At 46.7% G+C, this 70,323-nt stretch overlaps 11 protein-coding genes across 11 annotated transcripts; 2 read left to right on the top strand and 9 right to left on the bottom strand.

Annotated features, from left to right (window-relative positions):
* Positions 1–4,578: 4,578 nt before the first annotated feature.
* On the bottom strand, positions 4,579–5,383 carry PtA15_9A203 (uncharacterized protein; the record flags this gene model as incomplete). Its single annotated transcript, XM_053172388.1, has 3 exons — positions 4,579–4,581; positions 4,651–5,118; positions 5,174–5,383. The coding sequence occupies 3 exons, from the start codon at positions 5,381–5,383 to the stop codon at positions 4,579–4,581; spliced, it is 681 nt and encodes a 226-aa protein (XP_053023633.1).
* A 997-nt stretch (positions 5,384–6,380) lies between these two features.
* PtA15_9A202 (uncharacterized protein) lies at positions 6,381–8,955 on the bottom strand (the record flags this gene model as incomplete). The annotated part of the gene is made up of 3 exons (XM_053172387.1): positions 6,381–6,481; positions 6,600–6,683; positions 8,916–8,955. The coding sequence occupies 3 exons, from the start codon at positions 8,953–8,955 to the stop codon at positions 6,381–6,383; spliced, it is 225 nt and encodes a 74-aa protein (XP_053023632.1).
* Positions 8,956–18,648: 9,693 nt separating this feature from the next.
* PtA15_9A201 (uncharacterized protein) lies at positions 18,649–19,543 on the top strand (the record flags this gene model as incomplete). The annotated part of the gene is made up of 4 exons (XM_053172386.1): positions 18,649–18,654; positions 18,760–18,868; positions 18,936–19,153; positions 19,250–19,543. The coding sequence occupies 4 exons, from the start codon at positions 18,649–18,651 to the stop codon at positions 19,541–19,543; spliced, it is 627 nt and encodes a 208-aa protein (XP_053023631.1).
* A 541-nt stretch (positions 19,544–20,084) lies between these two features.
* Positions 20,085–20,638, bottom strand: PtA15_9A200 (uncharacterized protein; the record flags this gene model as incomplete). The annotated part of the gene is made up of 3 exons (XM_053172385.1): positions 20,085–20,132; positions 20,205–20,471; positions 20,597–20,638. The coding sequence occupies 3 exons, from the start codon at positions 20,636–20,638 to the stop codon at positions 20,085–20,087; spliced, it is 357 nt and encodes a 118-aa protein (XP_053023630.1).
* Positions 20,639–20,952: 314 nt separating this feature from the next.
* PtA15_9A199 (uncharacterized protein) lies at positions 20,953–22,311 on the top strand (the record flags this gene model as incomplete). Its single annotated transcript, XM_053172382.1, has 1 exon — positions 20,953–22,311. The coding sequence occupies one exon, from the start codon at positions 20,953–20,955 to the stop codon at positions 22,309–22,311; it is 1,359 nt and encodes a 452-aa protein (XP_053023629.1).
* Positions 22,312–23,328: 1,017 nt separating this feature from the next.
* PtA15_9A198 (uncharacterized protein) lies at positions 23,329–24,674 on the bottom strand (the record flags this gene model as incomplete). Its single annotated transcript, XM_053172381.1, has 7 exons — positions 23,329–23,581; positions 23,672–23,733; positions 23,803–23,868; positions 23,945–24,126; positions 24,197–24,263; positions 24,361–24,438; positions 24,645–24,674. 7 exons carry the CDS (start codon positions 24,672–24,674, stop codon positions 23,329–23,331), a joined length of 738 nt encoding a protein of 245 aa, XP_053023628.1.
* A 7,206-nt stretch (positions 24,675–31,880) lies between these two features.
* On the bottom strand, positions 31,881–36,034 carry PtA15_9A197 (uncharacterized protein; the record flags this gene model as incomplete). The annotated part of the gene is made up of 11 exons (XM_053172380.1): positions 31,881–31,883; positions 32,916–34,126; positions 34,209–34,364; positions 34,492–34,570; positions 34,640–34,704; positions 34,854–34,991; positions 35,088–35,249; positions 35,326–35,526; positions 35,607–35,753; positions 35,827–35,850; positions 35,953–36,034. 11 exons carry the CDS (start codon positions 36,032–36,034, stop codon positions 31,881–31,883), a joined length of 2,268 nt encoding a protein of 755 aa, XP_053023627.1.
* Positions 36,035–37,369: 1,335 nt separating this feature from the next.
* Positions 37,370–39,175, bottom strand: PtA15_9A196 (uncharacterized protein; the record flags this gene model as incomplete). The annotated part of the gene is made up of 3 exons (XM_053172379.1): positions 37,370–37,647; positions 37,739–38,839; positions 38,935–39,175. The coding sequence occupies 3 exons, from the start codon at positions 39,173–39,175 to the stop codon at positions 37,370–37,372; spliced, it is 1,620 nt and encodes a 539-aa protein (XP_053023626.1).
* Positions 39,176–40,342: 1,167 nt separating this feature from the next.
* On the bottom strand, positions 40,343–42,637 carry PtA15_9A195 (uncharacterized protein; the record flags this gene model as incomplete). Its single annotated transcript, XM_053172378.1, has 6 exons — positions 40,343–40,803; positions 40,910–41,113; positions 41,197–41,232; positions 41,308–41,832; positions 41,916–42,371; positions 42,445–42,637. The coding sequence occupies 6 exons, from the start codon at positions 42,635–42,637 to the stop codon at positions 40,343–40,345; spliced, it is 1,875 nt and encodes a 624-aa protein (XP_053023625.1).
* A 1,734-nt stretch (positions 42,638–44,371) lies between these two features.
* Positions 44,372–47,281, bottom strand: PtA15_9A194 (uncharacterized protein; the record flags this gene model as incomplete). The annotated part of the gene is made up of 5 exons (XM_053172377.1): positions 44,372–44,617; positions 44,700–45,137; positions 45,203–45,688; positions 45,774–47,132; positions 47,240–47,281. 5 exons carry the CDS (start codon positions 47,279–47,281, stop codon positions 44,372–44,374), a joined length of 2,571 nt encoding a protein of 856 aa, XP_053023624.1.
* A 239-nt stretch (positions 47,282–47,520) lies between these two features.
* On the bottom strand, positions 47,521–48,661 carry PtA15_9A193 (uncharacterized protein; the record flags this gene model as incomplete). The annotated part of the gene is made up of 6 exons (XM_053172376.1): positions 47,521–47,601; positions 47,686–47,828; positions 47,893–47,983; positions 48,053–48,409; positions 48,473–48,508; positions 48,584–48,661. The coding sequence occupies 6 exons, from the start codon at positions 48,659–48,661 to the stop codon at positions 47,521–47,523; spliced, it is 786 nt and encodes a 261-aa protein (XP_053023623.1).
* Between the last annotated feature and the right edge of the window lie 21,662 nt (positions 48,662–70,323).

Raw genomic sequence — 70,323 nt, 5'->3', positions numbered from 1 at the left:
GATACGTAACCGCGCAAGTTGGGGGAGAAAAAGTCGACTTTATGGTGGATTCCGGTTCTATGGTCAACGTCATACCCCGATCAGTAGCGGAGGACTTGGAGCTAGAATCTGTGATAGTGAACATACCCATGCAAGGTGTTGGTGGAGCTAGATGCAACATAACCGGCGTAGTTGAGAGCTGCCCAATACAGATCGGTCGATTCTCCGGACCCGCTCACCTCTTTATATCACCAAAAGCTCAAGATTGCATTTTAGGACGACCTTTTCTATTTGATTATGATTGCACTCTAGAATACCACGAAACAGGGGAGACTCTCACGTTTCAAGGAAACAAGGGTCGGCGAATTTCAGTACCATTGGCTAGAACTGGACAAGGACGAGGATGGGATAATCAAAAAGATCTCAGTACCAATAGTGTGAAATCAGCTCCGACATCTGAACCTAGCAATAATGAAGAACACCAAATGTTTAAGAAGAAACCAAATCAGCATTTTTTATAACTACCGGCGTTCAAATAGGGAATAACTCGCTTCAGCTAGTCGAACGGGTTATATCTCGAGCGCCGGGTTTCTTAGACTGGCTCAAATACTTTTTCTTAAAATACCTTGGAAAAATGGCAAAACGAACAAAAATATATCTCTTCAAACTCTTATCAAACAAAAAGAATATCCTCATCATTTTTCTTACTTTATTAAAAATCTTTAGTAACCGGAAGAAGAACTCACCATCTAAATCCGAATTATCTGAACAATCTATCATCCTTGAATCAATCCCTTCCATCAACACCTCAAGAATAGAACCAACCAGACAAGCCACACAACAAACTATTGGATCCCTACTATCTAATGGCTTAGGATCCCTGTTCCAAAGCAAGTTATGTCAGAGTTGGAGGGACGGAAGCTTGTGGTGCATGACAAAGTATAAACCTGTAGCAAAGAAAATCAGACCAATCAATCAACCAATTCCACAAGCACTGAATCCACCTCTTCAAAGACCACCGCTATCACGAGATCCCTACCAAACACCTCTTACGCCTCATCCACCGGACTTTAAGCCTACCGCTAGGATTACGGAGGAACGCTTGAAGGTAGTAAATTTTGGACCCGACGGATGGCTGTGGGAGGAGGAATTAAAATTATTCAAGCATTTAATCGTGATTCGAGAAAAAGCTGTGGCCTTCACGCCGGAAGAAAGAGGACTCTTGAAACATTCATATGGTTTACCCTATGTCATACCGGTAATTGATCATGTACCCTGGCAGAAGAAACCAATTCCAATCCCAGCAGCAATTAAAGACGAATACGTGGAGCAAGTACGGGAACGGGTGCGGAATAAACTCTACGAGCAATCAACATCAAGTTACTCTAGTCCGGTTTTTTGCGTACTCAAACATGACGGGAAGTTAAGGATAGTTCACGACTTACAAGAAATGAATAAGGTCACCATCAAAGACGCAGGACTACCGCCTGCAACAGAAGAGTTTGTTGAATCCTTTGCCGGACGAGCCTGTTATGGATTGGGCGACATTATGGGTGGATACGACGAAAGGGAATTGGCCCCGGAATCAAGACCTCTCACCACCTTTGACACTCCACTAGGAAGATTTCAACTCACCAGACTTCCGCAGGGTGCAACTAATTCAGTAGCAGTATATCAAGCACAAATGATGTGGATTCTTCAGGATGAAATACCTGACCACGTAGGCGTATTTATTGACGATGGCGGTATCAAAGGGCCAAGTTCCACATACAATGATGAAGTTCTAGAAGAGAATCCAGGAATCCGACGTTTTATCTGGGAATACGCTCAAACACTGGAAAGAATATTATTCCGAATTGAAGAAGCGGGACTCACTATCTCAGGGAAAAAGTTTGCATGCTGTGTACCTGCCTTGGATATTGTGGGTCATGTGGTCTGCAAAGAAGGACGAAGGGTTTCGGATCAGAAGAAGAATAAGATAACGACATGGCCAACTCCCAATAACGTCACGGAACTCCAAGGCTTCATGGGAATCGTAACTTACGTCAGGATTTTCGTCAAGAATCTGTCCGAAATAGCTGCTCCACTCCGAAGGCTGACACGAAAGGACATAGAATGGCTCTGGGACAAAAGCTGTGACAATGCCTTCAATCAGCTAAAAGAGATAATTGGAGAAGATATCACCCTGAAGAACCTTGATTATTCAAAAAACGCAGGGCTTATTGTTTTAGCAGTGGACTCCAGTTTCATTGCGGCCGGTGCAGTACTTTCACAACAGGAGCTTGAGACCGGATTAAATCGACCGGTATTATACGAATTGATTGTGTTTTCGCCGGTTGAGTCAAAATATTCACAGCCTAAACTGGAACTCTGTGGGGTGGCACGAATCCTGAAGAAACTACAAACGCTCTTATGGGGTCAACATTTCGAACTCCAAGTGGACGCACAGTCTTTAATTCAGATGATCAACTCACCTTCACTTCCCAATGCCCCCATGACAAGATGGGTAGCATTCATCCAACTTTTTTCGTTTGAAATGGTGCACAAGCCAGGGAGAACATTCACGATGCCAGACGCCTTGTCCAGACGCCCAATAAGTGACGAGGAGGAAGAATTTTACAACGATACGGAAGGCTTTGACGAAGAAGAACCCCTGATCAAAGCCTGCTCACGGTATAACATAATTTCAGCTTCAACGGAACTATTGGAATGGGAGGCTTCTGGTTTCTGGACAGACCTCAAGTATTATCTACAAACACTGCAGAGACCTTGTTCTATGGATCCGGAGGACTTTTGGAAACTTAAACGAAAATCGGTTAACTATTTTATCCAGAATGGACGACTCATGAGAAGACACTCACCCATGCCGCAACTAGTGATTTCCAAGATATCCTACCAGAGCAAGCTATTACGGATGGTGCATGAAGATCTTGGACACCGAGGGCTGGAGGAAACATATCAACGATTGGTCTGTCGATTTTGGTGGCCAAGTTTGAAGAAAAAAGTCAAGTTATGGGTACATAGCTGCGAACCTTGTCAAAAAAGGGACCCACTAGTTCCCCGAGAAATACGGCACCCCACAGGAGAAAGCAGCTTATTCGGACGAGTAGCTTTGGACATCTGTCATATCAAAGCTGGACGGTACAAGTACTTACTAGTGGCACGGGATGATTTGTCTGGATGGGTCAAAGCAGCTCCTCTGGTAAAACTGACAGCCGCAACCATTGGAAAATTTCTCCTTGAAGATTGGGTCTATCGGTACGGCGTAATCAAAACGGTAACGGCAGACAATGGACCAGAATTCAAGAACGAATTTATCAAAGCAGTCGAAAAGATTGGAGCAGTATTCAAGCCGCCCACACCTTATTATCCTGAAGCCAATGGCATGATTGAACAAGGACACCGACCCATTAAAGACACCCTAATCAAGATGTGTGGTGAATCTGGGGGGAAATGGAGGGAGTATCTGCCTTTAGTCCTCTTTGCTGAAAGAATTTCAACAAAACGCACAACGGGATATTCACCTTACGAGCTGGTGTTTGGCCAGAAAGCGGTTCTGCCGGTCGACTTGGAAATGGATACTTATCTAGGAATTGATTGGACTGAAGTCAGCACCACGGAACAACTCTTGGAGGCAAGGACTATGCAACTGGAACGTCGAGAAGAAATTCTAGGAATAGCTCACGAAAAGTTGATGAAGGTCAGAAATTCATCTGTTAGATACTGGGATTGACGAATGGCTGCAAGACTTCGAAAACCGTTAGACTCAGGAGAGTTGGTGTTGGTCTACAACAAAAGCTTGGAAGATCAATGGGGAAAACTCTTTGCAAATTGATGGAACGGACCGTTTAGGGTTAAGAAACAATTGCCAAAAGGACCTTACATTTTGGAAGAGCTTGGCGGTGTCGAACTAAAGAGGGCCTATGCAGCCTCCCATATCAAACAATTTTATCCTCGCGGACGTAGTCTGGCGGATATACAGCAAGATGAAGACCCTGGACAAGGAGAAGAAAGCGGGGATGATGATTCTAGTAACTCTTCTGGCGATGGCGTATCAGATACCTCAAGCTAGTCTTACCTCCTGGATACAAGACTAAACTGTTCAATCACACCAAATATCACTCATTTTTTTTAAGTTGGGGGAGGATACTCACACTCTTTTGATCAGTCATTCTTTATAGATCTGTCCTTCTCCTACCCATCAGTTTATCAGTCAAGAGTTAAGGACATCCCTGGCAAACACGCTTACTCCTCTTCACAAATTCTTTTTTTCTTTTTTTTTTTTTTTTCTTCTTTCTGCTTTTTTTTCTCTTCTCTCAAGTTTCTTCTCTCTGGTGGAAGGTTGGGGACAACCTGTCTAAGTTGGGGGAGGGGGGTCTGGGAGGTTCAATCAATTTCTCAAGAACGCAAAAATTCAAGCCTGAAAAAGAAAAAAAAATAAATAAAAAATAAATAAAATAAAAATAAAATAAAACAATAAAACAATAAAAATAAAACTAATTATCTTTTTTTAGTGTTATGGTAGCATAAGTTTTTTTCAGATCCACTCCACTTTTATCGGTCAGGTCTTAAGTAAGCTGGAAGGAAATTTGGGAGCAATCACTAAAAGCAAGGCAGCAAGATCAGCAAAACAAATCAAATATAATCAGACAAAACCAAGAGGGGACTTACAAAAGGCTGAGGGGCCACGATCTGGAAGACCTCGACGTAGTGTTTGAATAAGGCGACGCTGGTAGACATCGAGAGCTCATCGACCAAGCGGTTTCCGCGGCAGTAGAAGACGAAACTGGTGATAAAATTCTCGTAGAGATAGGTTACCTTGTTGGAGTGCACATTGGGGATAGCCACACCCCGGTACTCGGTCGGACAAAGAAGAACTTGGATATCGGCATCGGATAGGGACGGGTAGTCCGCAATCGGTACAGGAGCGAGTTCTAGCGGGGACGGAGACCGCATTGGAGAGTCAGCATCAGTGGACTCAGCGGCGTCGGCGTCAGATTTGGATTCCAAAACCCCCTCAGAGGGGTCAACTTTGATGTCCTGAGGAAACGTCTCAGGCGTGGTTGGGCGATCCGCTGTCGTCCAGACGGGAAGATCCGTCCACTCACGGTCGGTTTGGACCGGATCGGAAGGAGGGACCTACACAAAAGAGTGTCAGCGATCAATCGACGACTCAAGTTGAACAACAACTCACCCCAGTACCCCAAACAAACGGCGGATCGTTATCGGCGGGAGCGGAAGCACCATCATCTTGAGGACTCAACCCAGGAGGGTATGCCAAGCCACCGGTACCCGACGTGCACGCGGAAGAATCGACTCCCGGGCCTTGAGGACTCGAGGAGGGGGATGTGATATTGGACGGATGGGGAGCAGCGGGAAGCGGCCAGTCGCCATTGATGACCATCCGATTGCTGGTCATCATCTAAACACCCGCACAAACGACTCAGTACTGACAAAAAAAAAAAAAAAGGACGATTCTGAATCGACATTACTTACTGGAGAGCCCTGCTCAGCAGGGCGGTACACAGGAGAGGTACCACTCGGCGCCCAGCCGGCTTCACGGCGTTGGTAGACGGGCGAAGCGGGGGCCGCCCCTCCAGGGGTCGGCGCCAGTTGGAAACGGGGGTGTAAACCCACAAAACCCGGGGGTACCCTCGACGGGCTTGGACTCGGGGTTTCAAAAGATGACGGGGTCGGGGTAGCAGGTCTATTACCCAGGAGCTGCGGGTCGGATACCCGGATCAACAATGATCCGACAGACCGGATCGGATAAACAGAAGAAATACTTACTTCGTTGACCTGGGATACGGCGGCCGGATCAACCACAAAGGGACGATCAGGATCCGCTCCCTGATCTTGGGATCCGCGGCCACGACGGGCTCTCGCTTGAGCGGACCGCTCGAAACCGTCCAAACAAGTCTGCGACCAACGAAGCCATGACGGGCTAACTCTGCGAGCCCGGTAAACGGGTCGATCCAGAATGATAATAGGATTATGCACCGAGGAACCCGCCTACCGAACAAATAGCGTGAGACTTGGAAGGAAACTAAAAGATACGAGTCAAGAAGAAAACGCACTCGCGATGCGGCTCCCGCGGAGGAAGCTCGACAACGAATAGGATAGGGCGCTGGGGAATAATAAGTTCTATAAGTCGAGGAGACCGGCATGGTAGAGGAAGACTAGTTAGTATAAGGGGGTAGGCTGAAGACTAGTTAGTATAAGGTGGTAGGCTACTGTTGAAGGGAGGAGCGAGTGAAGAACAGAGGAGGGGCTGGGAAGAGGCCTCTTTTATAGCTTCTCAGTCCCTCAGGGAGATCACTTACTTGAACGATTCAACACGAAAACTCAGCACCGTTTTCCAGAAGGGACCCACGGCGAAGGCCATCGTACAAGGACCGACCTCAGATTGGGCCAAATTGAACGAATTGCGGGGCAAGCTTGAGGACGTTCAGCTCGAACGATAGCGTTGGCGGCGGCGAGGTGAGATCTGACAGCTGCAGGCCTACATCAGGACGGACAGTCATGTAACCCGTCAGTACGGTACTCAAAGAATGATCAATCCGACCAATCGTTTGCCCTCCACTAGTAGAGGGGAGGGAGTACTCACCCGAATCACAAACGAGTCGGAAACCGCCCAAGAAAGGTGGCGGGCAAGCGTTGGCGGTGATCCTCGGCGGCAGGGCTAGAGAAGGTTGGCGGCAGGGCTAGAGAAGGTCGGCGGCAGCAGAAGATGTCAGAAGGCTGAAGGATATACCCATACCCTCTATGGGGTATGGGCGATATATGTACATACCCCAGGTCGAGCCCAGACACATGCACGGGCGGGCGCAAGCAGCACAGAACACCAGGGCCCAAGGCCCGACCAAACTCAAGCAACGGGACCGGACCCACGGGTCCCCGATCAACACTCGATCACCGAACCTCGCGGCTCCAGGCGCGCACCCTACCAAGCGCTGATGCGACTGCGGCGGCAACTACAGCAGCTCGACGTCAACTACTGCGGAACTGCGCGACTGCGCAGCTGCTGACTGCGCGCAGCACTTCGACTCCCAGAACCGTCAAAATTTCCCTGTCAAGAAAAATCATAAAATTGACAAAAATCAATTTTTTGACCCAATTACACTCCGCTACACCTCTCAGTCACCACACCCAGGAAACATTCAACAGCCAATTTCCCAAGGATCCCTCAGGTCACCCAGTAAAAACTCAAGCCTCAAGCTTCTGAAAGTCAAGATACGGCACTTTTCCGGTGGAATTGTCTGGGGACAGACAATAAGTTGGGGGAGGATGTGGTAGACGGAAAAGTGAAAAATCAAAAGTTTTTTCTCATACATATATTTACTCACCCTAGTCCTCAAGATACCACCAAATAGACCTCATAAATGGATTCCACGGCCAATTTTACCCCTAGTCACCACTGGAAGCATCACTGGAACCCCGCTGGATTGGAAGTTACACCCTTTTGGACCCTCATGGACACGGCCAGCCCCAGTCATCAACCTGTCACACCCCTCAAGTCACCTTTCCCAGGTATACACATACTCAGCCCCAGCCAAACACATACTCTTTTCTATCCTACTTATCTCCACTGCATATGCAGGGGACCAACCCCATTTCTTCTGTATTTGACATGTCCCCGCCTCATTTATGCACCCCTTGCAGCTGCATGCAGTCTTCTGACCCCATTTCTGCACTCCATGCATTAGTCTGACACCACTCATGCACCCCTTGCATGAAGTACCCCTGTATTTGACATTTCCCCGCTTTGTTTATGCGGTCCTTGCATAGTATGACCTCATCTTTCATTTCTCACCCCACTTTTTTCCTGTATTTAGTATCTTCTGACACCACTTGTATGCAGCCCACCAGCTAAAATCCCTCATCCAGGGTCCCCCTTGTAGCTAAAATCCCTCACATTTGTCTATATAAGGAGCTCTCTCCCCCAGTTGTTTTTCCCTCAGTTCAGTACCCACCAGTTATACAGATATCACCCATTAGCCATTATCATCACCCTTACACTTTTATAACATACCATATCATCCCTCTTATCTGCAATAACCACTGAGCTCACTCTCATATTCTCATACTCTCATATCACTGGTTGCATATCACGCACCTGTCACGAGTTACCCGGTTCCTGGTTCAACTCCCGACTAAGACATATACCCTTCTCAGTCCAGACACTCTTCTCAACTTCTTATATCACCCTCTCAAGGACCTGTGTTCAACTCCCACCGGAAACATCAAGTCAACTTTCACCCTTTCCATCATCATAAATCCTCTCAACTCTCACATACCTGTCATCGAACAACTTCATCTGGAACTAGACCAGACCTATCACTTGATTAAAACTTGCCAAGCTTAGCTTGGTGGGTCTTGTTATCTGATAGTATAGAAGGGCAGAGTTTGCACCTCCATCATCCCCTTCTCCATTCAGCAAAAGGGTTTCACAACCACTTTTGAGTCTTACACCGGGGGACTCCTTTGACAAGGATCCCAAGGAATCCTCAAAGGACTCTGCATAGTGCCCCTGCGCGAGGTTGGGCCAGCAGCTGTTGGTATTCTCATGGGGAGGGGATGGAACGAGTGGGTTTGGAGGTTGGGTGGTGGATACTGGGATCCCAATTCAGCCAGCCAGATGTGTACATTGTTGATTGAAAAACACATCACCTTCAAAATTATATGGTACAGGAGCCCACACGGTGTATTGACACCTGTAATCATGTGACATGTGTATTATCAAATTTTAGCAAAATTTGATTTCAAAAGTCCTTGTTGAGGTCTTTTGAGCTCATAAAACTTTTGAAAATCTGTATTTAACTATGATCAAGTTATAACTGACCTTCAAAACAAACGGAAGTATATTTGAATATAATTTCAAAAGTTGTTTACAATTGGGGCCTAACTTGTAGAGTTCTGTTTTTCTGCTCACTAACCGTACACATAGTAGTATATTGTATCATAACTGTATTCCATAGTACAGTGAGCTGGCCATGAGCATTCACTATGTAACCATAATCACAATGTAAGCATAACATAAATGTAGATTTCCCGCAACCATTCTTGCAACCATTCTCTTAGTTTTTTTGTTTTAGAATGCAGTTTGATTTAACATTGCGCACTATTAACTACTAGCCGTTGTAATAGCTCAAAGCTGATGATGAAACAATGCCTACAATGGCTACAAGAGAGTCCAACCACAAGTTTTACAATGACAATATAGAGTAAAGAGAAAAGGAAAGGAAGAGAAGTTTAGAAAGAAGAGAAAAGGTGGTAGGGGCCTAAATTTTGACAACAAAGGTGGTTCATTTGGGCTGTTCCAGTAGGCTGTGCAAACACAGTTTGGTTTCTGGGAACTGTCTTGTGTTGACTAGGAATCTTGCAACCGGGATTGTGTTGAGATAGTGTATTAGCATTTCCCTATGAAGTATGCTTCCAACGTATACACCCACAACTTAGCCTATATTATACATGTATATAGTCTAGTTGTTCTTCTTACTGTTATCCTTCCTCACTGAATGATTATTACAAGTTGACTCACTGTGCTTGGACTATGTCCTCTACACCTTGTCAATCTCTCTTAGTATTGTGTCACCCAGTTACCCTCAACAGATTGTGGCTTTTGGATTGTCCAGCAGATGCCTTGTTGTGAGGGAAATTGACCATAATTTGAGTTTTTTTAATTCCTCACAAAGTTTTTTCAGGTGCATGTGTGGAAAGTCTTACCATAAATATAAGGAAGTGGGCAACTGTTTCTTTCACATTACAGTTGTTGCACACCGGGTAGGCCATTTGCTTGCTGTGGTAAAGAAATTTGTTCAGGAAGACGTGCCCCGCGCGTAGGTGATGAAAGAGTTTGGAGAGGGGGAATTCCAGTGAGGGGAGTTTTTTGGCTGCCCAATTTGTTTTCAATTATCAAAGTAGAAATTGTCTGTACGCTATGATTGATTTGATATGTTGGCGTCCGTTCCTTCCTTGCCTTGCCAGCCAACCTGTTTGTCTCTTCATTGCCCTGGACACCACCAAATACAGATAGGGATGTCAGTTTTGATAGTCAAGATAAGCCTGAGGAGCCTTAAAAGTAAATACTGCCCGGGTTTAGGTGCGGTGGGTTTGTCCCTTCTCTTGATGGCCGCCTGACTATCTGAAAGGATATTAATTGAGTGTGTTCTCCCCTGGTCCACCAAATTGTGTCCCAGTTCAACATCAAGGAGTAGGCCTACAACCTTGCATTAAAAGTTGGATGCTTGTCTGCTATTGCCTAAGAGCGCGGTCTTAAAGAAGGCGGTGTCAGCTGTGGTTCCCACAGCCTGTTGCGATTTTGACTGAAGACCGTAGCATTAAGAGGAAGCAAAAAAGATGAGCCAGTGGGCTTGAGAGAGGGCAGTGAGGGTTGAGTGCTCACCGGATCGGCTCAGGATGGAGGCACGGGAAAAATGAGGAAGAAACAATGGGGGCTTGATTGCTGGTAGGAGGCTACTACATATAGGCTATCTACATACAATCAAGTTTTGGGTGAGAGGCACAATGAATATGAATAGAAAAGGAAAGAACCGGATGGAATGTCAGGTTGACCATACAGGTGACATACAAGCAATCACACACAGAGCACGTGTACAAGAGAACACAGTAGAAGGGAAAGCTAATCAGCTAATCTAGGCAGGGAACTAAGTCACAAGGCTAGTATGGCAAGAGAGAGCATGAACATTACTAAAAGGAAACAATCTGGTGAGCAAGCATAAGATGAGATGAAGATGACAAAAAGGACTGGGGATTTGAAAGGAGGAGGAGCGAAGGCAGAAGGCAAGAAGAGAAGAGTCCAGGAGGACAAAAATCCAACACAGCCCCAAGGCCCTTTTTGGCATGGGCTGATCCATCTGTAATATAAAGAAGTTGCTCCCCAATGTGCAATCCATCATTGTCATAATAGTTCCCTGCTCCTCCCTCTTTGATCCTTCCCCTGACCACCCTGTCCAGGGGTGCCCATGGTGGGAGCTCCGGTAGAATGAATCTGATCTGTTCAAGGTTTTTGTCGGGAATCAACATTAGTTTCTCCTTCTGGACATTGGCTTCTGCCGGGGTGGGGAGTCAATTCCTCCCCCCCCCACACATTCCAACCTCATCTGAAGCTCAATGCAAGATGGTGCCACCAATGCCCGTGTCGCTTTTGAGATGAAGTAGCTGGAGATCCTGTTTTTGGAGGTGACTTCTAGGTGTTTGAATGGTTGATGCTTAGTTAGGTAAGCTAGCGGCATCAACTTCAGGGCTCCAGTGGCAAACCTAGCTGCTTGATTATTAATAATGTTCAGCAAGTCTGCCACTTTCCCTTTGTTCTGTTTGGTGTACCATATTTTCACACCAAAGATCACCCATGACGTGAGGACTGCCAAGATCAACAGGCCACGCTCCCGCTCCTTTATTCCCAGGTTTCACTCCTGATTGACTGAATTTGTCCCAAAGATTGGTCAGCTTCTTTCTTCACCTGCCCAAGATGCTTGTTGAATTTCAATTTTCATCAAAACAGACTCCAAGCCAGTTCACTTCCGCCAGGGGTGGCAGGTTAGCCGTGCAAAACGGGAAATCAGACTTAGCTTGTGTGTTTGTGAATACTATGTATTGTGCCTTGGAGCTACCAAACATGGTGCCATGACATCTTCCCTAGGCCAGTGATCATTCACCCAACTCCTTGAAACATTCCCTTGCTCTTTCTATTGACTTGTGGGCTATCAGGTGTACCACATTGTTGATGAACCCTAACAAGAATTGGTTGTCTTCAAACAAAAAAGACTTGATTAGCAGGTCACTGTTGTATATGATGTACAAAATCACTGAGAGGGGGATACCCTTTGCTACCAAAAACTCCTTCAAGGTGAAGTTGTCCAGTTTCAACCAAGTCTTCCTGCCCTGCAAAAACCATGCTGTCACCTGCCATAAGTAAGTGGGACATCCTTTTGTCCGCAATGAGTGAACCATTCTATCCAGATAGACCAAGGGGTACACTGACTTGACTTCCAGGAAGAGTGCTGTCACTACCTTTCCCTCTTTCCATTTATGCTTTGTCCACATTGTGTCTTCCCCACATTTCCCTTGTCTGCCTCCCATATGTCCCCCCAGTAAAATGTTCATCAATTCCTCCCAGAATTTCAGCCTAATAGAAATATTTTTCTGATACACCTTGCTAGTGGTACTTAGCAGTGCAATAGGGCAGTAAGCCCCTGGTAGAGTGTAATTGGGCTTCTTGAGTTTGCAGAGTATTGTTGTGGTTGTGTTCCTCCACGCTTCTGGGAAATATTCCAACCTGATACATTGATTCATCAGTGTTGTTAGTGTGGGTGCTATTGTGCCAGAAAGGTAAAATAGCAGTTCATTTGGGATTCTATCCAGTGTGGTAACCCTGTTCCTGCTCATACCACCACTTCCATATCTCATAAACCCTTCCAAAGTATCCCTTTATTACTTCATATTCAGATTCTACACCCCATTTTACCCCTAGTCACCCACTCATTTCACCTAGGATTTCCAAATGGATCAGCAGTTATTGGCATTCATAGTTTTGGCAGGTATTTTCTTCATACGTATCCTTAGGATTATTACATAAATCATTCATTAGTATCATAGCTACATAGGACTTCAGATTATATATAGCTTTATTACACATTTTTCCCTTCATATGATATCAGCAGTACATTCCTTTATATTTCTTGTAGCTATTACCAAATGCTCATCTTCATTATGTACACTTCTTGGACCTTATATCTTTCACTTCTGCTCATCATTATTTCATCTTCTACATAGTTAAATTTCATATACACTCCTTGGTCATTGTACCTTCATCATTACTGCTCATCTTCAGATATTGTTACTATGTGCTAATCATGTATTACCCCCCTGTATTATTTCTCACATATATAAACACTCCTCTAGATGTTGTATCCCCATTAGAGATGGCATATGGCACCCAGGTACCTATGGCGGGTGCGGGTACCCCCCTGTTTTTTTGCAAATTCCTCACACCCGCAGCCGCACCCAGCACCTGCCATGGGAGGTACCTGGGTGCAGAGGGGGAGGTACCCGGGTATAACCTTTGATGGCTGGCTGACCGGTCATCAAGAGGTTTTATCCTCTTTGATGGCCAGCTGACCAATGTGGTGGGCAAAAGTGGTCCCTGTGTAGAATTGTCAGCACCACCGCTGCTCCAAGATGATTCCCGTGAAAATTTGGGTGATCTGGGGAAACTCCACTCCGCTCCACACGTAATTATGGGGCGCAATAATTGTAGAGCAAGTAAAATAATGTATAAATAACCAAAAGCAAGGGTGGGCCATTACGTTACCCGTAATTGGGAACATAACTTTTAAAGTTACATTACCCAGTAGTTACAGATACCTTGATTTTAGTTACGATATCTGCCGCAGAAAAAGGGCTGTTTATTTTCTAGTTACGTTACCCAGAAGCTTTCAACAAAATGGGTTACGTTACAGTTTTGCCCAAATTTGGGTAACTTTGCCGTAAATTTCCAAGAGAAATGACTATTTGTGGGTTTTTTTGTTCAATATGAGTACGTATTGGGCTTAAGTTGATGTAAAACAGCCACTGATGCCAGTTTCTGCCCAGGGTGTGAGGTCAAAATAGGTGCACAGTGAGGATTGAACCCGCAACCTGAATGTTATAGAACACACAAGACGCAAGCACTAACCATTATGCTAAATTCATTATTCAAATGAACAATCTTTTGGAAAATATTAAACAAAAAATTTCCACCCCCAAAAAGTTACGTTATCCAAAACCTCCAAAACTCAAAAATAAAAAAAATTACTTCACGTTACGTTACTCAAAAAAATGTTACGTTACCCAAATGGCTAATTTGGATAACTAAAAAAAAGTTACGGTATCCAATTAGCCCTCCGTAACGTACTGTAACGTAACTGCCCACCCTTGCCAAAAGGTGCGTGGAATAGCCGCAATAAACACTGTATAACACACCATGAAATACAAAAGATAAAACTCCTCAATTCAAATAACTCTGCCGCAAACAAGTAACATCTCTGCCATAAAGAATCCCTACCAGAGTAACAAGAATGAAGTAAAAACTGTGAAAACATAATAATAAGATGCTGGGGGGGGGCAACAGTGGGTCAGCTACACTACCATAGCTGTTAGCGTAGCGTAGCGCAGCGCAAATGCGCTATTTTTTAGAGTAGTGTAAGCGCAATTGCGCGCATCTGCGCTAACGCTACGCGCACAGGGTGCAAAGCTATTTTAGCTTTTAGCGTAGCGTTAGCGCAGATTTGCGCAATGGCGCTAACGCTAAGCACGCAGGGCGCAAAAGAGCGTTCGCTACGCTGCGCTACAGCGCTTTTTGAGGCAAAAAAGGCCTTTTTTCTGCTAAAAGCGCCTTAGCGCAACATAGCGCAGCGTAGCGGCTGTAGTGTAGCGCTAACGCTAAACAAAAATTGGTGTGCTGTTAGCGCCGCTGAAAATTAGCGCAGCGTGGCGGCGCTAACAGCGCGCAAACACTATTCAAAAAATCAAGGGTGGGCAGTTACGTACGGTACGTTACAGAGGGCTAATTGGATACCGTAACTTTTTTTTAGTTATCCAAATTATCCATTTGGGTAACGTAACATTTTTTTTGAGTAACGTAACGTAAAGTAACTTTTTTTATTTTTGAGTTTTGGAGGTTTTGGATAACGTAACTTTTTTGGGGTGGACATTTTTTGTTCAATATTCTCAAAAAATGGTTCATTTGAATAATGAATTTAGCATAACACTGCCAGCAAACAGCTGACGTAATCCGGATTTCGTCGCGCTGACGTAATCCAGATTCCAATTCAAACCCGCGCCCCGGGTGTGTCGTCACCTGTTGTGGATTTCGTCACCTGCCATTCTCAGTGGCAGGTGCAAGAGGAAAGCACGACTCCCTCGATGGCCGGTGCTAACCGGTCATCGAGGGGACACACACACCTCCCTTGATGGCCCGTCTGGACTGGCCATCAAGAGGAACACACAACATTATCTCGATGGCCGGTCAGTACCGGCCAGTGAGAGTAAGGCACTGTTTGCACTCTTGATGGCCGCGACTGACCGGCCATCAAAAGGTGACACATATACCCCTCGGTGGCCTGTCAGTACACCGGCCATCGAGATAAAAACACTAAACTCTCGATGGCCCGTACTGGCCGGCCATCGAGAGCAAAACTCTTTTCTCGATGTGTATACACATCACCCTTGATGGCCCGTCAGTACTGGCCATCAAGAGGAACATAATACACTCTTGATGGCCTGGACTGATCGGCCATCGAGAGGACATGCGCATCTTGCACAGTGACCCAACTGGTCATTGAGAGCAAAGCGCTTCACTCTCGATGGCCAGTCAGCGCAGGCCATCAAGAGTGTAGTATATTCCTCTTGATGGCCGGTACTGACGGGCCATCGAGTGGGGTGTGTATTTCCTCTCGATGGCCGATCAGTCCAGGCCATCGAGAGTGTATTATGTTCCTCTCGATGGCCGGTACTGACGGGCCATCGAGGGTGATGTGTATACACATCACCAAGAGAGTTTTGCTCTCGATGACCGGCCAGTACGGGCCATCAAGAGTTTAGTGTTTTTGTCTCGATGGCCGGTGTACTGACAGGCCATCAAGGGGTATGTGTATCACCTCTTGATGGCCGGTCAGTAGCGGCCATCGAGAGTATAAATAGTGCTTTACTCTCGCTGGCCAGTACTGACCGGCCATCGAGAGGGTGTAGGGTGTTCCTCTTGATGGCCGGTACAGACGGGCCATCAAGGGAGCTAGGTGCGTGTGTCCTCTCGATGACCGGTTAGCACCGGCCATCAAGGGAGTCGTGCTCTCTTGCACCTGCCACTGAGAATGGCAGGTGACGAAATGCACAACAGGTGACGACACACCCAGGGCGCGAGTTTGAATTTGAGTTTGGATTTCGTCAGCGCGACAAAATCCGGGTTACGTCAGCTGTTTGCTGGCGGTGTAATGGTTAGTGCTTGCCACTTGTATGTTTTGCAACATGCAGGTTGCGGGTTCAATCCTCACTGTGCACCTATTTTGACCTGACACCCTGGGCAGAAACTGGCATCAGTGGCTGTTTTACATCAACTTGAGCCCAATACGTACTCATATTGAACAAAAAAACCCACAAATAGTCATTTCTCTTGGAAATTTACGGCAAAGTTACCCAAATTTGGGCAAAACTGTAACGTAACCCATTTTGTTGAAAGCTTCTGGGTAACGTAACTAGAAAATAAACAGCCCTTTTTCTGCGGCAGATATCGTAACTAAAATCAAGGTATCTGTAACTACTGGGTAACGTAACTTTAAAAGTTACGTTACAGTTACGTTCCCAATTACGGGTAACGTAACGGCCCACCCTTGAAAAAATGCCAGCGCTTTTTGCTGCTACGCTAAATGTTAGGGCTAAAATAGCGTAGTTTAGCGTAGCGGCCCACTGTTGGGGGGGGGGGGGGGGGGGGGAGAACTCCCTCCCCCCTCCGTACAAAAGGAAAAACAACATGAGAAAGAAAATCCATCCTCCTCCGCCTGCCTCTCACGCACGCCATCTGCCAAGCCACACTCCCACAACCATGCACTTCATCCGTCCATGCTGCTCTCATGCAGACCATCTGTCAACTTTGCCACACTTCATCGCCTACCATTGGACTCCTCTTGCATTAGCTTCCTCACCTCTGTCTAGCCTTCAATGCCAGGATTGCACATGCCTCCTCTGCCCCAGCTACGCCCACTTTGGCTGCCACAGCTTCCCCCGGTCACAGCCTATACTAGCCAGTCTGCGCCAGCCTGCGTAAGTGGAGTTCAGCTCCGCCACCGCTGCACCCTGTACATAGCCCCGCGCGCCGCCTTGTGGACATCCTCTGCACTGTGCCGCTCCATGCCAACCTTGCGGAATCCACAGCCCGCAAAATCCGCACTGTGCTGCTCCACTCCAGCCTTGCGGAATCCGCAGCCCGCAACCTCTGCAAGCCTGTGTGGACAATTTGGGTCCCCAACCCGGTTTTACCATCACAGCGCACAGTAATTTGGGGCTGTCCAAGCATCCTTGGTGAATGAAAGATATTTCTGTTTAGCTATGTATTGCAGCTTGATATTCTCCTGTGATGCTATATGCATCCAAGAGAGATGGTTTGAAATGCCGGTTTGGCAGGTGTTGTCCATCAAGGGCATCGCCTCTTCATTCACAAGTTGGACAAGATTTTGGAAAGACTTCTTTTTGACAATGGAAAAAGAGAGATCACAATTGGCAATGAAGTATACTAGTGCAGTTTTGAGTGTTTTGTTCTTGAGCTCAACCTAGAAAAACAAAATCAGCCACTCAGGATTCATGAAGATTGCATTTACAAATCCTATCTGTCACATACTTTTGGCACAAACTTTGAGTTCCTTGCCATTTCCTATATCAATCTGTGAGTTTGCAGCTTTTTTGACAAGCTTTGGATTGGCAAGGTGATGGATTTTCTTCAGATGCTCGTGGAAGTTCTTGGTCTCTTCAACTTTGAGCCACAAATCTTGCCGGTCTTGAGGACAACTTGGCAGATAGCCACATCACCCTGGACTTTCAGATGGTTCCAAACCCAGTTACGGTGTTGATTGTCCGGTTTTGACGTATCACCATTTCCTGTGTTGCTATTGTCATCAACTTCAATGACAGTCCTTGGTGTTGGATCTGGTGTGGGTGGGCTATTGTGGCGGCTTTGAGTTTGGGTTTGCTTTCCCTTCATGGTTAGTTAATTTTGGAGGTTCAGGCAGGATGATGGCACCAATATGGTTGGCCACTGCCAATGACTGAAAAAAAGCCTAAACACCCGGGTGGTTTGGTTTCCACCCGGGTAAACTTGGATACGGGCCTTGGGATGGGGATGACCCCCCATCCCAAACCCGGGGTTACACCTTTAAACAGCACCCAAACCCCACCCAACATTTAGCGCGGGTTGGGTTGGGTTGGGGCAGATTTGAAAATATGCTGCCTGAACCCAACCCAACATCATACTATTTTGGGTTGGGTTGGCTTGGGTCTTTGGTCAACCTGACCCATTAGGTGCAAAAAAACCCAAATTGACTGTTGGTGGCGTCTTAGTTGGGTTGCAGGCTGACCCAATTAGAAAATAGGCTGCCCAAACCCCTCCTAACAATTTTACAAGTCGGGTTGGGTCAGGTTTGGGTCTTGTTATTTTCTTTATAAAAAGAACGTGACTGAACCCAACCCAAAAACCAACGGGTCTCGGGTTGGTTTTGGGTTGGGCCAACCCATATACACCCTGAATGCCAAGTATTTTTCCTCCAGTCATTTGTGATTTCTTTCTCAGCCAAATTTTTGACTTTGTGCCCAAGTCCCTCCCTGCGGATGGTGCTGCTTCGCGGCCAGCCACAGCGAGCCTCCCACCAGGGGGGACTGTGTCAAGTTAGGGATGGAGGTGTGTGTGGTCAATTCGGCCGGGAGGCGACCCGCAGAGGTCAGCAAGTGATCGCGGGTTTGACTGCCCCCGGCAATGTTCCCAGGGTCCTTCTGCGGGTCCGTTGGATCGGGAAAAAGGAACCCGGGCCGCCAAAGTTCGCCCCGAACGCCCAGTCGCGGTTCCGTTAGAGATGCTCTAAACTGGCCAAGTCTAGCCAGACGGGTATTTTTCGACCAAGGACAATGGAGGTGAGTAAGAGGTACATTACTGAAACTATTATGCGAAAAAGCAGCAAAGAAACAAGACTGACCCGAGTTCTCTCTTCGTCACTTGTTTTAACAAATCAATCGAAGATCTTGAATCCGAATCTACTGCCGCTCTCGGCATTCGAAACCTTGGAATTAGCCACGCAGGAGTCGAATTCCAACGTGCAACAGCAGCAACTGACACCGCAACCAAATAGTCAGTCGTGTACTAGATCTAGTCATCGGTTGAGTGATGTACTTATTCAAGCGCTGTCAAAACCTAGATAACTTGGAGCAACTCGTCAAGAACATCTTGACCCACTTCGAACATCCCAATCTTCACTTACCGCAAGCCAAACAATCTACACAATCGATCCTTTCTTTATGCGAATCTCTTCGGAATCGTTTCGGTCAGGTCTCTGGAAGAACAAACGGTCTGACCAAAGCCGAAAGATTACAAATTTGTGATTTAGCTCCAACCGAGCTAGTCGAAATTTATCTGGTATTCATATCCTCATAACGACCTATCCTTCTATTGATCCTGGCTTTTTCTCTTAACTTTGGGGTGCTTTTTATTTTTTTGTGCGTGATAAAACAGATCATCGAAGAATGCGACTCGAGATTTACGGAGGAAGAAATCCAAGAAATCATCGACTTGGTCAAGGAGAATTTATCAGCCGATCGACGAACGACCCAGACAACTGTGCACACCACTACCCGCAAAACGATAAATACATTAAACGGTAGCAACGAGAATGACCAGGAAACATTTGAATACGAAGAAGATCCCAACTTCAATCTGGGAGATATAGATGATGATGATGCACTGGTCGCTGAAGCACGCGAGGGCGGCCCACCTGCTGACCAAGAACTGGATGAAGTACCTGATTAAGGTCGCAATAATCATCAATAGCATGATACAAATCAACGAAAAAAGCTGTCTTGAATTTCCATTGATTTGTTCGAAATGAAATCTAGCCGGTTTGAAACGTGACTGAATTCCGTATGAACGTTGAGTTCGACAACAAGAATAATTTCTTCCCAAAAACAGGACACTACTAGTGGCTTATGCCAGCACTACTTCTCAGTTTTTCCGATAAGCAAGACCAGATTTGATTCCTTCAGAGCATTATTACGGTCAGTGAGCAGCTTGAGCACAATCAAAACTAACACCAGCGGCAAGCTTTCCACGAATGTAGCGTAATTTATCCAAATCAGCTCTGCATTCGCGACTCGATTCCTACTTTGTCATAAATATTTATATATATTGTACACACATCTGCAGGGGAATAGAACCGTTTCCTGGGAACAAAGAACAATAGAGTTGCCAACTTTGATGCTCTATAAGCATAGCTGAAACAGTAGTTAAAGAGACCGAGGATTTGAAGTGCGGCTGATATGTACGATCTATAAGGTCGCGTGAAATCTTGCATTCAAAAATCTAATAATACGCCTGGGGCAGCCTTTTGCAGGTGTCGAAGCTGCGAGCCGGGTCGTTATAAGCAAGATGTTGGTGGAAGAGGCAAGGGAGCCAAGGCGGGCGGAGGACGGACCTGGATGAGTCCTTTGAGAGCGGAACGCAGGTTATCGTCTGCAGCCCCATCCTTCTCATTGAGTCGTCTCACTTCCTGCTCCTCTTCTTCCTCTTGCTGGGCGACTTGGGTGGCCCGATGAATCAACTCGATCGTAAACAGTCGCAGATATTCCGTCGATAATCGTAGACCGATCTCGTTGATCTTCGGCGGTTTCTCAACCATCAACTTCAGCGAACTCTTCCGTTCGTTCGTCCAGGCCTGTCGGAATATCTCCTGGATCGTTCCCTTGTTTTCGCATCAAAACGAAGACAGAATGATAGTAGCCGGCTTAGTACGCCAACCTGCATGTTTGGTTGGAATGTGGTGGAGTGGCGAATGGCCAGAGAGGGTGTGTCTGAGTGTGGACTCACGCTTTTGAATTTCGGAACTTGGTTGATATCTGTCGAATCCATGATCGAGGGCTGGTCTGGAGGTTGAGAACGGCCAGGGGGGTATTGGAGGACTTCCCGTCATTTTTGAATAAATCTGGAATTTCAGATTTCGCAGGGAAATCTGGAATTTGGGACTCTGGATTGCTTCGGGGATCTTCGGGGACCTAGATTTCCCTGCGAAATCTGAAATCTGGCGGCTCAGATCTGACTTTCCAGATCGACGGGAAGTCCTCCATTACATATTTAAGTTGAGGACAAACGATACATAGAATAACATATTTATCTAAATAAGTACAACCAATCACAAACATTCGAATCCAAAGCAACGGAGCAAAATGGCCGATACCACGCCTAACCAAGAACCTCACATCCTCAGATTCGCATCACCCAACCATCATCAAGAGTTTTTTTATTCCAACATACACCCCACAGACGAAGATGAGCTGGTTACCACCTCCTACCTCTTACTTGACCTACCACCGGAACTACTCGAGCCAGTGATAAAACGACTGAAGGGGCAAGATGAAGCAGCGGGCGATCTGCAAATGGAACTTCGCGGGAGAAACGACGATGAGGTAGTTCTGACCACACCCGACAAGACTTTCCAACTTCGCACGGTTCAGAACAGCAACAGTGTGCTGGTATGTGGAACAAGCCGTTTGGACGGCGAAAATCCGAAGCTCGGTTTGACTGTCTTGAAAGTTGTTCACGAAACGATCGAATTGGGCGATGTCACGTGCTTCCCAGGGAATCGGCTGGATAGGATTAAGCAGCTGCTTCAACCTCACTTGTACACAGGCGAAACCAGCGAGGCTGAAAGACGAATGGAAGACTCAAAGTCCCTCGACGTTCCGTTGCCGGTCACCCTGGACTCCTTATCTCAGGAGGTTCGAGCATCCGATTCAGAAATACAGGACTACCTGAACCAGTTGCACGTCATCGAACTTGATGGCTCCTTGCGAATGATCAGCTTGGGTTATCTATCGACCATACTATCCGGCCTCTTGAAGTCCTTGGAGGAGCTCGGGGTGGGCCCACAGGAACAGTTTGCTATCGGGCCTGTAATCGACATCATCACGTCTCGGTTGGACATTCACCAAGCTGTACTTTTACAGATTTTCCAAAAAATCTCAGTCGACTTCAAAATTAACCAACCATATGATTCATTCGATCCACAACAAAACACAATTTTGAAGTTGCAGGAAGTCGTCAACTTGATTGGCCTCTCACAACTGCTTTGCATCAAGCCTACAAAGTTAGAATCAAGCCACAATCCAAAGGATCATCGATACATTCAAAAAATGAACGTCGAAAGTTTCTTGGCGACTTGGACTTCGAAGTTACCCGAAAGACTCTCCGAAAAGTGTTCAATTGAAAGCTTATCCTCGCACTCGATTTTATCTAACGATCAAAAAAGTATCATCGTAATTCCGATCGACAAATTATCTCTGGAGCCCAAGATGAGAATGTCACAGCTGTTCGAAATCCAGCCCAAGTGGAAGATCGATGAAATCGAAAGATTTTTATTTCCTGTCACTGGCGGCGGCTTAAAGAAAAAGTTCGATGAATTGATCCTCAAGTTTTGCCGGAAGATCAAAGAACCGTCCGGCAATCCCGCTTCTCATTCCAAACAAAACTCGAAAAACTCGACCCCTTCGGAAACTGTCTGGCTAACTGCAAGAAACAAGTGGTAGCTTGTTGACAATCCCTTCCTCACCATCCTTACTTGAGAAAACAAAAAACTTGTCAAGTTATTGTATTTGTTCACCTTCCGGGCATTCTTTTCCTTATGGATCTCGCAAGCATTTCGAGGTTGTTTTGGAACTTCATCTGATGATCTTGTAAAAGATTTCAGATGACTGGTACCTTTGTAAAATGATTCAAGAATTGTAATATTTTGAACCTTGAGTTGGATTGAACTTAACCAAGTCTCTATGAACTTTGCACATCAAAAATTTAGTACTTATCTTTCTATCCAGAAACAGACAAGGAGAAAGGAATGGGAAGAAAAGTAGAGAACATCAAACCTGAGAAACACTAAATTATGGGGGGGGTAGAATTTTACAACCCTTTTTTTACAAGGCATAAGCCTTGTAAACTGCATCCATTGTGAAATTACGACAAGCCGGGAGGCATTCATAATTTTCCACGCCTCCTCCCATATTTTCCACCATCGTGAAACAAGCACTGTAAAAGATACCTTGCAATTTTTTTGTCAAAGGGACTGAAATGTAATTTCACAAGTGATTCTCTTACAAGGATCTCCCTCGTAAAGAATAAGCCTTGCAAAAAAGCTCGTGGGGCTAAAAAGCTTCAAATTCACAAGGCTTCACTTACAAGGGATACATCTTTGTCCTCACAACGGTTGCAAAATTCTCATCAGGCCAAAGGAAACCAGAATTTTACGAGCCATATAAAATTTTGCAAGTGACAAATTGCAAAGCAGGAAACAAAAAAAAACAATAAGAAACCATAGATAACTGCCCACCATCCCTCTCCTAAAACACCCAAATATGAGATGCGATGGGTGCCAGTTTCCGAGTGGGAGAGGCTAGTGTGATCACAAGAAAACTCAGCACTTCGGCTGCGCAGAAGCGGAATATGGCTGGCATCATGGATTGATCAGGTCGCCAATCGATGCACCGACCGATAACTTAAACTTGTCCATCCATCTTTATGCTTTTGGGGATACATAGCCGGCTATATTCGGGCTATGTGCCCCTCCACTTCTTCAAGAACTCCCTCCGATAGTTTTGCATATCTTTGCCCCACTTGATCTCTTCTGGGGTGTCCACGTTTTCAGGGCTATCGCCAAGGGACGAGTCGGGCTGGATATCTTCCAGTCGGGCAATCTGGAACGCCTCGATCTTTGACTCGTGTTGGAAATTGGTTATTGCCGAGGGGTCTTCCAGGAAATGATGCATTAGCCAAAGGAATGCGTATGCCCTTAGTTTCGTCGGGATCCTGGAAGGTGTGTATGTCAAGTTGGGGGCTGTAAGATTGAGAGTATTTCATGTGCACGATGAAGGTAAACGGATGGGTAAAACGGCCTACGTGTTGGGTGAGAAGAGGTCGTGCAGCACAAAGCCCTCGGGAAAATACTTCATGCTAACATACTGCGACCAGCTCAATGTGTATGTCAGCATTGTCAGTTTCAGGCTTAACAGTCGATTGCAGAGACTCACAGGTTCAACGCCAAATAGTTCAAAAATCAGATTGACAACAGTTGTTGGAGGTCTATACCCAAGGGCCTGTGGTGATATCAAGCAACAACATAAGAAGTAAGCCTGACAGATCAGTAATTGGTTGAGACTCTCCAAGACTGACGCTTCTCTTTGCAATATCTGGTAATGATTTGGGTTTGTTGTTGAACTCGGAAGGTAGTTGGCAGGATTTCAGCATGGTCTTGATCCTTGGGGCATCTTGTAGATTTGTTTGGCAGTATTCATCCTTCTGGAGACACGGGACAGGATGGTAAGTCCTCATGTAGGCCCTGAGCTCGGGATAGACTGCGCCGATAGAAGTCAGTATTTCCATCAGCTTTTGAGCCAGCACGAGTGATCAAGCCAGGCGACTCACACGCCACGGTAGTATTGATTCGGCCAATATTGATGAGGAATGACGCGATGCAAAAGTTTGTCGCCCACTAGCTCGGATTGTCGGTAGATGAGTCAGTTAGATAGCAGGCAGGGGAAAAAGCAGATCTTTCTGAGATGAGCAAAAAGGCAGGCAGACAGACTCACTTGCGGGTTGTTGTCTAGCTGCCTGACCGTACTTTTGGCAGCCTTACTGAATCTGGATAGGGTTTCGACGTAGAGTTCCTTGAAGGATATGGCCCGTCAATCGAGGGGACTCGTGAACTGAAAAGTGCGGTCGTTACTTGATCGCCACAAGCAATTGAGCGTCGACGTCAGATCTTCTTCATCCTTCTTCAGATCCCGATTCTGGGGACGGCGTCTGGGGACTTACAAAATGTTGCTCATCAGATCGTATTGTATGTCTTTGCGGGTGAACATTTCCCCTACACGTTTGCATTGGATGAGAGATGCGTGAGCATAGGTCTAGTCGATTTCCGGCCGTGAAGCCTGCAAGAGGTTGACGTACCGTCCTGTTGTCAGGGTCTTTGGGAGAATTGGGCTGGGATAAATGTTTGTGATTGCTACCGCTGTCCGACATGGCTGGAATAATCACGGACTCAGAGAGGTGAAAATAGTAAGCCGCCTTGAATCTTGTCTTGTTAGAGCTGCCGGAAGGATGGATAAATCAGCCAATGCCGGAAACACAGAGGTGGAGGAACAAACGAGTGGGAGGGACAAACCTATAAGTGGCTGGGCATCCATCGTAATGAAACTGTTGAGGCGTGCAAAATTTAACCATGATCGTGAGGGGATACATTTTTCCGGCCAAATACAGGCTTGTAAAAGAAGGCTTGTAACCTGTACGCCGGAAAAATATATATCTGAGTTGGAATGTTGAAATTACAGATGTGGTGTCACAAGGTTTGTGAAACATGCAGTGTAATATTACATAAGTCCCCTGTACATAGTATGTTTACAGTGTATGTGTTACAACGTATACTTTACAAGGGCCAAGAAAAGTCCAAAATCCCTGTAAAATTATGTTTTACACCATACTTTGTGTAAAATTCCAACCCATATGGTTCACAAGTCATAAGCCTTGTGAAACAAGTTTTGTAAAATTCACGAAGCCGCTAAATTATGGTGTTCAAAGCTCAAATTTATGCATGCATAAATGTGTAAATCATAAATTCATAAAACTTTGTTGGCAGGGAAAGCCAAAGATTACATAAGCAGATTGGTGAGATCCCCTGCAAACAAAGTTTTATGATTTATGACTTACACATTTATGTATGCATAAATTTCAACTTTTGAGAGAATATCAGTTGAAGAAAAAGATGTGATGGAGGAACGGGGGCTTGGATTGGACCAAGGAGCTCAAGGTGGTTTGAGTTTGAATTGCTCTGACTTGATGATTGTTAGAGATGGCCGCAGGTACCTGCTAGGCACGACAGGACCCCGGAAAGCCCCAACCAAGCTGGCCTATGTAAATTCCAGGAATTCTGGGTTTTGGATACATGGGGAAATTGGGTTTTCCCTGATTGGACCGGGTTTAGATATGTAGTACATCTGGAGGATTTTCCCCCACGGGGCTTGGCAAGAGCTGAAAATGGGATGCAAAAAAACCTTTCTGAGCAACAATTGAACCCAAGACTTCAAAATTTGGGTTTCTTTTCCATTCAAACCCAGAAAAATACCAAAACAATTAGCAACATCATGCAAAAAAAATCAAACCCACTATGTATCTGGTGATTTACATCAGGAGCATTTTGCAAAAAAATGTCCCCCGGATACGTGCTACTGTACTAAATAAGCCAGCTTGGTTGGGGCTTTCCGGGTTCCTGGCAAGACAGGTACGCGCTGGCGGGTAGCAGGTGCAGGTGTGGGTGTCCAAAATTTGGGGAAGCAGGTATGACATCAAGTCAACAGAAATTCCTGTGCACAAACGATTTCCTGAGTTCTGTCACTTTCTTTCTTTGGCTATTAACCAAAGAACATAATAGGGGGTATCAAATATGAACAAATCCACTGTTATGTAATTGACAGGTTTGAAAAAAAACCACCATTTTTATAACATGCTGGTCCTTCAGCTACCCCATTTTGGGATTCACTGGTCAAGGATTCTATTTTTGCCTAATCAAATGGTTTCTAATTGTGGATTTCTTATATTTGATACACCCTAACACCTTTTTCTTTGGCCAAAAGCCAAAGGTCAGTGGAGCCAGCGGTGGTTAGTTACAATACACTACAATAACCACTGTTATCTGCGTAGCGTAATGCTTGCCGTTACTGCGCTCAAGCGTTAGTGCTAATAGTAACAACCAGTTGTAACCCCGGGCCCGTATTGTAACGGGCCTGATTTTCTTGGTGCGTTAGTCGTGTTACTAGGAGCGTAACGCGTTAACCACCGGTTAACGAGATAAAGAGGGGCAAATGCCCCCTCTGGATCATATTCAGTCTGATATCTGCCCCTCTGTGCGGGCAGATATTGTAACGGATGTCAAATTTCAAGCATCCTGGGTGTGTGATATTGTAACACACTTCCGTTATGTTTGATGGTAACGGTAACGAGAGAAAAACCGTTATGATATCAGTACGTTACCAATAACCGTACCGTAACTACCCACCGTTGGTGGAGCTGGCGCTGGAAAAGGAGCTGGGTGAGCTGGAAATAACCACCCATCTCAGTACACCACGGACACAAAACTCCAAAGTAGCTTTGGAGTTGCTTCAAATGAAAATTGAAGGCAAATCAATTCAGTAGGAACATTGGTCCACAGCACATTTGACATATTTGTTGAATATGTCTCAAATAAACTTCAAAGATTATTTGAATGCTTGTTCAAAACTATTGAGCAGGACCCTTTCAAACTTCAAAGTACATTTGAAGTTAAACCTCAAAAGTGTGTCCGCTGTGTAATACACTCCGCATTGTATGGTACCAGTGCAACAATATAATATTGGATACAACAATATAACATTATCCAATACAATTTATTTCATACTTGATACGTGCCAGTACACTATCTGATCCAAATTATTTTGTATCCAATACACACCAATACATACCAATACAATGTATTGGTGTATCCTATACATAATGATACAATGTATTATGTTTCCAATACATACCAATACAATGTGTTGTTGTATCTGATACATGCCAATACAATGTATTGGGGTATCTGATACATACCAATACAATGTATTGTCTGCTTGGCCAAGTATTTTTTTAAAAAAAAACTGCCTTAACCCCTGACCCTCTGACCCTCAAATGGGGGATGGGGGAAGTGGGAATTGAACTGGCAACCCTGCTGTCAGGCAATTTTCAGCTAACCACACTGCAGGCATCTCTATGTTGCTGCGGGCCACAGAAAAATCTGACAATTCAGTGGGGATTTGAACCCTCCGCAACAAGTATTGCAGCAACACTTGGCCAGCTGATGGACAGCCGGCCACCAGGGTATGTACACACACCACACCTCTTGATGGCTGGCACAAGGACCGTTCATTGGGTCTTCACACTCCTCTTGATGGCCAGCACAAGGACCTGCCATTGGGAGGAGTCCTTGTGCCAGCGGTGGCGATATCTGACAGATTTTAGTAAAGTAACTACCCACCATTACTATTGCTGCCGTTGTCGTTATCAGTAATGTGCAAAAAGCGGAATCATGCGTAAAGTAACTTGAATTTTTTTTACTACCGTTACTAGTAAAGTAACGCGTTATCAAGCAATAAAGGGCCAAATTAGCTGTAAAATGATGTTTCATTGCTTGTTATCTCACTCAATATCTGCTGCTCCGCGCACAGATATTTTAAAAGCCTTCAAAAAATTGCCCTCCCCCAGTGCAATATTCATAGCACAGCGCCGTTACCAGTAACAATAGCGATAACGGCAAAAATTTGTTACTTTATCATTACATTACGCCTTACTGTAGCAATAACTACCCACTGTTGCTTGTGCAGGCCATCAAGAGTAGTCCACTCTCCTCTCAATGACCAGCATAAGGACTTTCCATGAGGAGGAGGAGTTCACACTCCTCTCAATGACCGGTGTGGTAGACAGAAAAGTGGAAAAATAAAAAGTTTTTTCTATACCACATAATTACTCATACTAGGCTTCAAGATACCATCAAATGGACCCCAGAAATGTATTATAAGGCCAATCTCACCCCTAGTCACCACTGGAAGCACCCCTGGGCCCCCTCTAGTGTGGAAGTTACACCTCATGGACACCTATCACATGGCCAGCCCCAGTAACCCAGCTGTCACCTGCCCCAACCCAAGTTTCACAGTAGTACACTTATACATATCACAGGATACAAACATACATCTCCCTGTCAGGCTACACTCATTACATATTAGCTAAATACACTTGTTTATATACATAGTATGACATCATTTACACTGTTTCTGCAGCCTCAGACTTTGTGTGTGCACTAATTCCCCCTGTATGACAGCTCATGCAGTCTACTGTCACCTCATGCATGTGTTAGAATGTTCTTTTGTATATTCTGACATCATGTATGCACCCCTGGCATATTTAGAATGTTCTGTGGTATATTCTGACACCATTCATGCGCCCCTGAGGGGTTATGACATCATTTGTATCTACTCCCACCAGCTAAAATCCCTCACCCTGTTGTCTAGATTAGCTGAAACCCTAACCCACAAGCCCCTTTGGGGCTCCACTTTTTTCTATAAAAGGAGCTCTCTCCACCCCCAGTGGTCTGCTCCCCAGTTCCTCACCCAGAACTCACAAGTCACCCAACACTCATCCACACTCAAATCCTAAAACCCTTATAACAATAAATCAACCCTTATAACAACAATTCAACCCTTATAACAAAGTAATTAAAACACTTACACATTGCCAGTCAAAACAGATTTCATCTGGAACAGACCAGACCTATCACTTAATAAAACTTGCCAAGCTGAGCTTGGTGGGTCTTGTTGACTGATAACAGAAGGGCAGAGCTTGCAACTCCATCATACCCTTCACCATTCAGCAAAAGGGTTTCATTACCACTTTTGAGTCTTACACTGGTCATTGGGAGGAGTATTCCATACTCCTCTCAATGCCAATACAGACCAGCGTTGAGAGGAGTACATGCACCTCAATGCCCGGTCTATGCTGTCCATTGAGGTAAGTGTGTATGTACTCCTCCCAATGACCAGACCTTTATCCAGCCATTGAGAGGAGTGTGTACTCCTCTTGATGACTGGTAGTTTTGCCGGCCATTGAGAGGTGTCTGTAATCCTCTTGAGGCCAGTGTGTGCTGGCATCAAGAGGAGTGTGGACTCTTCCTGATGACCTGTCCATGAGGTGGACATCAAGATGAGTTAGAGGAGTGTGCAATCCTCTTGATGGCCAGAACAAGGACTGGTCATTGAGAGGTTGTTTTGTACTGCGGTGGCCGGCTGTCCAAAGGCAAATCAGCCGGCCAAATGTTGCTGCAACTGAAAAATGTAGATTGTTGTGAAACATCATGATGTTGCTGTGGCACGCAGTGCCACTAGGCTAACAACCATTTGTTGGGCTGCTGATGATTTGTGGACAGATTCCTATGTCCTCCTCCACCCCCCCAGCCCGGCCAGCTCCAGTTGTCCTTTGGCTTTTAGCCAAAGAATTATAGTGCCACACATGAGTTTCCCCCCATGCACAAAGTAAATCTATTTTATTTTTACCCCTCACAGAACAAAAACTGGCTTTCCTCATCTGTTTTTATTTTACCCCTCACAGAACAAAAACTGGCTTTCCTCTGCTACCCTCAAGGGTCAGGATATCCAGCCATCTTGGCTTCTCCTCATAATGTGGATTCAATGCACCAGCTGCCAACACATGTTGAACAGATATTGGAGAGCTTGTTTTCTGTGAAATTGAATTGGAATGACACACTGCTTTCCCCAGGCAGTTCAATGCATGAAAATCATACATACAGCCCAGAATACCCAAAAAAACAAATTGTAAAGAGGCATAGAATAGAGATATAATGGTTTCACCTCCAGGGATTTGTGTAGCAGCAAAAGATGGGGAAGGATAAGACAAGTCTCATGGTACAAAGTATTTAGAGTAGATTGTCTGCTCAGTTGCAGTTTACCACAATGCCAATGTTAAATGCACTTAGTTTGCAACCTCTTGCATATCATGTGTGTAATCACCTCAAACTCATTTCCATGCAATGTGTACTTAGCTCAATGGTTAGAGCATCACTCATGAATGCTGAGTATGTGAGTTCAACTCTCACAGTACAGGAGGTTGTGAGTTCAATACCCACTTCACTTGGACCATACTTTTCTCAAGTTTAATACAAAGGGCATGCATGGGGCCCTTTTGGAACGGAATAAAAAATGGAATGGCATAAAATCACCAGAACAAGCTCATTGAAAGATCTGAATTGCTCAGAGCATCGGCATTGGTGCGGGTGTAACTCAAGGAGTAGCGCATTAGCTTACTCCGGGATTAGTGCTAATCCGGGTGGTCAACCGCATTGGTGCGGGCTTAATTGATGAGCAAGTATGTTGTATGCACCTACAGCTTATGTAAGCTGTGTTTGGTGCATACTTTTGGGTGGGGAGGAGTTTCTGCATGCATGTGAATATGTATGCAGCATTACTCCCAGCAATGGTGGGCCGCTACGCTACACCAAAAAATGAGCTAACAGCGGATTACGCGGCCCTTTCCACAGCATTGAACCACTTAAACTGGTGAGAATATTCTAGGAGCCTCTCTGATCAAAATGGTCCAGCAGGACCATTGCATCAGGGAGTCAGGACATCCTGGTTACCAGATGCAGAGCCAAAATTCTATCTGGAGTACAGTTCAGCTAACATGGTCTGTTTTGCAGCATTCAACTGCTTGCCTTGCGTGGATTGAACTATAAGCCTCCCTGAAGGATCAGTCAATTAGGACTGCAAAATTCAGGGAGTTTGGAAAATCCTGTTGCCAGCTGCGCTGCTGTAATTGGCAGTTAGCTGATTTCTAGCGCAGCGTAGCGGCCCACCGTTGCTCCCAGGATTAGCAAGGAGTAAATTTACTCCCGCTTACTCCAAATTGTACTCTTGGGAGGAGTTTAGTCCAATTAAATTGGACCCAATGTGGTTGCCAAGGAGAAGTAGTTACACTAATCCTCCCTTAATCCGCAACTGATGTGGATGCTCTCAGTTCAGTTTGGGGAGATAAGTGCCAAGTCCCTCTGGTTCAGAGGTTGTGTTTTGTTTGAGGGCACTTCGCCACAACCCAGTCTGTACCTGCACCCTCCACCATGAAAAAACTGAGGGTACTAGGTAGTAGGTGATGTGAAGCCAACTCCAGCCTTAACTTTAACCATAAACTTATGGACAAGGGGTAGAACCCCCTGAGGATGACAAAGGGGCCATTGGCTTTCAAGGGGAGTAATGTTGGAGTGTCACTGGAATTTCAGCATATGTTACTCAATGTCACCTGACACCTATTCACATCAACTTTTTGATGGCGCTCCAAAGCGGGGACTTGTGTTCATGTTGAGGTCTCATTGTGTGTGATTTGTGCAAGAGATAGAGATGCTCATGTGGGGCTGCCCCAAAGGAACTCCGGGGAGGCTTTGTTAAGCTTGGTGAGAGTTCAAATTCTGCTCAATTTCAATGTATCATGGACTGACACCAAGCTTTTTGAATTAATTCCAAGTGATTGTTGAAGAGGAATGTTACTGGAATTAAAATAAATGTGTTTCACAACAGATCAATGGATGGTATAATATATTTATTTATTCCAAACCAAAACTACTATCATGTTGCACAAAAGTTCAATCACCTTCTCCCAAGGTTGTTCTTTGTTTCTAAAGTCTTGGAGAGACAGTCAATCATGATCTTCCAGTATTTTTCTTCAGTTTCAAAGTACTGAGTAAAATAATCAACAGTATGAGTATTTTTATACCAATAACCAATGAGAGTGAGTGAGAGACGAAAAACCAAGTGGCTTGAATCCTTCAAGGAGATTTAAACAATTAATGCTTTTTGGATTGGGTCAAAATTTGATGCCAAAAGTATCTGTAAGCTTGGAAGTCCCCCAAATGTTCCAACAAGGGGATGATTTTCATGTCGTGGCTGGAGGATAACTTCAAAGAGCCACTTAGAAAAATCCTTGAGCGCATTGTCAATTGGCTCGATATTAGCTGAGGTTAGGTATTCTAGTATATGGCGGTGGCACAATTGCAAATGGAAGAGCAAACATTTTATCTTTTGTATCAGGACCCAGGAAACCCCCTGTAAATGACCGTAACGAAAATGTATGAATTTTTTGGCAAAAACCCAAAATGGTAGGCACAAAAATGGTATGAATGGGCTTTTTTGGCCTCAATGGTAAGCACTTCAAGTGTATGGAATTTTTCCTGGGTACAAGAGGGTAGTAACTAAGATGTATGAAATTCCTGAGAGTGCACCAGAAAAACCCGTAGCCCTCCCTCCCTCAGCAGCACAGCTTGGCTTATTTTTGGTACCCCAGTGCCCCACCTTGGCAGCGCACCCCAGGTTTTTTTTTTTTGCACCCCCCCCCCCCCCCTCGGCAGGAATGGTAGGCATGGAAAATGTATGAAAATTTGGGAAATCCTCAAAGCATACGCACAAAACGTGTATGAATGAGGTCAAAAAATGTATGAATTTTGTCAAAATTCTGGATTTTAGGTTACGGTCATTTATAAGGGGTTTCCTGGGTCCTTTTGTATCAAATCCTTCTTCCTGACATCCTTGCGATTCTTGGCCGTAATTCTGACAGTGAATTCTAGCGGCCGGCCTTGATCTTTGACTGGCTCTAATTCGAGTGAAACCGGGAGGCCTTCCACATCATGACTTACACTGGAAGGAGACCTAGGCTTTTGCTGCTTGAAAGCTTTCAGAATCGAGTCTTCATGTTCATCCAAACTGCCTGGTTCATCCATAGGATCGAACTTTCTTGGTGAAAGTAAACGTGGAAAAATGTTCATGCCAGGATAATGGAACTTATTTGAGATGTTTCCGGGATCATTGTTCAACAAAATGTGGGAGATCCCGGCCCCTCTACGATGTGAAGCTTTCAATCGAAAGCCAGCCACTGAGCCTGATGCAATTGATGTTAAGAGTGAAGTCAAACCCAGCTCATTATCCGGTAGAGGTGTACGTGACTCTTTGCCAGGACTTCTGTTCCAAGCCAGAAAAATCAAAACAGAGGCCTTGAGGCAGCTTGTTACCGATGGTTCCTGGCTAAGATACCCAAAAAGCGACTTCTGCAAGTTGCCAAAAACCGCGCCGTTCACTGGGTTTGGGTTTCTAACTACTCCCATGACAGGAAAACTGCCTCCGGGAGGTTGAAAAGCCTCTTTCCAAAGCCAATTGGTTAACGCGTCGTGAGAAATTTTCTCGGCTTCCAAGTTGGGACCACCACTGTACCACCTCGATATGGCCGTGTTGATGAGGATGAGTCCGTCTACTAATTTATTGAACATGCTAATCATACTAGCCGCAGGTTTTGTTATCCATTGATCTGGAACAGTTTGGTCCATCACCCGAATTATCCAGGAGGGTGATCGACCATTTTGATTGGACATTTGATACAGAAGAACCGGGAGATCAGCGCCTCTGGAAGGCCTCTTTGACACGGCCTTGTATTTTCTGTAGTGTTGATTGATCTCGTCCCTAAATTTGGTTGTGAACTGTTCCAGGAATGGCGACCTACTGCTGGGATGATTGAGTTTTTTTTTGAGAGAGTTCATTAAAAAGTCTGACCGTTCCATCGCAGGATTTTGTTGCTCGTATTCTGCCACTGGTCGTACGGCTGGGCCAGTTGCGCCGTTCTTCTTGGTTGTGGTATAGCGATTATGATAATCTCCCAAGACTTGTGAATTGTGAGGGTTCTCATCAAACTCGTTGCTGTGGCGGGAAGATGAAGATTCTGATCTCAAGTCAATAATCACTTTGGCTGATTTCAAGTCGCACAGGAAAGAAGATAGGGTTAACTCTCAACCGGTCAAAGCACTGCTACTTCAATTTTCATTACTCACGATGAGCTTCCTTGCGGTTTGCAGTAGATTGAAGAGCAGCTCCCCAGGAGTTGGATCTAACGGGATGGTAATCATCATTCTCGTTTCCCTTAGGGAGGTTATCATAATCAACCAACCATGAAGAAATCGAGTCGAGGTTGTCCTCATGAAGAGTTTCTACATTGGTGTGCCTCGGGATTGAAACTTGGGAACCTAAATCAGTCATTAGAGCTTCACACAAGATGAAGATAAATTTCAAGGGCAATAAGTAGAGCCATAAAATTTACAGCCGGGTGTTACTTACGATGAGCCTGTCTGTCGATCTCTGTGTTTTGTAAGAATGATTGAGGCGAGTTGAATGTAACACCATGAGGATGATTCTGCTGGTTTTCCACATGTTGATCAGCGTGATCCCCCATTAGGGACAGTAGCTGTGATTTCCAGTGGTTTACATCAACGTGACCTCCGCTGGTGTGACTCGGGATGGAAACTTCCGAACGCAATTCATCAATTGCAGCTGAAACGAAATCAAACAAGATGCCAATAAATTTCAAGTAAAGCAAGTCAAGATACAGATAAATGCAATGTATAATACTGGCTTACAGCTAGTCTCCTGGTGGTTCTCTATGTTGTGTAAGTCTGGTTGCATGGATCTATATGGCATACCTTCAGGGTAGTTCTGCTTGTTTGGCTCATGATGACCGATGTCACCCTCTCGATGTGGTATCAAGTAGTCCTCAACAACATGGTCCCCGTTGGTGTGGCTCGGGTAGAAAGATGGCAAAGTAAAATCGGCAATCGGAGCTGAAGACGCAAGATGATTTCAACCGCGATACCACAAATCAGCAAGTATACCCGAGTATAATGACTAACAATATGTCTGCCTATAGTTCTCCATACTCTGTAAGGCTGGCTGCAGGGATTTGAATGCGACACCATGATTATAGTCTTGCGTGCCGCCCTCATCATGATTTGCGTGACCCTCAAGCAGTTGTGACACCAGTGCTTCCTTGTGATCAATGTGGTCACCGTTGGTGTGGCTCATAAAAGAGAAAATTGGAGCTGAAGACAAGAGATTAGGAAGCATTTCAACCGGGATAGCACATAGTAGCATTTACACTCGCGCATAATCACTTACAGTTTGTGTGCCTATGGTTTTCCATATTTTGTAAGACTGGTTGCCGGGAGTTGGATGTAACCCCATAAGGATAGTATTGCACGTTTCCCTCGTTTTGATTTTCGTAACCCCTGAACAGCTGTGACATCAAGTCCTCGTCGACCTGGTTCTCGTTTAATTGGCTTGGATGGACTACTTCGGAACTGAATTGATTCATCGGATCTGAATTGAAATCATGCGCTTAGGATGTACATCAAGCTCAACCACGTCGGATATGAAGAATTAAGCCAGGTTCCACTTACAGGGAGTCCCCATGGGTTCGAGGGCGTTTTTTTGTTTATGGAGATTGTTATGATCTGTCAGATGCTGCGGGGTGAAGTGATCGACATTATCACCACCGAGATGTTTCGGGTCGTGGCCGTGGTGGGAGGCTGATGAAGTCTGCCAAGCTATGTTGAAGTCATAAAGTCACATTCAAGGCAGGAGGGAGGAGCATAACTGTACTTGAAGGGTTTGACTTACCAGTGTCCTGGTCCGCGAAGGATTCTAGCGGTGACCCCAGAAAATGAGTGGGTCTGCCCCGCCATTGTTCTACGACATTAGAGCCTTGTGGGACATGATAGTCTTCGAAAATGGATGGCCACAAACGCAAGGACGCATCCGGATTCCCGCTGCTCGAGCCAAACTGATGATTCGACGGAGGAGGAATATGATATTCTGGTCCTGACATTGACGGCAATGTCCGGTGACGCCCCTCTGGAAATCCATCAACGCCTGCAAGTGCAAAGTATGGCGGGTCGTACCAAACTGGAGGGAAAGAGTGCAATGAATGGCTGGGAGTTGATGGGTCCATTGAATGCTGATGATCTATGGCGCCCCCTTGTATTTTTTGTCGTTTTCCTATGTTTGATGCCAGCTTTTGCCCGTAAAGAATGGCTGAGGTCACGTTGTCAGTTGACCCAGTACTGCAGTCATTGCCATTATTGACAGAAGCTTGGGCATACCATTACGCTTGTCACTTTGAGTGCTTGAGTCCATATCGGCTTCCATATTTGAGTGGTACTCCGACGACTGACCCGCATGCTGCTGATTCTGGTCCGACGGTCGCTTTCGATTCAACTTTTCCTCTTTAAAGGAGGGACTTGGAAGCCGAAAATGTGTTTTTATCAAGCTTGGGTCTTGACTACTCGAATCAAGGATCGATATGATGCTGTCATCTCCGTACAGGGGCGGCCTAGCCAGAGCCTTGTAGCTAATTAGGAGCCACCCGGCTTTGAGAAAGAGAGAGGTAAACATTGTCGAAGGATTTGGAGTTCACTCAGACAGAGTGTGCTGTCCCCATTAGCCGGCTAGAAAGCAGGGCGTGCAAGAACGGAGGTTTTGAGCCCACTGCAGCCTGACGTGGGCCGGGGAGATGACAGGAGATGACTCGCCGTCTGGACCCCCATGCTAAACGCCGTGAGTAGTCTTCCTTGAAGACTACACAACCACATACAGGGTATACTACAAAGCGCCAACCACCCCCCAACCAGAACATCAGGCCGGTGTTTCGTACAGCTATTCAGAAACATTTCTTCTTGAGGATTTGGTCTTTATTGAGAGTCTTGGGAAGTTGTGGGTAATGTATACATCCGACTCACAACTTTTGGAGCACATAAGGATTCCCATCCCCAATTATACTGTGCATCCTGCTCCACTAGCTTTTCATGGCGAGTTTTCCCAGAATTTAATTCTAAGGCATGTGGTAAAAATTGAAAAAGAAGCAAAAAACCGTCAGACGATCAAGGGATGCTTGTTTACCTTGTAGTGATTCACTCCAGCAAGTTTTCGGTTGAGCAGCATTAACGATCAATCCACATCCACATTCATGTTTGAATTTCTTGGGTAGAAGTGTCAAGATTAATCACGATGTATGCCCTTTGGTATACTTGGAATAATATTAATGAAATTGAAAAAAGACAAACAAAAGGCTGTGTAAAACATACTCAAAGAATAACGCAAGGATGATTTATACGTGCGCACAACCGCAGCAGAAGAAAAACCAAATGCCGGAGGAGACGAATCTCTAAAAAAACCAGCTGGCCGTGGATGAAACGTAAGAATAGTCCGAGCCCCATTCTGAGGGTTCGGGATATCGCTCTCCGGGGCGTGTTCGAGGATCTGTTATGGGCGACATAGCGGATGATAGAGAATCTGCAGAGCCACTCAAATTTTCCGAGCCGTCGGAGCCGCCACGGTAGTAGGCTTCCTCATCCTTGCAAAAGTCTTTCCCACCAGTGGTGTGAAAACACACCCCTCGGGCCATCAAGGTTGTCCTGATCACATGTCGGTCTTGCTCGGCCCCTGCATAGACCAGATAATTAGTCTTTCTTGACTTTTTGCAACTCGGTCTGCTATCAGCAGAATCTTGTTGGATGAATAAAAAAAAACTGACAATCGGAAAAATTCCGTATTGAGAAACACTCTAGATTAGGCAAGCATTGAGCCGTCGAGTCAGAATTTGATAGTGCCCTCGCGAATGCAGAGCCATCCATCTCATGATCACCCCAGTCAAACTTGACGATCGATGGAGGCAGTAGAGTAAAGAGCTCGACGCCGATCAGAGAACCGTCGATAGACAAGGACTTAAGCTTTCTCAATGCGGAAGAGGTTTTGAAGACAACATCAAGCAGGCCCCGGTTTGTGGCTGGGTCATCAGAGCCCTCGACGTACTCGGAGGGGTAGATCACATGCCATTCCGTACTGATCGAGATCTTTAGAATTTCCAAATTGGGACTCGTGCAGTCTTTCAAGATTCGACATAATCCCGGTCGGCTGAGTTTCTGGGTTGGTTCGATAATCTTAAGCGTCCGCATGCTCTCTCGGGAGCTTTCCAGAATCCAGGAGATCTCCCTGTCGTTTAAATCACACCTTTCTAAGATGAGCGTTTTCAGGGCGCAATTCATCGTGGGTATTGAATTTATCGGATTAGACGGGAGACTCTTGTGCGGCTCATGACCAGCAAGTTTATGGAGTTCAATCGTCTCGAGGTGTTTCCATCCAGAGCATAATCGAGCAAGCACTTCATCAACCTGCCATTGGAGGTGGAGATCGCCATAATAGTAGGGATTTCTCAGGACGACGAATTCTCGAAGAAATTGTCGACCTGCCAGGGCCTCCAATAGGGGTTCTTTGCACGGTCTCAGGAGCGTGGTACTAATGGCGAGGTTTTCGAGTACCGGACAGGTTCGGATGATATCACAGATTAAAGAGCCGCCACCCTTTCCCATCGAAGCCGGACCGCGCCAATTGAACTGTAGCGAGCGGACATGAAGGGCTAGTACTTTCAGAGGATGATCGGTCACAGTCGATGGGACCCGGCCGGTCGCCGACAGGGTTGACTCGTCGTGTGTGGTTGTACAAGTAAGGGCCCGGAGGAATAAATATGCTTGCCATTGCGTTCCTAAAGCCACGTTTTTGAAAAGGGCCTGCTGGGCACATTGTCGAAATGTGTGGTTGACCAAAGTGAGAGGTAGTAATGGATTGGTTGGCAGACCTATCAAGGCAGTGACAAATGTTTAGTTGGAAAGTGTTTTTCATTGCTATGGCTGTTCTAAGCGTTGGGGTGGAAATAGATTAGATAATTATAACCTTCTTGCCAGGAAACCTCAAGCGGGTATTGGGGTATTTGGGCGCCAGCAACAAAACTATGGCAATGTCGTCGACAGGTTTCCTTGAGCTCCAGATGGGGCCTAGTTCGTTTGGCTGGGTTGGGTCCAATTTCGTCGTGGTCGAGGTTGTAATGAGCCTTCTCGGTCTGGGGTCGATGGTCGATCAAGTGTGCGATTATCTTGTGGACCAAGTCGGCTGGCAAGTCTGTTAGCTTGGCCATCCTGTTGGGCTTCAAATTGGCCGTCAAGCTCCCCCCATCGGGCCGTGCTGCTTACAGGAGCGCAGCGGCTGTGGAGGTACTCCAGAGAGGGCGGAGCTGCGGCTACGGGAGACCGCCGGAGCTGGCAGACAAAAGACCTGGTAAACACTGGTTGTGCTCAAGCGCCGAAAGCTCGCCGAACCAAACGCCGAAACCTTCGCCATCGACAAAAGACCCCGGAAGAAATTTTCGCCCCCCACACCCGCCCAGTTAGGGATCCCATCCGCCCGGCGGGCTCCTGCCTTTTGGAGGTCTCCACGCTAAGACGGGAGGACCTAGCCTAATAATTAATGAGTAAATGTTTCTAAAGGAGCTAGGATATTTGAAACTCTCCACCAAAGAATATCTGTTTCTTTCCTTCGAAAGGACAACCCTCCTCCCCCCAAGCCTGCCATGGCAAAAGGGAAGAGGGTTGGAAGGAAGATGATGAAACTGACTCCCCTCCCCCCGTACCGGACAGACTTGGGGATCTATTGGAAAAGCTCCCGGGCCGGCCCAAGCAAACCCCTATATTGTAGACATTTGCACACAAGAAAATTTTCTGATAATTTCTCATTGAGGAAACTCAGGCGGCTAGCCCGAGTTCCCGGGCCTGCTCGGTGCAGACGCCCGCGGGCTTTTGCTTGACCACCGCCACCGGGGAATTTTATCTATGTATGTATGTCATGTTGATTGGCAAAATCAGCAAATGGAATTTATTGAAATTAGACTTGCTGATTTCTCATAAAGTGTTAAGGTTTGGTGGACAGCTCCGCTTTCAAAGCAATGCTAATATATCCTGGGTAGCTCAAGTAGAAATTGTGTTTGAGCATACATGATACAAACTTAAGGAATCAGAAAAGGTTGGGCTGGAACTTGAACTGTCCTTACCCACTTTTATGCAAAGCTTATATCTGATATTTCAAATTTTTGATGTGAATTCACTCCATGATGTACAGAAATATGAGAGCAAGAAACATTTCTGAAGGTATAGTAACACTAAACAGAATATCTTGTAGTATAGTCAAAATTTGAAGAGCCTGTACATCCAGGATTTCAGTTCATTTTCAAAAAGAAACAAACAAATAAATAATGATCAAAAAGAAAGCACTTTTTTAATGGTAGGACAGCTGGATTTGGAAGTGGGACTCAAAGAAATTTAGAATTGAATTTGGTTTCATTGGAAGTGTTTTTAATCAGACTGGAAAACCTAATTGCCAATGAACCAAGGAGGGTCTTCTTTGGGCTTTGAGATGAAGGAGAGATATGATCATTTGCCAAATTCTTCAAGGTGGTTAGACTAGTCTTATAAATACTCTCAAATCCTCTCTTTGAGATGGGGAGTGTTTTGAATTTCTTGAATGCCAGGATTCCACCAGCAAAGAGTACCTCCTCGGCTATCATTTTTGAATATGCTGAAGCACCAGAGCTCAATAGGAAATTCTTTTTCAAATCAGTTGTTAACCTGATCCAATTTTCAACTTCCTTCTCCACAAGTTGGTCAGCTGTGGAACTGCCTGCAAGCTCCAATGTTGGTTGAGCTTTGTTGATCATCGGAATTTCATTGGTCCATTTCCCACCAATTTCCTGAAAGAATGGGTGAAATTTTCCTGTTCAATGATCAGTTCCCAAGAGGAATAATTTAGAACGACAAAATTCAAGGATTCAATCAACTGTAAGCTATAATTTCTGAGAGTTCATGATAGGATTGCATACCTTTTTTCAGAAAATTTAGAGGATTGCCGCTTATCATCCCTAGTCTCAGGTTTACAACTCGAGGAGGTGCTACGTTTCCATTGAGCTGAAAATTTTGCATTCGCTCGAAGACACCTCTGAGCTCCAAAGCGGTTTGTCTCAATTCTTTGTCGGGGCCGTTTGATAAGACCCGGTCGAAGACCAAGCTTATGCCGCCATACTTGACTATTGGTGTTCAAAAGGAAGTAGAACAAGGAAAATGAGCGCGGATTTGGCTAGACACGTTGGTAGAAGTCGAATGAGCTCACAGTCCTTTTCTATTATCTCCTTCAAAGCAGCTGGGTCTTTTTTTCGTGCATAATTGGGATTGAGCTTTGCATACTGATCAACATTTTTGGACTTGAATGAGATTCACTCACATTCTTGGATAAACTGGCTCCTCAAGGCAGGCACCGCTAGCTGTGAAAAATTAACAAGTCCCTCGGCGTGAATGCGGTCCTCTGGCTCCGAAGCAAGTTTCGTCAATCTCATGAGGTGAATAAAATATGGGAAAACCCATTCCTCATCGACCTTTTCTGTATTTTTGAGAGCAAACGATTGTGCGGCCAATGCAATTAGTTCTACTCTCAACGAATTGACTTGAGGGTCCAGCTTTTTCGAAGGTGGATTTTCAACGGCTTGCGACAAGCGCTCTACAATTGGTTCGAAATCCGAAATACTGGTCCCACCATCCCGGCTGTTAAAAAGCCTGACAAAATCAACGATGTCTTGAGGCATGTTTCTTTGGACAACCTCACTTTCCTCGATTCGCGAGGGTGAAGTGAGAATCTCTGATAACCATGAAGGCATGTGAGGACCTGCAGCTATCCTGATAGCTCTTCCAGTCTCGTCGTACTCAGTCATACCAATCGGGGTCCGATTGATTGGAAGTTGAGCCCGACGCACTGCGAAACAGAAATTGTAACCAAAAAACACATCTGTTACCAACGATCACATGATTGATGGAAGACGCTTACTGTGAATTCACCTGCTTTGGAGTATTCGTCTCTTAAGAACATAGAGTTGGAGCCTTTAAAAAATTGTTTGATGTGACAATTGAACCAAATCCGTTCAGCGGGTATTTTCGAAAAACTACGCAATTCGTAAATAAGCTTCATGATGTTTTCTAACAGGTAGTTCTCAAGCTGAGTTAAACTTTGGTTAACTCTCTGTTGAGCTTCTATTTTCAATAGTGAGAGCTCCAGAGCCTTCAAGTTCATGATCACAGTACCACCGCCTGATCGCCACTTCCTGTCTGCCCCGAGTTCGTCAAATAGCTGCAACCGTATTGCTTTGAGCGCTTGTTGGACTTCTGATTTTGAGTTCGAATAAAGCTGGGTGTGCGCCCGCATCATATTTTCGAGACAATCGGCTGAGCCCAGTGTGAAGATAGAACCCTCTTTAAATTGTGCCGGTTCAACACGTTTTTGTCCGTTTCCCACACCTACGCAGAAGATACATTAAGTCCTCTAAAGCAAGTCATTGTAAGCAGAAACCCTAAAACAAAACAGTCTTACTTCCAATGTGAGCAGCTTCGAGATTTGGTACTTGTTTAGTGTGTGTAACATCTTTGCTGACATAGCCTTTGGGTACGCTTTCAAAAAGATTTCTCTGGACAGGCAATGGGGTATCAACTATAGAAATTCCCTCCACATGATGATGAAGGATGTTCAAAGCGGAGACTATATAAGCAAACATTGATGTGTGCATTGTTGCAAGTCTTGAAAAACAATAAAGTAAGGGGACAAAATGCCAGGTTTGACTAGACTGAGGGTACAAGGGCACAATATGGGTTTTTGTGAATCAGTTGGAAGGATGTGAAACAATTCAAGGGATAAGCTACAACCAAGTAGTGATCAAATGAAAGCACATGTGGGCAGGCTTTATGTCCAAAGGGGAGTGCGGCAAGCTGGATGTATTCCCTGCAACACCCTGATTCCTAGGCATCTTCTGTGATGATTAGGTTTGAGAAACTGTCAGGACTTGAAGCACAGAGTTAATTTTACTTGACATGTCTTCAATTGAAATTCTGATTTGTTTATCTATCTATCTCGTGGTACATAGTGGAATAGTTTTTAAGTGATTTTTACAACTCATGACTTGTGTCACATATCTATCTGCTGTATGACAGGAGGGTTGAAAAATTACACTGTGGTTATGGGGATGTAATATGATTTTGCAACACATCATGATCTTTTTGATGCATGCCAATAAGTTATGAACTGTAAATAATGTTTTGTGAATATTCTGCATCAGGTATGCCTGTATAGTATTAGTGTAACCAGAAACAATACTCCAAATGTCTCACATGTCATTAATTAGGCGGCATTGTAAGTAGATAAGAGACCTTAAACCATAAATTTGGAAGTGTGCGTAGTCTTGCAATCATGGTGTCATGTGAAATTAATATGCAGGTGGTATCCTTTTGAATGATGCAAGATACAGTCAAACCTGTCTCACCACATACCCCTTGGTGGACAGAATTTTGTAAGTGGTTTGGCAGGTTATGCACCTCCATTGCCAAGGATGTGCTACAGGCAAAAATGGACATTTGGTGGACCCAAATGAGTATGCAGTGTGGGGGGTATCAGCAGTCAATTTGTAATTGATCAAACCAAACAAGCAGATGGTGAGGTACACTGGTTGGGGAACCTTGTTTGAAAAAAGTAGCTTGGATTATGCTGAAATGATGATATTTTTGAAGGCTTGCAATGGCTCCAGTCCCATTCTTTTCACGTCTTGCAAGCATGTACCAAAAACTGGACTCCCATAATCGAGAAATCAAACACCTGACACCAATTTTCTACACTCAGACAGGATTGAGGCAGATTGGACCAGTGTCTGCAGAGCATGACATCTAAAATCTGACCTTTCCCTCTCTTTGCATCCACTGTTTCCCTCCCACATCTGCCACTAGCTGCAGTGCAAGAGCAACCAACCTTCATCCTCTTCATTTATTTCTCTCCTACATCCACACATCCAAGACTCTCCTGGTGTTTTTAATGTCTCTAGTGTTCGTATATTTAGCACATGTGCGTGTGCGGATGTGGAGGGTGCAAAGGTATATATATCTATTTACATTTCTAGGAAATATATATACACGGTTGCAGAAGAAACAAAAAAGAGAAAAAGTGGGTTGGGGGGTGTTCCTTTTCTTTGAGGGCGGGGTACATATTACAGACAATAATCCATACAGAAAACTATACCCTACACATGTAAACACACAATTTTTATGTGTGTATCTATAAGAGAGTTTTTTTGTGGGAGAAAGGGGATGGGGATAAGCCGGAGGATGAAAAACGACAAGCAAGCAAGGAATGAGTAGAACTAGACGACAAGAAAACAGAGCAGACGAGACATAAGCAAGCGCAGATTAAGAACCGTCGAGCAGCTGCGCTCAACGAGTAGCAAGAATGTCTGAGGGGAGATCGAGCAAGAAAGGCTTCAAGAAGATGTGGACTCCGAGTCGAACAGGACGTGGGAGCCGAGTCTGACGACAGGATGGCCGGGCGAATCGAGCGCATGTTTCAAGAGATAGGTCGCCACCTTGCCGCCGAACCTCTCCACCTCGAACACGCGCACCCTGCGCTCCCATCCGCGGGCGGCTTTGGCGTCCAAGGTTCCGCTGTAGGATGCCAGGCCCGAGAAGCAGTGGTAGACTCCCTGGTGCTGGCGACATGTGTCCGTGGCCTGTATAACAACAACAAATAAAAAACCCTCCCCACTCGGTCAACACATTATCAAGCAAAAAACATGGTGAAGGACAACTGACGTGGGCATGGCCGTTGGCGATCACTTTGATCTCGGGCTCGAAGGTCGTTGCGTTTGAATGCGAGTCAGAGATGGGCGTAGCGCGGATAGCCTTCTCGAAGAAGTGGTCTCCGTCTTCCGCGTTGAGGGGACTTTCTCTCTGGTTACCGAACACGAGTTCGGCCTTAGACTTGGGGTTGAGGTCGGCCTTGGCGTATGCCTCCGGAAGGGGGATGTGGAAGAACATGAGCCCGACAGGCTTACTCTTCTTCCCTGCATTCTCCGCCGCCGCCGCCCGCGCTCGGTACCCTGCACTGGCCTCGTACGGCTGTAAGACCCGCGGTTGGGCTTCCGACTGCCGCTTGTACCACTCGATCTGCGACTTCTTCAGCCAGTCGAACTTGCTGCTTCCTCCCATCGCTATATCCCACAAATGCGAAAACGTCTTCCGTGGATAATCCTAGAACAGACAACATGTTCGTCAACGGGGGACGAGAAAATCTACCATGTCAAGGGGATGCTCACGTGAGAATCGAGGAAGTAGAGACTCAGAAGCTGGGTCGGATCGGCCAGACTGGCATTAACTCTGAGGACGTAATTACCGACGCCCATATCCGAGAGCTGGTCGACTTGGGGATGGCCTTCATCATCGAAGCCGGGGACGCCTGGGCCAGCTTTGCCGAGGAAGAAGGGCATCTGTTTCATGAGATACATCTGCTCCTCGATAGCCAGCGAGCGGTCGACATCGTGGTTGCCGAACACCACCGTCCAGGGCACCTTTTGGTCCGCAAAGAAGTGCCCGATCTTCGTCAAAGTCGAGATCGTGTCAAACGTCTTGTCTCGTCCTAAAAGTTGGTCTCCCCCTAGCACTATCAGGTCCGGCCGGGCTTCTCCAATCGCCTTCGTCAGCCATTTCTTCGTCGTCCCATCCGCTCCATCCTTCGCACAGTTCTCCAATTCACTCGCCGATTGACACGTCCCACCCGACGCACTGAAGTGCAAGTCAGAGATCTGTAGAGAGATTGTTTGTTTGCTGATTTAATTTCAAAGTGCGACACACACAAAGACATACTCTTTTTTTTTTCTGTTTACATACCTGCATGATTTTGAACTTGCCGTCTTTCTGGAAAGTGAGGGCTGGAGGAGGAGGGGGTTCGATGATCTGACGACGGACGGAGATGTCACACTGGATATGGTCGATGAGGTTATCGCCGTCGAAGACGGGTTTATTCAGTCTCTCGAAGCCCCACCAGGGCTTAGTGAGGTCGGCCTTGTGGCTCCAGAGGACGCTGATCTCGTTGATCGGCTGGACGGCGGCCTGGTCGGTGGGGTTCATGAAGGATGTGGAGCGGGTGAAGTATAGCTTGGCATCGGTGACCCTGGTGGGCCAGATGCCCGTCCGGAGGCTCTCGCCGGCCACCTCCCAGCCCTCTTTTGCAAGTTTCGCCTTGATCACCGGGTCGCTTTCTTCATCCTCATCGACTATCTGCAGTCCGGTGATCGGCTTGGGGTCGAGCGATGATACGTCCAGAGTTTGGGCGCGACGGTAGTAGATCTCCGTGTAGTAGTGGCCGACGCCCTTGCTCAAGTCCCGCGGGACGCGGACCCATCTCCCGTAGAGGGCGATCTCTCTGGCGGTCTGGTGAGGGGTACAGAAGGACTTGAATGCCCATGGGGGGAACATGCACGGCTTTACGTAGACATGGGTGATGGGCGCCGGGTCGTAGATGAGCGGGTTCCAGGAGTGGTGGGGGATCGGCTTGCGCTCGACAGGCAGTTTGCTGACGGACAGCTTCGGCCTCGAGCTCGAGTTAGCCGAGACCGGGATGATGGGCTTGCCGGTCGAGCTGGTGTCTTCGCTGTAGCCGACGTGTGCGTTGGACTGGGTGGCGATTCCCTTGGGGTCGTGGCTCACCAGTCCTGGTCCGAGCCAGACCATGATGACGAGTACGAATGAGGCTGCGCCGGAGATGAGGATGTAGGAGAGGGAGTGTTTGACCCGCTGGATGCGTTTGTGGGTGAGTCCGTTGCTCGTTGGCAGGAGCAGCTGGGCATCGTCTTCGTCCTCGTCGTCTTCCAGGTGGGTTCTCTTCTGGGCTCGCCCGCTGGCTGTTGCGCTCGCTTTTTGGTTGTGTGGCCAGGCCATGGTGTCTGTGGATGATGGTGCTGGTTGGTGGGGGGGTATTGTCCTGGGGTGGGGTGGGGTGGGTGGTCGTGGTTTTATGTGCCCTGGTCGCTGCTGGCGGGGTATGGGGTATGGGGTATGGGGTTGGCGTCTTCGCTGGGACTGTGGGGCGTCGGCGACCGTTGCCAGCCACACGCTCACGGCCGGACCACCACAACCAGCCATCCTCGGGAAAACTCCGCAACTGGAAATAATCAAACTACCGATGGCATGCTCCGCTTCAGCATCAACCATTCGGATACATCCGTAGGCTTGTTTGATCGGGGTACACTGTGCACCGGTCGTTATTTAGCAGCCGCCTCCTAGCCGACTTGCCGCAAGTACGGGGCTTCGGGTGCGCTTGGCTCAACGCTGCAGTCTCATCCATGCCACCTTACCAGAAAAGGGAAGAATAATGCCATCTGCTCCTCAGCTCTCATGTCTTGGATGTCTCGGGTGAAGCCACGCCTCTACCGATATGGCCAAACAGCTATACATCGCAATTTCCACAGGAACCCAATACTCTGCAAGCTGAGACTAATTCATAAAGGAGATATGTAGCTCGCTGTAAAGACATGCTTTGCTCGATCTTGCTTAACGGCATACATAGCATGAATAGCACATCTTGATGGCACAGAGAATCTTCTGTGTAAAGGGTGAGGGGGATACAAGTTCAAGTTTATAAAGCGAAGAATGTGAGAATAGCAGCAAACAGCCCGGTCACCACTTTGCCTTCCGGAGCCATAAATGCTGCTCCACTCTGCTCACATGAAGCCAAAAGAAACGAAGTGGTTGCTTAACATTGGAGCACGCGACTTTGGCAAGGAGGTTTGAAAAGACTTACCCCTGAAACAGTCTCATTGCCACCTGCCGCACCTCCTTCGGGCGGGGGCGTGGTAGGGTCGGGTAATTGGCTGCTAGGGTCAGCAAGCGTACCATTGGGAGAAGACGTGGGTCCGCCTCCGGCTCCTTCTGCCCCGCAAGTTGCTGGGGAATGAATGCATTAGCCTGGTGGTCTACATGAGTAGTACCAATTACAATAGTGACTTACGGGGTGCCGGGCACATACACTTGCCTGAGGACATGTCCCCTGGAACAGGCGCTTTGCTGGTTTCGCTTACAGCGGTGCCATTGGCAGGAGGCTATGGGCGCACCCAGAGGTGTCAGCTTGTGCATTGCGCCGCACGAAATGTGAAATATGCGGAACTTACAGATCCGCTCGCGTCGCCGCCTGATGCCGGCGGTGTGCCAGCACCTGCATCGGTACCGGGCAGACCGCTGCCACCAGGGGCAGCCGCGCCGTCCGTAGGAGTAGGCGCGCCGTCACCGCCGCCAGAAGAGACTGCCGGGGAAGCTGCAGCGTCCGGAGAGGCACCAGAAGCGCCGGCAGCACCACCAGGTGGAGGCGCACCTGCTGCACCAGCACCGCCCTCGGAAGGAGGAGCGCCGGCTGCGCCAGCTGCACCACCCGGAGGAGGCGCACCGGCACCTGCAGGTGAAGCGGCGTCACCCGCAGGTGCTGCTGCTCCACCCTCGCCAGGCGCTGAGGCGCCTCCAGGTCCAGCGGCCTATAATACGAAGGAAGAAGTCACTAAGTGCCCAAAACTCTAGTCACATATATTCGCACGCACTGGTTTGCCTGATGAGTAGTCTTGTCGAGGTGCGATCTGGTAGTTGTATGTTTGGTGAGTCAACCCAGCTTGGCTTGTAGTGTGTAATCATCATCCAAGAAAAGAACTTACCGAGTTGAATGCAGACACGTCGAGAGTGACTTGCGACAGCGCAATGGTAAGGGCAACAAAGATGGTTGAGGCGTACATGGTGACTAAAAGGTGCTGATCAACAGAAGAAGTATCTGTTTTTCCAACAGAAAGGAAAGGGTCAGCTCATTCAAACTCCATCAAAACAGGGATGGCTGAGGAAGACTCACACCACACAGGGAAAGTTAAAAAAAAGCAGAAGACCTGAAAGGGTTTCTGAGGTAAGTTTCTACAGCGAAAGGGTTAAAGTGAAAAAGCGGTGTACAAAAAACTTCAAAGCTCGAGAAATAAAACAACACAAGGGTATAAACGGTCGATTCTATAAAGAGAACTGGACTTGGTGGTGGAAGTTGGAACTGGAAGTGTGGGCTGAAGAAAAGCAGAAGAGTTCCTGAGTTAAAGGAGTATTTAAGCCAAAGCTGGTGCCCGGGAGATTTCTAGCGATAAGTGATCTCAAAGATGTCCACCAAGACACAGAAGCACCGATGATCAGCGCAGACCATGGGCCAGCAGAAAGAGTGAGCCGCGCCGATGCGCTCATAGGGGAGCCCGCCGTGTGTCCGTGAGCCGATTGAGCGACTGTATTCTCTCCTCGAGACCACCCAGACGGCGATCCTTCTCTCTTGCGTCATCTGAGCGTCACTATCGTACCCCAGAAACCCACTCTTGGGCCAATCTAGCCTCTCATCACACTGGAGCAGCAATCCCTAGCCACGCACTGACATCATCCTTTCAGCCTCACCCGTATGAGCCGCGCTCCTGCATCTCCTCATCTCCATCCTGGCTACGTGCATCCGTCGGACTCGCGCGTCCCACCGCATCGTGGCTTGCTGGAATCGCACGCCGTCATTCAACACGCAACTGTCCCGCCAGATAAACGCGGATTACCCTCCTAAATGCTCGGAGATCTTTGCTGATGATACGCGGACGAGATCGCAGACACACTAGAGTCAGAGAGCGGATCTTCGGAAACGGCGACGACTTGGCACCGGCAAGATTGCAACCCTGTACCGGAATCAGAGCTAGTCAACTTCCCGGTGCTTGAAATCATTACAGAGCTGAAGCACAAGATGGGATGTTGCGTCCTGTTTCGTGGAGCCCATACGACACAGCGAGGGTCTGGTGGATCATGCACCTTGCACAAGGCCGCCTCGTATTAGGTTGGTATAGCGCGGGGCGGCTTAAACAACCATACTATGTACCATTGGCAGAGAGACTTGCTTCACTAACTTAACTAAGTCCCTCCTGGGCGACTTACAGCAGAGATCTGGGAATACCCACCAGATTTTTCATGTGACAAAAAGGTGTTCCGATTTTGCCATACAAGATTTGAGATACTGTCAGCTAGCTACTTTATCAGAGCTGGCTGATCAAAGAGAAACACAAATTACAAAAAATCTATAAAATAAAAAGCGCATCCCTTGCTTGATAGCGCGCGGATGCGCAGTAAAATAAGAAAAACCTTGGATGAGAAAGAACTCGACATCCACCGAAACAAGCGCGTATGCGCAGCACTAACACTGCACGCTTATGCGCTAAAAACGTGCAACCAAGAAATATATATTAAAACTAAAAAGAGAAACCAAATACATGCAACTATGACCGCGACTGAGACTGAGAAACAAATGCTCATCCTTGTCAATGGAAAAATTAGACAAGTGCTCATCTTGGACAGGAGAATTTGTAATTAACACAAAAAAGACCTTCTCACTTTAAATGATGAGCTCCCCCAACACAGATTTACCATAGTAAAAATTCATTAATCTAGAAAACAAGAGTTAGACAAATTCTTTGTAAAATAGAGCTGTTTTTGTGTCTCCTTATAATCCCCATCTTCATCCAACCCAACACCCAAACCAGCACCTGCATCTTTTCCAACACTTTCATTGACAAATTCTCTACCGTTCCAGTGCCTGATTCAGACCAAAGTTCAACTTCCCAGTTCTTTTCCCGTACTCCCTTTCCAACACGTCTTCTCCCAAACTACAAGACTGAGGACTCTAGACTAAAAGTGCGTTCCTTCTCTTCAGTTATCATCCATAATCTTCCCAGATTTCCAAAGGGGTTATCCCAGCAAATTACACCTGTACTCCAGTCCCCTGCTGCTTCAGGCATCCCAAACACTCCTGCTCAGCAGGCCCTGAATTCTAACAGAGGGCACTTAAATACCATTGACTCTGAGAGTTAAGCCCCTCCATAAAAAAAAACTTACAATTTCTTTTCCTTGCCAGTATTCTAAACCTAGAAACCGCTCTCTGTCATCCTGCGCTACTGCTGTAGCATCAGCTTGCAGCTGGTGAAGCTAGAAGAGCGTAGCTCTTGGTACACATCACCACCGCTGACAGATACATCAAGATGATGTCAGGGCGCGTCTCTAGAGTGATGGAGCTCTGAATATCAACATTTTATTTATTAAGGTTGGGACTTGACTCTGCTAGTATCAGCAGGATGAGAAAACCACACCTCTGTCTGGAGGGGCTGATTGAACTTCTATTCAACTGGAGACTTGATGCTCCTAGGCAAGGTTGAGCCTACAAGAAGAGAGAAGGAGAGGAAACTCAGATTTACTAATAACCAGGTTGGCTGAGCAGAGGAGGTCAAAGCTGTAAGGGAAAATAAGATAGGAGGAAAGAGTTGGATGAAAATCCCCAATCACAGTATTCAAGTCTGTCAAAAATACAATCAAGTTGGGTGTGGTCTCCTCTGATATGAGGAATCCTTTGAGTTAGAGGAATTACTCTTACTTGATCTTGAAAGAATTGGAATAACTGAAATATATTCCTTTGTTATACTCTACAGTTATCTAACTAATTACAACGCTGCCGTGAAACAAAAGTAATGTGCTTTATTTACCTGAAAGCAGAACATGTGGTTCTGTCTCTTGTAAAGGTCTTAGGAATTCTTTTTCTGGTCTGAGCAACATCTGATGTAGGAAAGAATGTGAAGATCTGGAGTGACTTGTTAGCCGAGTGCGCTGCTGTCACTGAAGGCAACTGTCATCTTACTTTGGTGACTGCACCAGGTTCTTGAGCATGCAATGATGTTGATAATCTCTCAGCTCTTTGACTGTTGATTGACATAGAGCTAACTAGCTCTTTGTCAGCTTCCGTCTTCTCTGTCTGGTTCTGGGACTTACAAGCAGATAGCTTAAATAGCTTGAGTCTCTTGCGTCGTCAGGTGCCTACAGTTTTGTAGCTTCTGAGTCTACCTTTTGAACTTCAATTTCCTCCAAGAGGTCTTTGGGGTTCTTTGGGTTAATGCCGAGTCGTTCTGCGAGTGTTCTGAGTAAGAACAAACTTGCGGTCAGCCTTGGTTATCAAGTCTACAGCAGTCGTCTCGGTACGTACAAGTTTTTTAACTTTGTCTTGTTCTGGTCTTGGTCTGGAGCAATTACCAAAAAGGTTCTCACCTGACTCGCTTCTGCAATTGGCAAACCAATACATTAGCTCGCTGGTTAGGGTTTTGGTCTGGGCAAGTGCGGAAGGGCTTACCTGTCCGCGCTGCTGGGTCTGGGCTTAACCACGCATGCTTCCTTTTTGGTTGCAGCGGGTCTGGGTTCTGGGGACCGCGGAAGGGCTTGCCGTTCAACGCAGCTGAGTTTAACCAAGCAGTTTTCCATAAGGGTTCCTGCTGGTCTCATTGGTCTGTATTCCTACAGAACTTATATGCAGATCTGGTGATCTGTAAAATTCTTATTGGACACCTGTCAGTCATCCAAGTATATTAAAGCCTCTGAATCATGAAACAAAACTTCAAGGGTGTCCCCTACAAATTTACAAAATACACACAAAAAAATCCTAGAAGTGCCAGAAAAAAAAAATCCAGGGTTTCCCCTCTACAAATCTTAAAACCAACCAGAAAGCCTGCAACAATCAAAAAAGGAAAAGAAAATAACCCGCACCCAGCCACCTAGCATCAGCAAGCTGATGCACCGTGGCCCACTGTCCATCCCTGTCTAGCAGGGTCAAAAAACAAGTGAGAGTATGGCCCCCAGCGGTTAAGCACAGGGGGGCCAATGAATATTCCCCCACCAAACTGCGCAAGTGCAACAGCGGACGGGGGTGAGACAACCCCCCTGCTGGAAACCAGCCCAAGGAGTTGCCTGAGACCATCTGCACCAGGCGCTAAGTTAGCCCGGATTAGGGCACTTAGTTCGGCCCCGCACCCGCATCAGGTTGGATCAACCGGGGTCAACTTGACCCGGAGCTCCGTTTGGAGCTAGTGGGGTATAAATGTAGATCCCACTAATCCTGGGACTAAGATCAAATTGAATATTCATCATGCTTTTCAGCATGAACTTTATGTGTTTAGGTGCCAAACACATAACATATAGGCACCTAAACACTTAACCTCTGACGTCCTTGGACCCGCTAATCCCCACCCATGTGGATGGCTGATCGGATTAGCGTATTCCAAGCGTAATCCGAGCTAGTTAGCCCAGGCTAATCCTCAGACCATCCGCACTGGGCGCTAAGTTAGCCCAGATTAGGGCACTTAGTTTGGCCCCGCACCCTAGAGAATAACGATTTGGACCCGTTGCTAGGTACCCGGCACCGCCTGGCGGGTACCGCCGGCACCCGCTGCGCACCCGTCGGGCGGTGCCGGGTGCCTGTTTTTTCAAGAAAAGTGGGGCGGTACCTGGGTACCCCAAGCGGTACCCGTCCAAGTGCCTCCCCCCTGTGCCAAATTATAATACATACACCCGGCGAGCTGGAACCAGCTCGCCGAGAGTAATACACACCTCTCGGCGAGATGGATCTGTACCAGCTCGCCGAGAGGAATACATCCCTCCCGGAGAGCTGGACTTTGACCAGCTCCCGAGAGGAATACACACCTCTCGGCGAGCTGGTCAAAGTCCAGCTCGGCGCAAGGGATGTATTCCTCTCGGCGAGCTGGTAAAAATTCAACGCGCCGAGAGGTATGTCTCTTGGCAAGCTGGTCAAAGTCCAGCTCGCCAAGAGGAATACACAACTCCTGGCGAGCTGAATTTTTACACCAGCTCGCCAAGGCTATTCTTCCCGGTGAGCTGGTCAAAGCCCAGCCCACCGAGAGGTGTGTAATCCTCTCGGTGAGCTGGTCAAAGCCCAGCTCACCGTGAGGTGTGTAATCCTCTCGGCGCGCTGGACTTCGACCAGCTCGCCAAGAGACAGACCTCTCGGCGAAGACCTCTCGGCAAGCTGGACTTTAACCAGCTTGCCAAGAGACAGACCTCTTGGCGAGCTCGAGATTAACCAGCTCGCCAAGAGACATACCTCTTGGCGAGCTGGACTGTGGGGAATTGGTGTCCCCAGTCCCTTACACCAAGCCCGTGAGAAAAAGGCACAAAGTACCGCCGGTACCCGCCATAAGTACCGCTGGTACCCGCCAGGCGGTGCCGGGTGCGGTACTTGGTCCCTGATTTGGGCAAAGAATAGACCCGGTACCCGGGTGCCAACCGTACCCGGGTCCAAAACGTTATTCTCTACCGCACCCGCATTGGGTTGGATCAACCGGGGATCAACTTGACCCAGAGCTCCGTTTGGAGCTAGTGGGGTATAAATGTAGACCCCACTAATCCTTGGACTAAGATCAAATTGAATATTCATCATGCTTTTCAGCATGAACTTTATGTGTTTAGGTGCCAAACACATAACATATAGGCACCTAAACACATAACCTCCGATGGCCTTGGACCCGCTAATCCCCACCCATGCGGATGGCTGATTGGATTAGCCTATTCCAACCGTAATCCGAGCTAGTTAGCCCAGGCTAATCTAGCCACAGATGCGGATGCTCTCAGGTCCAGCATTTATAGAATTGGCTCCTGGCCTCTCAGTCTCACCATCGCCTCAAGCTCACCACCGCTGCGGCCCTATCACTGCAACCCGCCGCCCTGGCAACAGCCTCCTTGTCCTTTGCAACAAGCTGTTGTTGCACCTCACGTTGCACAGGACCCCGCACAAATGCCCCAAATCTTGTCATTGTGCGTGGCCCCCACGCAAACCTGGACAGGGACCGGACCCGCAGGGGGAGGTCGCCTAGGTCCAAGCACGCAAAGGAGGGAGCCCAGCTGGGCCTGAAGAGTCAGGGGCTAGATTATGAGCAATTAGGTTCAAGACCGGGCTCATGCGCCTGTCACAACAACCTTCATAATCTAGCTTCTTGGTGTGGTGACCCATTTGGTTGTCAGCTAGTCAGAAGCAGTCTGCTGCCACCACCATCAAGATCAGCAAGATACTCAGCAAGCATCAAGATCTAAAAGCAACCATCAAGATTCTCACTCATCCTCAAGACTTCAAGATCCTCAAGAACTTCCCCTTTCCCCATCCCTTTCTTATCCTTCAAATTCTTTCCCCCCCCCACTTTTCCATTCCCATCTCCAAACTTCTTTCTTTTATTTCTACTGTCTCCCCTCTCACCCACTTCCCTTCCATCCTTCTTGGTCCTAACACAGCATCTGCTGTGGATTTATTCTGTGTTTTGTTTGTGATTTCCATTTCATCTTATTCTTCCTCTCTGGTCCTGGTTGTTCTCTTTCTTTCTCATCTTTCTGTTTCCTCCTTTCTTGTGTGTTGTGTTTTCTTTCTTTTTTTTTTTTGTTCTCTTCTTTCTTTCTCTCTTGTGTTTTTTTGTCTGTGCGCGCGTAGCGCGCAGAGGATGTGATGAAATTCATGTGACAGGTCGCCTCCCTGAGTCCAAGTTTGCAGAACTTGGAGGAAGGGAGCGGTATGCCATTCTGATCCAAGAATAAGGGCATCACCTTTTCGATCATCATCAAGAATCCCGAGTCCAAGTCCTTCATCCGATCCCCCAGTCCCTTCCAGAATCCTCACGCATCCAAACCAACACCCGCCGTCGAGACTCCACAGCTCGATGTTACCTCAAAACCACTTCCCCCCAGCTATCACTTCGAATCCTCACGACTCATTTCTGGACCATCCGAGAGGGCAGTCTCACGACACCTTTTCCCCTCCCAGCGCTGCCGCCGGCCTAGCACCGGACGGAGCTCCACATTTGGTCCCCCGAGCCGGGATCGAACCAGCGACCTCAAGATTTACAGTCTCACACTGTGGTTTTGAGGCGCTTGGCGGTTATTTCTATTTTGATTTTTGGGTTCTTTTCTTTTGCCTCAATCTTGATCCTCTTTGGAAGGAGAGCTGAAAGTGCTTCTCCTTGATTATCACTCAAATTGACTGATCTCGAGCGCGCTTGGCAAACAATTGGACCCGTTAGCTTGTTTCAAGATCCAGACCCTTGCCTGAGGACTCACCCTAGTCACAAATATCAACAATCAAGCCTGTACGGCCTCTTCCCACTCGAAGGATCGGCATCTTCCAGCTTGCACACCTCCCCGGTGGGGGTATCTTGCTGTTGGACGGTGTGGAACTACTCTGAGGGAAGAATAGAGCTTGAGAGGGATTTGGTGCTTGAAGGGCTGCCTCTCAGGGGAACAAGAAAAAGAATATAAGAGTATGGACTCTTAAGGAAAGGTGTGGCTATGGAGATTCTTGAGGTATGTCTAAGGGTTTACTTTCTACTAATCTAATAGCAAGTTAAAGGTAATGTAAAGTCTGTCCAACCTGATATATTTGGCATAGACTTATCAAGCTTGTCCACTCTGATTTAATGGCATAAGCTAGGCTAGTGAATGGTGACCAGTGATCTGGATTGCTGGGACAGGATCTGATGGGGAACAAAAGGTAGGGCCAAAGAGGGCAGACTATATACAAAATATTATGGGGCTGAGTTGTGGTTGGAAGAAAAGATGAAACAGTGAAAATTCTCAATCAAGGGGCTGAGGCTGAAACTGCTATGGGGATGGAGAGTTCTGGAATGAGGCTGAAATGTGGAGAGACAATGAAACATCAGAAGAAAGGGATTACATGTCATATGAGTGGCTGAAAAGGGAAGGGCTGAAACCAAAGGGGACAAGGGTTAACCAGGATGGGATCTCTATGGTTATTACATGTGTGGCCAATGCCAAGATGGGGTTGTTATGCTGGATTGGGAAGAGAGAAAAAGATGATGAATATCCAGGGTCTTTCCTAATAGTCTGGCTCTGTCTGATGGGTGACTTTCTCCCACTTGTGCCTAGCTGGGTGCTTGAGGATTATTGAGTTGGTGTAGGTGGGTATCCAGAAGGTGGGTAAAAAGGGTGAAGAGAGAATGGGGGGCCTGTTGATGGGTATGAGTTGTCCTGGCCTTGATCCTTAAGGGAGGTGGGTGCTTGAGTATTCCAGAGAGGGTTATATTGAGGGAAAAAGACTTTGATTTTGGTGCCATATTCAGGATTGGCTTACCACAACGGGCCAGAGTTCTCTGAAAAAGCACCAAGTCTCCATTCTCTCGATCAGAGGCCTAAAGGAAGCTTGGATACAAACTAGCCCTCATTTCAGGCCTCGTCTTCTCTTTCTGATTTTTTAGGTGCTCAGCGGCAGGGCATTGAAGGTGCAAAAGTAAGTCCCTTTCAAATCAGTAGCACCTCCGAAGCACTACTTCATCATCAAAGCATCATCACCACCGCTGTGAGCCGCCTCCTTGATTTCCGCTTGTTTCTTTCTTCAGATCCTCCCTCGCCATGGCCAATGTCACCGCGGATCCTCCTCAAGGGAAGATGGTCAAGATTAATCCTCAAGATAAGGCTTTGAAGTTCAGCGGATCCGACGTCAAGCAGTTTCTGGACGATTATGAGCTAGCCGCAGAGCTGGACGGAGCGTCGGATTATGCCAAGGCTTGTCAGGTCAGCTCTTTTGTTGAATTGGGAGAGACGCGCACAATTCTCAGCACACTCAATGGCTACAAGCCGCCTGACTGGACCAAACTCAAGGCCGCCATGATCTCTCACTGGGGCAAGCTCGATACGGCGCTGTACACTCAGCGCGACTTGGAGGCGCTGGTGTTGACCTGGCAGGCTAAGGGTGGTGTATCGTCGGTCGCCGACTATCAGGAGTTTCGCAAAACCTGGGGCCCGCTTCAGTCATATCTCTTCGCAAAGAAACATATTGATTCGGTGGAGGAGATCAGAAAAGAGTTCTATCAATGTTTCTCGTTCAGTATTCAGGAGCGGATTCAGGCGCAGTTGATCAAGGATAAATCTATGGTAGTCACCCTGGACAATCGAGGAAGGCTCCCTGAGTTCAAGGTCCTCAAAGCTGCGGTTGAGGAGGTCATGGAGGGTCAGATCACCTTAACATTCGAGGACTCTCAATCAGCGGTCCCCATAGCTCCACCGTTCCAAGCCTTGAACAAGATCATGAAGAAGTTGAGCAAGGATCAGAAACCGACCCCAGCTACCTCTGCCCCGGTACCGGCTCACTCAATTGACGAGCTTATTAGGATGTTCCAGTTGTTGGAACAATACTTGAAGAGAGACTCGGCTCAGAACCCGGCTGATCGACCTGCCATGACCTGTTTTTATTGTCACCGGAAGCATCATGGTACTGCCGGATGTCTGGAGCTTCAGAAAGACAGGGATGACGGTCTGGTCGAGCAGCAAGGGAGCAACTTTTTCCTCCCCAACAGCGCGCTCATTCCCTTCGATTGCAGCCGCCCGATCCGCTGAGTGGTGGCCTCTTTTAATGATTCTCAACCATCAAGTAGCTCTGTTTCAGCACCTTTCAGGACTGGTTGTGGCGCCCTCCAGCCATGGTACTCGCCTGCTGTTCCGTTACCACCATCTCCAAGACACATATCTGCTAGGAAGAAGCACGAAGCGTCACAGCCCTGCAAAGATCCCCCGGTTTCCCAGCCTCATCCTTGTCGATCAATCTGCAAGTCACTCGCCTCTGAGCCTAGTCATCCCGGAGTCGCATTATGTGATCATGCTCCTCCACCGTCTCGAACCCCATCTAGGCAGGCAATAGACTCCATCCTGAAGAAGATCTCTGAGATCATGGAACCTGGTCTTTCTGTGTCCAAACTTTCTAAGAGAAAATCATTGATATCTGCCCCCGCTGCCATCGCCCCTCCTGCAGCGGTGCCAGTCAAGCTGGTCAAATGTTCCGACTTTCAAGATCAAATCCCTGATTCAAGGGGGTTCTCACTTGTTAGTTCGTACCAAGACAATTCTCAAGTCTCGAGATCTTCCAATCCAGATCCCAATCTCTGTTCTAGTAGCCAGCTCCGACCATCAGCAGAGCGTTCAACCCTGTCCGACCGCCTCCGAGATGAGGTTAAACTAGCGACTCCTTTGATCATTAATCCTCCCGCCAACAACTATCAGCTGCCTCCCCTAGTGTTTGAAGATTTAGCACTGGGATTTAATTCATCTTGTTCCCTCCGTTTATCATCCTCTTTTGCCAATTTCTGATCTGGATTCCATGACCCTCTGTGATGATTCCCCTCAATCCATACACAAGTCTGACAAGTGTCTATCCTCACTTCCGTCTCCGATCAGCCTCCGCAATGAGGATAAACTAGTCTTGTTTCATTTGGAAGCTGTAGATGTTGCAGCAGATCCGTTCAAGAGAGTCTTTTCACGTGGGGGTATTGGTGACTAAAAGTAAGTCCCCCTCCTTAGTATGCACCTTGGGTTCTACTACCATTAGTCGTAAGCATTACTTTAGCCACTGCCGTGAGCCGCCTGTGGGACCTCTGTTTCCATTTTCTGTTCAGATCTATCTACCTCTCTCTCGCCGCATGGAGGATCAAAGGAGTCTGGGGACAGACTCCAAGTGGTGGGTGGATGTGGTGACCCATTTGGTTGTCAGCTAGTCAGAAGCAGTCTGCTGCCACCACCATCAAGATCAGCAAGATACTCAGCAAGCATCAAGATCTAAAAGCAACCATCAAGATTCTCACTCATCCTCAAGACTTCAAGATCCTCAAGAACTTCCCCTTTCCCCATCCCTTTCTTATCCTTCAAATTCTTTCCCCCCCCCACTTTTCCATTCCCATCTCCAAACTTCTTTCTTTTATTTCTACTGTCTCCCCTCTCACCCACTTCCCTTCCATCCTTCTTGGTCCTAACACAGCATCTGCTGTGGATTTATTCTGTGTTTTGTTTGTGATTCCCATTTCATCTTATTCTTCCTCTCTGGTCCTGGTTGTTCTCTTTCTTTCTCATCTTTCTGTTTCCTCCTTTCTTGTGTGTTGTGTTTTCTTTTTTTTTTTTTTTTTGTTCTCTTCTTTCTTTCTCTCTTGTGTTTTGTTGTCTGTGCGCGCGTAGCGCGCAGAGGATGTGATGAAATTCATGTGACAGGTCGCCTCCCTGAGTCCAAGTTTGCAGAACTTGGAGGAAGGGAGCGGTATGCCATTCTGATCCAAGAATAAGGGCATCACCTTTTCAATCATCATCAAGAATCCCGAGTCCAAGTCCTTCATCCGATCCCCCAGTCCCTTCCAGAATCCTCACGCATCCAAACCAACACCCGCCGTCGAGACTCCACAGCTCGATGTTACCTCAAAACCACTTCCCCCCAGCTATCACTTCGAATCCTCACGACTCATTTCTGGACCATCCGAGAGGGCAGTCTCACAACACCTTTTCCCCTCCCAGCGCTGCCGCCAGCCTAGCACCAGACAGAGCTCCATATTGGGACTTGCCTATCCCCGCACAAAGGCTCTTCCCAAGCTCTCTCTCCTCTATCTCTCTGAAACCCATCAGCTCTGCACCAACAAGTTTCCTTTTTTCACGTATTTCAGATTCATTAGTTACGCTACCAAATTCAAGTTCATTACATCACATTTTCCAGTTACTGAAGACATGGTCAAAGAGATGGTCAAACGAGCAAACGTGACCCAACCATTGTAGCAACGCAGGAGAACTTAAGTAGTTAGTTCTCCTCTGCCAGGAATTCAAGCAACCAAAGTGGCTGGTTAGCGCTGATACATGTTTGTCATCCGTTGCATCCTTATAGGAGAGGCTCCTGGGAAAGAAATTGCTTTAGCCCACAATACAGACAGTGAGGACAGCTTCAAGGGTTAGTGCATCCCTCTCAAATTTGCTGAGTTGTGATTAGCATACATAAATCAATCGTAATTAGCTCGATGTGATGTTGATGATAAATCATATTTCATTTGATGGATCATAATTTGCTCGACCACATCTAGAGATCCCTAACACGTTGAAGGATGGTCAAGATCGAGACACGGCGTCCAGATACAAATCCATTTTGTCGAACTTGCCGTTGATAGTCAAACCAGGAGCAGTTTTGCTAACAGAACCACCAAAAGATTCAAATGCAGTTGGTGCAATTGCTGCTGCTGTCGTAGATTCTTCTGTAACCCCTGAAGTCACAAACATAATTGCGGATAAGGCTATGCAAGAGAAGACGGATCACCAAGAGATTTGGGAGAGAGCGACGGAGGCCTTTGCAAAAGGCAACAAGAAATCAACAGACTTCTTTTTACGTCTCTAAACAAGAAATCAACAGACTTCTTTTTACGTCTCTACAGAAAGATGGATAATGCGACTTCTTTAACCGCTCCAGACAAACCAGACATCCTTTGGTCTTTGTCAAGTGACGCAATAAATCCTGCAGTCAACATAGCTAAGCGACCCACTGACAAAACAACAATCGTGTTCATCAAAGGCTCTCTACCCAATCATTTTGATGTTGGGTTTACTCCGTACTTCAATCATAACATCAGAGAATCCAGAGGGCCAATTCCGTTGACCATTTTTGACAAGAACTGGCAACGGGACCCAATTCATTACTACAAGAACAGAAGATCAAAAGGAGACGAGAAGGACGGCAATTACATTGGTTTCGAGTATCCCAATGAATGGACGCAGACTTTTAGCAAATGGACGACAAACCACCAAAACTTCTACATGCGGCCCTCTCACTGCAACCCGCCGCCCTGGCAACAGCCTCCTTGTCCTTTGCAACAAGCCGTTGTTGCACCTCACGTTGCACAGGACCCCGCGCAAATGCCCCAAATCTTGTCATTGTGCGTGGCCCCCACGCAACCCTTTCCAGGCCCTCAAATACCAGCTCAGCTCCGCTGCCAGACAGTCGTCTCCCCTCATGTTGTACAGGAACCTGGCGCCACTGTCCTCCAGCCCAATCATCCACTGTTGTAGTAGCTGGGCAGGTTGAGGTGAGCTTTCTTCCTTGGCCTTGGTTTCTTTTTTGTTCAGGCTCACCGCTCCGCCATCCTTCCCAGACCCACTGGGCCTTCGACAAGATCCCCGACTCACCCAGCATCCCCCCAACACCCAAAAACCACCAGGACCAACCAGCACCACCAGTTGCCGCCGCTGTTGACTAAGACGACTGCTTGCTCGCAGAGGATGACACCCTCCAGACCGGCCACATCCTCTGGCTCGCCCTGCAATCACTTGCCCTTCCCCACCCTCTGATCTCTTGCCCTGCCCCTCACCACTCGTCCCCGGGGCCAATCAACATCCTCAGACCACCGTCCCCACCAATCCTCACCAGCAAGACCTGGGGCCCATGTTGCCCAAGAACCAGCCGTCGTCCAAGCGGCTGGACTTCCGTACCCACAAGCTGCATCAGTTCTTAGGCCACAAGGTCGACGCCATGCTCTAACAACAAGAGGAAGAGCGCGAGCACTGAGTTCAACAACCTCGACCGGTCAAGGAAATACTCCAGAACAGCGGCCATTGACATCTCTCCGGCCGCCCTAGCCACGTCCTGTAATGCCGAAGCGACGACCGATACAGCAAATCCCATGACCCGTCGACCCCGTACAAGCGCCACCGCACCCGGGCCACCATTTTCAGCGTGTCGCCCACGCTCCTGAGCCTTGACAAGCCGCGGATGCCGCGACATCCAGGAGAGGAGCAGTGCTTGCCAACAACCACTACGGGAGACTGTGCCGGGCCGATTGGCGACGGCCTTGACCACCAACATCATCATCATCATCCCCGGGCCGTCCCTGGCGACCATTGGGGTTTGGTCAATGTCCCGTTGACATGACAGGGGGAGCCGCAGACGCTGAAAAGTATGATCAGGCTTGGGAAGATCCTGGGCTACTGAGCAAATTTAGCTACCACAGTTGGCAGGGATCAAGCTGAGGCAGACCAGCAGACCAAGATCCAAGGAGCTGGATGGAGCGCTCCATGTTGGCTGGAGCAGACCAACCGCATCACTGACTAACAAACACCTGTTCCGACCCAAGAACTTGACCCAGAGGCAAAACTCCTGTCCCTGGGGGGGCTCCAGCCCAAAGAATGCACTAGAACTTGTTGAGTCTTTGGATTTGGACAAGCCTGGTAGCTACAGTTCAGTTCAGAAGCTTCTGCAAGCAACAAACAGGGATCCTGAAAATTGTGAGATTACTAGCCAAGGTGAACGACACCGTCCTCATAAATTGAGGAGGGTGTCGGGAGCTCAACAAGCTGCGGAAAAAGGTAAGCAAAGCAAACCAGATTCCGCAGTCCAAAGCTGTGCCGCGGAGGAATGAAAATACTGATTGCATCTAAATGATGAATACAGTTTCTGCATCCGCGAGCCGCAAAAATCAACACGTGGAGATTCCCGGTCAGATACCTCTAGCAGAGAGAATCTCAGCTAACACCAAAGGTGAGTAGCGAGTTCAATCACTAGATGGTAGAGATGTTCAGCTAAAGGCTTCATCCCCTCCTGCAGTCAAAGACGCACAGGAAAAGACCGAACGAACCACCGAATCCTCTCGAAGAGAAGAAACGGAAAAAGGTGAGTTAGCGAGTGTAAACACTTTGTCCATAAGAAACAAAAGGCAGTAGGAGCTGAACATAAGGTGTTCTTGATTAGACGCCGTTGCGCAACTCCTACGCCGTTTCGCCGAAGCTAAATAAGCTGGACAATAAGAGATAAACTCTTGATCCAAGTAAGAGATTGGATTTATCCTTATCCTTGCGCAGGAAGAGCTAATGCATGATACAGTTTGCCACCAGAAAACAGGAAGATCATTAAGATCATCTTAAGCCTGAATTCCATAAAGGAATCCACTTTTTAGTTCTACAAAAAGTAGACAGCGGCTTCTTGTTCCGCTCTTAGGTAATTTTACTTTCCCATATTTTGTGACACTTGTAATTAGATTGTATACATGACCATCTAATTATAAGCTCTTAGTTCTTTGAGTTCTTTCAAAAATGAGGTCTGAAATTATTCTCACATTGTGTCAAGTAATGAATGAGAGGAAGTCTTTGTCTTCCCCTTCAGTTTTCTTCCTTGTCTCAATAATATCATCTGATTCAGGAACCCACTCAAATCCAAGTTTATTAAAGACAGAGAAACACGGAAAGAAAGATCAAGGGTTCCCCCTACAAATCAACAAAATTACAAAAAAAAAATGCAAGGGTTCCCCCTTCCAAAAAAAACAAATCACAAAAAAAGTGTTCTTAACAAAAAATCCCAACACCACAAACTGGACCCACTATCCATCCCTGTCTAGCAGGGTTTAAAATAGTGGGTGGATGGCCCCCAGCGCGCCACATTGAAGGCATTATGCAAAGGGGGGCCAACGAGTTTAGCCCCTCAAACTGCGCAAGTGCAACAGCGGAGGGGTGAGGGCGAACCGCACACTGGAATTACAGCGGCAGAGGACGCCCTGGGGGACACAAAGACACCAGCCGAAGTCCTCTTTTATAGACAATTGGGGATTGCCCTCAGCAAAATTGACTGCCACATTCATCAAGCCATGACTACCACGCCACCGCCACGCCCCTGCATGTAACTCTGACCTCCGCGGCGGTGCCTGGACCAGCGAGGCATTGTCACCAAGAACATCCCTCGCGGCCGGTACCAGCCATCAAGTGAGCGTACACACCCTCACTTGATGGCTGGTACCAGCCATCAAGAGAGCGTACACACCCTCAATGGCCAGTACTGGCCATTGAGACAGTATACACTCCCTCGCTGGCCGGTACCAGCCATCAAGAAAGCATACACACCCTTGATGGCCAGTACCGGCCATTGAGACAACAAACACTCCCTCAATGGCCAGTACCAGCCATCAAGTGAGCGTACCGGCCATCGAGACAACAAACACTCGTACCGGCCATCAAGAGTGCAAACACTCCCTCGATGGCCGGTGCGAGCCATCAAGAGAGCGTACACTCCCTTGATGGCCGGTACCAGCCATCGAGAGAGCGTACACACCCTCAATGGCCAGTACCGGCCATCAAGACAACAAACACTCCCTTGATGGCCGGTACCAGCCATCAAGTGAGCCTACACACCCTCAATCGCCGGTACTGGCCATTGAGACAACAAACACTCCCTCAATGGCCAGTACCAGCCATCAAGTGAGCGTACACACCTTTGATGGCCAGTACCGGCCATCGAGAAAACAAACACTCCCTTGATGGCCGGTACCAGCCATCAAGAGAGCAAACACTCCCTCAATGGCCGGTGCGAGCCATCAATTGAGAGCGTACACTCCCTTGATGGCCATTACCAGCCATTGAGACAGTATACACTCCCTTGCTGGACGGTACCAGCCATCAAGTGAGTGTACACACCCTCTCTTGATGGCTGGTACCAGCCATCAAGAGAGCAAACCCCTCAATGGCCGGTGTGGTGGTCAAAATGGTAGTCAAGCTTCAAGATCAACCCTCAAGAAAAACATCTTCAAGATCAAGACTCAAGCCTCAAGATCCTCAAGGCTCAAGATTCAAATCCCAAGATTCTCTCAGATCCTCCTTCTCCCTTTTCCCTCACTCTCCATATTCTCACTTCCCCTTCCTTCCCCTTCTTCCCTTTCTTGGTCCTAACACAGATCTGTCTGTGGGTTTATTCCTAGTTGTTGTCTTTTTCAGGTTTTTGTTTCTTCCTTGTCTTTTGTCATGTTTATTTCCATTTCTCCTGGTTTCTCTCTTATTTCTTGTGGTCCTCTTTGGTTTCATGTTTTCAGGTCTTGGTTTTATTTCTCTTCCTTTTTCTTCTTTGTGTTGTCTTTTTCCTTTTCTTTCTCTCTGGTGTCTGTGGTGTGTGCGCGCGCATGGCGCGCGAGGAGATGATGAAATGTCTGTGACAGGCCTCCAGGAATCCAAGTTCCCGGCGAACTTGGAGGATGGGAGGCCATAGCATCCTGTTCTGATCCAAGTCAGGGGTTATCAAGAATATCAATCTTTTTCCAAGTCCCATCCCAGAGTCCATCAAATCAACAAGAATCCTTTCCTCGAATCCCTTCTCAACAACACAACCGCCGCCAAGGATCCAAACACCGGCGAAACATCTCAAAACCACTTCCCCCAACGCCATCAACCCGAATCCCTACGACTCATCCAGACCATCCGTGAGGGCAGCTCCCAGAGCACCTTTTCCCCTCCCAGCGCTGCCGCCGGCCTTGCACCGGACGGAGCTCCATACCGGTACGAGCCATCAAGAGAGTGTACACACCCTAAATGGCCAGTACCGGCCATCAAGACAGTATACACTCCCTTGCTGGCCGGTACCAGCCATCAAGTGAGCGTACACACTCTCTCAATGGCCAGTACTGGCCATCAACAGAGCGTACGCACCCTCGATGGCCAGTGTGGGCCATTGAGACAGCAAACACTCTCTCAATGGCCGGGACCAGCCATCAAGAGAGCGTACACACCCTTGATGGCCAGTACCAGCCATTGAGGCAGTATAAACACCCTCGATGTTACTCCTCTTGTCCGTCAGTCTTCTGGCCGGACTTTCCCTTGGTAGACCCGGTGCTCTAGCGCTCAAATCTGTCTACAAACACTCTCAAGCCCTTCATAATAAAACTGGATTTTATACTGTCTTGATGGCCGGTACTGGCCATCAAGGGTGTGTACGCTCTCTTGATGGCTGGTACCGGCCATTGAGGAAGTGTTTGCTCTCTTGATGGCTGGTCTTGCCCATTGAGAGGGGGTGTGTACGCTCACTTGATGGCTGGTACAGGCCAGCGAGGGAGTGTATACTGTCTTGATGGCCGGTACTGGCCATCAAGGGTGTGTACGCTCTCTTGATGGCTGGTATCGGCCATCAAGGGAGTGTTTTTTGTCCTGATGGCCGGTACTGGCCTTTGAGGGTGAACATTGAGTTACTGATCTACATCTGTTACTGAAGTTGGTAAAAAAAGGTAAGGATTCTAAAGAAAGCTAGAACCTAATATTCAACTACCAAAGGAAGATAACCATCTGAACATGGGAAAAAGTATTCTTCAATTCTATTGGAAAAATTGAATGATCAAGTCAAACACTTTATCACTTCCTGATTTCTGTTCAGCTTCCTCAACTCAATACATTACTCTGGGCTACACATGTTGATAGTGAAAATGCTCATGTGCCACTTGATTGAGCCTGTGCAAATAATGTAGACTTTTGGTTCAAGGTTGCATTTGAGTAACAAGATGAAGATAAGATGAAACCAGGCAAGATTGGAAGGCAAATCTAACAAAAATTTCATCAAGTTTTCCCTGGTAGTTAAAAGCAGAGGTGCAATGGCTGGTGTGTGTATAAAGTGAGATTGAGGGGGGGGGGGGTTCCTTGGGGTGCGGGTTGGGGAGATTGTGAACTTACACTACATAAAGTGACCCCTGCAGCGGCGTAGCCGCCTTGGCCTCTAGTTTTTATATCAATCTCAACATGAGTCCCCTGCTGACCTATTTTCAATTAATGGAAATGATTTGACAAGAATATTTAAACAATATGGATTAGCAACTTCTGATATCTTTTCAATAAATCAAGTTCATTCCATGAAATGGGGGTACATTTGAATTTAAATGAAAATATGAAAGATTTGGGATTTTCTGCAGACCTGTTTGCAGTTGCAGGGATTCAAGTTGGTGTTGGTATACCTATGGGGAAAATGCAAATGAAACTGTTCTGTTTATGTATTTTGATAGTGATGGTCAATCTTGACTTAAATGAAAACTCTGCAATTGACAGGTGATATCAGAAAAACTGCAACGGGTTGCTCTCACCCAAGTTGCACAAGTACTATCCTTCAGAAATTGGGTACTTAGGTGTTGCCAATGAGATTTGTGGTAAGGGAATTAGTGCTTGAGAAAGATGGTGGGTGGGGAGGGGGTCACCTTGGGGTTTGAGATCAGGAAGGGTGGGGCTTACAAGAGGGTGACGTGCTGGTGCCCTGCAGCGGCGCAGCCGCCTTGGCCTCTAGTCTGTCAATGACTAGCCAAGGCTAAGCACACTCCTTTGAGGAGAGGCTCCAAGAACCGCTCTCTGGAGTGGGTTTTTTGGTTGCTGCGCTGTCCGGACCAGCAGTGCTGACAGCTTGAGAATTGAACCAGTTTGTTTAGTCTTCTTTGGCAAAACTTTTGTTTGTGCCTAAACTTGTGTACACAGCCATAATCTCAGGTGGGTGGGAACCCTTAGTGTTTAGTGACCAGATGAATAAAGAGGTAGCCTCACACATATATTGATGCACTCAATATAAAGGTTGGTGCAAACACCATTGCAATTTGAGCATTTGAATTTCACATGAAAATCGGTATTGGTAGCTGGAATAGGTTCAAGCCCCAGAAAGGATGTGTTAATATAAAGCTAATTATCAAAGGGTGTAAAAAAATCTTCATTATTGCAGTTAGATTTCTCATAGGCTTTGAAGTTTTCTTGTGTTAAATTTTAAGGGCTGGAGATATTAACTAGTAGAGTGGATGTTGGAACAGGAGGAGATAACAGTATTGATGTCTCTGAATCCAAGTGTGGTTTTATTGCATAGTTCAAGGAGAAAAATCAGCTTAGTTTTGGTCTCTGATATATACAAAAAAGGAAAGATAAATATTTGCTGGGGGTTTGTCGCTTCTGATCTAGGAATGAGGCAAAGAAGCAAGGCTATATGAGTCCTCCTCAGGCTTGTGACCGCCTTTGAGACCCCAAAGGTGGAATTTACATGGATTATCTGTCATTGCTGGGTTTCAGCCTTGTTTATCTGTAGAATGGGTTGATGCCTTCAAGTCTTTGGGTTCCTTGTTGAGACAAGATACCCTCTTTTTAACAATTTCAAGCACCCCTTGGATTGTGGGGAAGTTCAGGAGGCGGGATTGCCAGGTGGGAAACATTACTAAGTTACTGTTGAGTTTTTAGAGAATGTAAAATGAAGATTTGTCTGGTGAGAGTCAAACTCACGACCTCAGCTATGCTGAGACACATACTAGATTGCTGCCTTTACCAACTATGCTACAGAAGCTTGTGGCTGCCAGCTGGGTGGTTGGTTGGTAGTTCTCATGGGTTGATCCAACAGTCCACCATACTGTGGTGATACATCATGGTAGCAGACTAACAGACAACTCAACAGAGTTGAGGGACTAAAGGGATGAGAGAAATACAGTTGCTTATTTCACAGTAGGCATGTTTATGAGGAGTATTTGATGAAGTAGTTGATGATTGAGATTGATAAGAAACAAATTCAAAGAGGGCCTGAGGTTTTTCTTTGTTGCAGAGTGTAGCACCAATGAGTCTTTGAGGTATACCAATTTGGGGAGCTGAAATTCACAGATGTGAGTCTTGTGGCAGTTAACTGAACAAAATGATAATTTGGTTTAGATTCATCAAGGAAGGAAACTTGGATGAGAAACAGCCTGAAATATATACAAGCCATGTTTTGATACAAGCATACATACTAGAATATAGGCATATCCTACATTCTCTGCAGTCAAAATAAGCCTGATTTTACCTTGTAAGGACTCGAGATTGAGTCATTCACTGGATGTCAAAGAGAGTGGCACGGTGAGACGGGGCACGGGTCTCAGAGACCAAGTTCTAGTTCACGGCTGTTCTTTTCAGATGAGGAAGGAAGCTAGCACGGTAGAGAGAAGATGAAGGGGCCAGGATCTCTCAGTATGTACAATCATGGGAAAGGGGAGAGAGGAGAAAAGAGGAAAAGAGGATGACACTTACCTAGCATGGTAGAGAGAAGATGAAGGGGCCAGGATCTCTACCGGCTAGGAGAAGGAAGGAATTCAGACTAAGTACTCAGTAGCTTGTGTAATGTCATGACAGATCTTGTGAAACCCCACAAGGGGTGGGGGTTTACATACCTACACTTCAAAAAAATTCAAGTGTATGCTTAGCTTTCTAATTGAGGCTCTAAATATTGCATTGAAAAAAACTTTGAAAATTTGGGATATCTTGTTTTTTGGTCCAAAAGCAATTTTCTTCAATTCCACATTGCCTGATTTCTCTATCCAGTATTCCAAAGCTTTCCATGTAAAATTGGGCACATTTTGCATGTCATTCCTGTTTTGGTAGGATTTTATTAAAGGAAGGGTTACAAACTCTTCAAAAGTTTCCTTTGCATTTTCCAAAAGATCTGGAAGATATTTTTTATCCTTCTCACTGGATTGGCTAATTGGTATGATTATGATTTCAATCATCTGTACATGAAAAAGAAAGACTGGATAGGACTTATCCACAAGAAACAATGGGAATTCTTCATTTTCCAGGAATTGAATTTGAAGGTTGAGATCAAGTTTTATGTTGTTCTGCCTTTCCCAGAAGGTTAGCCACAGGTTTTTTGTTTGCAAAAATTCATCCACAGTTTTAGACTGCAAAGAAAGAGAATTCCTTGGTCCCTTATTTAGATTTTTGTCTTTTCTGAAGTCACCACCCTCATTATAATGTTGGGCTGAAAAAGCTTGTTTAATTTCAACAAACCACTTGGGGGCAGTTTCACAATTCAGCATGATGCTTCCTGTACTTGGTTCTCTTTCTATTTTCCAAAGTATACTGTTGATTTTGCTTTGGCTGTTTTTTGAATCTTCAAGAGATATACTGTCTTGATTGAAATACATTTCATTCATCTGGAACTTGCAAGTAAACCTCAGGTGCTTTGTCAGCTGATCAGAAGATGATATAAAAACTAGGTTAAAAAATG

This window comes from Puccinia triticina, chromosome 9A (genome assembly GCF_026914185.1).
Source record: "Puccinia triticina chromosome 9A, complete sequence".
Lineage (NCBI taxonomy): Eukaryota > Fungi > Basidiomycota > Pucciniomycetes > Pucciniales > Pucciniaceae > Puccinia > Puccinia triticina.
This window is presented reverse-complemented; position numbering and strand designations above follow the sequence as displayed.